Source organism: Magnolia sinica, chromosome 11, assembly GCF_029962835.1.
Source record: "Magnolia sinica isolate HGM2019 chromosome 11, MsV1, whole genome shotgun sequence".
Lineage (NCBI taxonomy): Eukaryota > Viridiplantae > Streptophyta > Magnoliopsida > Magnoliales > Magnoliaceae > Magnolia > Magnolia sinica.
Window position 1 is genome coordinate 8,627,106 of NC_080583.1, and position 60,965 is coordinate 8,688,070.

The following is a 60,965-nucleotide window of genomic DNA, read 5'->3' on the forward strand; positions in this document are numbered from 1 at the left end:
AAACCGTTGATAAGTTCAACCAGACATGGATGGTGGGAAAATATAAATATCGGCTTGATCCAAAACTTATGTGGCCCATAAAATGTTCTAAGGTCATTCACCGCTGTTTCCAGTGATATGATCCATCTGAGATTTGGATCTACTTAATTCTTTAGATCTCCTCCTAAAATGATCTGTTAAAACGGATGGACAGCATCGATTTACAACACATTCATCGAGATGAGCCCCACACGATAAGGGTAACACCTAATCCACTCCCAAAACACCCAAACTCTGTGGGGCCATCACGTTGTGATGTAAAATCCACCGTCCAAAATGTGAGAAGCATTATGTTAACTGATCATACAAAATATCAGCGGGATAGATAACTTAGGTGGGCCACATCAATGAGAATGATGTTAAATGGCTCCTAAACATCTAAGCTCACGCACCTGAATTTTAAATCACGCTGATTTTTTTTATCTTCTCATCAACACAGTGCCTTTCACCTGATTAACAGTTTTTACCAAAGATACAAACCATGGTGGCCCCACAAACAAACCTGTGGTTGGCATTCCATCCCCATTGTTCCATTGGGGTGTCCCACTTGAATCGTGGATCTGAATATTTATTTCAGCCCCAAAACCTAGAATAAAGGATGGTACATGATGGACGGAGTGGATTTTACATATACAACATGGTGGGCCCCACATAGTTGTGCGGTTCACGCGCTGCGTAAAAGACGTGGTGTAACGATTCCATTTCCGGTCCCAAAAAACCAGAAAAACCGCAAAACGAGAGAGTGAGTGAGAAAGAGAGAGAGAGAGAGAGATGGCAATGGCAATGGCGCTTCGGAAGCTCTCCTCGTCCGTACAGAAGCCAATCCGTCCTCTCTTCAATTCCAATCCCCTCTTTTACATGGTATGCATTTCTCTTCCCAGAAAACGTTTCTCTCAAATCGCATTCCTTTTTGTTTTCGTTTTTAAAGCCTTCTTCTGAAATCCTCATTCGTTTTTCTTTTCTCAGTCTTCTCTACCAAACGAAGCTATCTACGAGAAGGAGAACTCTCGCGTCGCGGTAAGACAGTGGCATTTCCGTAATTACAACGCTCCCCTTCTGTTAGTATTCACTGCTTACCAGTTCTTTCAAGATCTGTGGTTCCGTTGAATCCTGACCGTTGATTCGTTCAATCAGTGGCCAAAACAGCTGAACTCTTCCCTCGAGGTCGTTGATCCGGAGATCGCCAATATCATCGAGCTTGAAAAGGCTAGGCAATGGAAGGTACTTCTTTATTACTGTTTTTTTCGATTTTGTTCTCAAGCAGCGTTTGAAATCGAGATTTGATTTTATATGAGCTGTAAATAGGAATCTATTCTTGTTAGTAGTTTCTGAGTTGTGAATTTTTTGTTTGAATGAATGCTTTTTTCTTTTTTAATTTTTTGAATGCTTTCTAGAAAAGCATAATCCTCCATAGTGTTGAATCCATCACTGTGGGGCTCACCATGATGTATGCATGACATCTGTTCTGTCCATCGGGTGCGCCGCCTAAAGTTCATCCCGGAGCCCAAAAATCAAGCCCATCTGACAGACAGGTGAGCCACACCTGAGGAAACAGTGAAAATCATGGCTAAGTACTATAAATTCGGTGTTGTGGCCCACCTGAGTTTTGGAATGGCCTGATTTGTCCTAGTGGGGTACATGTGATGAATGGATTGAATGGCATATACACAACACAGTATACCTGGCAAAACAGCCTGGAAGGTTTTATTGGTTGGGTGTCCCCTTCCAACCGTTTTCCTGTGGTGTGGTCCACCTGAGTGTCTGATCAAGTGATTTTGGCCTCATGGCCTAGCAGATAATGGCACACCTCATGGACAGGGTGGATTTGATGCACACATCACAGTGGGCCCCACAGAGGTTGACACTATATGATCACTCTCCTTTCTAATATGTGTTTGGGTGCTGTATGTATGTATCTGGAATCAATCAGGCACTATCGTTGCATCAGGACACTTGGAAAGTCCAATCGACCAGTTGGGACTGTCCATTAGGTCCATCTTACACATGATGTGCAACCACCCAAAAATCACATGGATCAGATGATCCTAGCTATCCATAAGTTGCTCTTCTTTTCTTGACTTCCATTTTCAAACTTGGGTGGATGGTTAGAATTGCCTGATAATAATGATTCTTTAGAACCATGAACAATCCATGATGGGACCCAGTAAATAGATGGCTCAATTTGTTGATTGGACCCATTTTTGTACGAGTGATCTTGACCATTCCTTTTATAGGCTATCAATTGGATTGTTAGAATGGTCCGGTTGGTGTGATTTTTGCATAGCAACCTATGAAATGTATGCAGGACCTAGTGGACAGTCCAGATCATTTGATTGGACTGTCCAAGTGTCTTAATGCAACCAGGTGAACTATAACTTATAGCACTCTAAGAAAACTGGATTCTTTCTCCTGTATGCAATGGAGATTGAATAAAAAATGGGAGATGATATTTGAACCCTGTTTTCATTAGTTGCACCCCTTCTAAACACATCCAAAGGGTGACATGTGGGTTATTTGAAAAGAAAAAGGGTGGATCTATATCAAACGAGGGTTTAGATAGTAGATCCTGTTGAAGGATTGAGCTCCAGTACATAAATGTTCCATGATTGAGAATTGTGTTTGTGGCACACATGTAAGAGATATGGGCATTCTTCTAGTGAGACCCACCATGAACTTGCCCTGGTCAAAGTGGGATGGTTGGAATAAACTGACCAATGATCTGCATTCCATGTACAAGTGGGCCACCTTACAATTGGATAGGCCAGGTTTCCAGGACAGGGCATGTTCATGTGGGGACTGCCTGTGGAACACTGCACACCCTGAGCATGTGTCCTAGTTGCCAATTCTCACATAAATATCTTTCACATTTCTACCAAAGATTAGGTTTGATTTTAACTTGCTAACTGGGAGTTGATTTTTTCCCCCTGAAGGGACTCGAACTCATACCGTCGGAGAATTTTACATCAGTTTCAGTGATGCAAGCTGTTGGGTCTATCATGACCAACAAATACAGTGAAGGGTATCCAGGTGCAAGATACTATGGAGGAAATGAGTATGAACCATCACTCTTTTTTTCCCATTTTCTTTTATCTTTTATCTTTTCTTTCTTTCTTTCTTTCTTCTTCTTCTTCTTTTGTTGAAGAAAGTATCCTGTGACAGACACTGTATTTCCGTAGATGATTAGGATTTGGGACCATTATTCTGGTGGGTCCTACCATGGACGTGAAGTCCCAAGATAGCAAATGTAGAAAGAACATGAGTGTTGACCAATGGCCTTTTGAGGATTACAGTTGAATGGGTAAAAAGTATACTTGGCCAGTGTCCATCTCCAGTGGTGCAGAAGTCCTCTGATGGTGGTTAGGATTGTCCAACTAGTTTTCTTTTTGGTTATGGTGTGTCTATGGTTGGATCCACCAAATGGACAATATGGACCTTGTACACATGTTCCATGCAGAGGGGAATCCCTGGCCTAATGTGTATGGTAAAATAATGTTTTTAACACAAATTTAACTTTCTTGCTTTATATGATGCCTTTTATTAATATTTTAGGCTTCCTTTTCCATTCTCTACTCTTGTGGGATTTGTAGGTTGATACTGATTTAAATCCATTATTCCTTCCAGATACATTGACATGGCAGAATCGCTGTGCCAAAAACGTGCCTTGGAAGCATTTCGTTTAGATCCTAAAAAATGGGGAGGTAATATGCATATCTACATATATTTTGGTGATAAAACCATAACTTATATTGATGAACACCCAGCCAAACACTTTTCTGGAAACCTGTGGTGTAAGGTTTGTTATTTTCTTGAAACATAACAATTGTTATCCGTTGCTAAGGCTCCCATTTATCTTGTGTGAATACTCATCCAAGCACGAAGTGGCTGTCTCTTTTTGTAGATTTCTTCATTGTATTTTACATTTTGTATCTCTCAAAATATATATATATATATATATATATATATATATATATATATATATATATATATATATATATATATATATATATATATATATTCTACATTTTGTCACTATTCCCATGCTTCTTGCAGTGAATGTGCAGTCTCTGTCAGGATCCCCTGCTAATTTTCAAGTTTACACTGCACTACTGAAGCCCCATGAGAGAATCATGGCACTTGATCTTCCTCATGGTGGACATCTTTCACATGGTTATCAGGTGCCTAGAAATCTAACTAGCACTTCTTGTTTCTTTTTTGCTTTCTTTTTATATGCCTGATCTTTCTTTGCCAAAGTTGCACTTTTTTTTCCCTCGAATGTTGACAACTATGTTATGATATATTTGAATTTTATATTGTTTATCTGGTTTGGACTTTGGATTTCTATATTAGTTGTTAGTAATATTTGGAAGTTTATTTTCCAAAAGAGAAACATGTGGTTCAGGGGTGAGGGCCACAAATAATTGTAAAGGGAAAGAGATCCAATGCCCCTGGAAGCATGAACTTTCCCTGCCTCCACTGTCTACCATACACATGTCACATGTGTATGATGATCCGCAATTTTTATTCACTGGGGATGAACCCTTGGTTCGAGTTCATCGCTCAATGGTTGATAGGGTGTGTTTCAACACTGAGGTCTCAGGTTCTGTCCCAGCTTACCTATAAAAAGAAACATGAATTGAACCTAGACTCAAATGATCAGAAATTCATAATCATTAGAAAAGGGTGCAAAAATCACTAAAATCCAAACAGTGATTTGTGTATGCCATTTTTTATATCGTTAGGAATTAGGATTGTCCAATCATTGTGATTTTCGGTCTAGGTTCATTTGTGGAGTCATTGTGATTGTTGGTCTATGGTTCATTTGTGGAGTGACATGATTAATATAATTCAGGTCATCATACACAATTACACATATGCAAAGGGTATTGTATAGAAAGTGAAGGCACATAAATTTTGCACTTCTGGGAGAACTGGATCTCATCCCATTTTGTGAAGTATAACAGTTATTTTCCTCCGGTGAAGATTCAAATTTTTAACTGTGTTCAATATATCTTTGAATACTGAAAATGGTTTCAAGGAATTTGATGGTTAATTGCTATTAACAACTCCAGATTCCATCCTACAAATGCTAGATTTTGTGATATCTTTTGCTATTGTGCAGACTGACACCAAGAAAATATCTGCTGTGTCGATATTTTTCGAGACAATGCCATATAGATTGGACGAGAGCACTGGTTACATTGACTATGACCAGGTACTTGTTTCGTTTCTCTCCTCTTGGCCGTTCTCCTTTCAGCCCTTTTATTTTTAATCAAATTCACACTCTTTTCTGCAATTATATTGCTATACAATGCGCATGAGTTTTTTCATAGTTATGATAGTCCTGCTACTACTTGAAGCTTAACTAGAACTGAAAGAATTACTTAGAGAGAAGCAAGATGAAGGTAAACCTGGGTTTTAAAACCCTGACAGAAGATCAACCCATTTTTGTACATGTTCCAGGCCATACCAGTCCAACCGGGTTAACCCCTTTTTCTTTGGCAGAGAATGATACTTGAAACTCAATCACTCATATTGTATACATGGCATGCACTAATTCAGACTAGACAGTATAAATTGTGAGACCTACAATGGATAGATAGGTCAGTAGATCAAAATCAGATCATTTGAGTAATCCTATCCTCTGTTTAATGGGAATTTATTTGCTGATTTCAGACCCGCGAATGTTTTAGATCAATGGTTCATTGAATAGCAACCAATCATCCAGTTCTAAATTTGCTAAATTTTGGTTCATAATCTATCTAAATAGGGCCTACGATTTGGGCAGTTTAATCTGAGTTGTATGCCATGAATAGAATTTTTTAATGCCTGCATATGACCACCGACCAGAATTCAAAATTTTTCTTAAGGAGACGCATTCACATCTTTGACATATGATGCATTTTCTGCATACTTGTCAATTGTGTAGAACATCTGATCCGTACAAGAGGTGGACCCACTCCCAAAGATTACTTGGGATGAAAACCAAGCTGGTCCAACCGTCAGGAGGGCTGATCTGAAATAAATGGACAGCTGATGTCCTGATTTAACGTACACCTGGGCCCACCTAATGAGTAAATTGGCCCCATTTTCACCCTATGTGATCTTTCTAGTCAGACCACCTTTTGCCCAGTTGGGATGTGCTACACAAATGACACATTTACTCCAAAGAAGATTATTGTATATGAAAGGTAATATACAAAATTGGCAGTTCTCATACATTGGTTGGACTGGTGTGATAGTTTACAACTGTTTTAAAAATGGTGGCGATCCTTCTACCATACGCTATGCATGGCATGGTTGTACGGCAATCTAGAAAGTAGATAGTCCATATCACTGACAAACTGTCAAGGGAGTACCCAAAAAAAATCACCAAGAACATGATGGTGAGTGGTGACCATCCTATGTTGGCCTTGAAGTTGGGACCATTCACTATTTTACTCTTAATCATCATTTGATAAAATCCATAAATTAGATAGTTAGGATTTCATGATCAGCATGATTTTATAGATATGTTTCACCCACAATGTTCCCCACAATTTGAATGGTTTGGATGGTCATACATGAATGCCACATGTGGTTAAGATGAGTCACCACTATAAATGGTAGTCAGCTCTCTTAGAAGTCTAGCCCTGTGCTTAGCCACCCGTGTGTACGAGGTAGCCTGTCTATATGCCACCTACGTGTTGCAGTGGCACACACAAATGAGATCCAAGCTGTCCATCTGATGGGTACCACCATGAGAATGCCCTTGACAAAGAATTGGACCCATCCACTAATCAGTTGAGCTACACTTCATGAAAAAATTAGTGGCCTTCCTTTTATTTCTAAAATCATGGTATGTATGATGAGTAGAGCTGGGCACGGGACAACTCGACTCAGCAAACTCGACTCATCTGACTCGTTCAAATCCAACTCGATCCGAACCAAGTGGGTGAATCAATCCGAATCAAGTTGACTTCGTCCAATCCGAACTCAAACCAAGTCGAGTTCAAGTCACCCAGTAACTCGACTCGACTCGACCCAAAATCCAACTCGGTAGTGACTCGACTTGTACATATATATTTAAAAAATTAAAAATTAAAATAAAATAAACTCAAATCTGATGTTTCAGATCTGAGATGCCGTGTAGCTGATGGAGAGGCTGCAATTTTGGCAAGTCAATCTAGGCTTTGAGTGGTGATTTCAGCCCGTGAATACCCACTGCACTCAACTTGACTCGGTGCCGGCTCAACCTGACTCGGTACTTGTGACCGGGTCAGACTCGGTCCGGATTAGTCCATGCCAAACCAGGACTCGGATTGGGTCAGGCATGCTAGACTCGGTACTAAGTCGGTTTGGGTTCGGGTCAGGCCTATTTCAAAACTGGATCAAGTCGTGTCAGCCCTAACTCGGTCCAACTCGACTCGATGGCCAGCTCTAATGATGAGTGGATTAGCTTGATTTTTAAGTAAGGGCATCTGGGCAATTGATCCCATCTTATGGATGGGTTGGATCTTTAAAATATCTGCCATGTTTGCACGTGGGATGGCTTGTGAAAGAGTTCATTTACATGCATATGGGCTCGGCAATGTTTTGGAAGTAAACCAATTTTGACTTGGGATGTTGCTTACAAAATTCCGAGTTGAACGGTTTGGTTAAGAGATTGGATAACCAGCCTGACCTAGGCGGTTCAATTCCAAAAGTAAGTATATGGCGAGCCAACCCAACAAATTAACCAAACAGTTCCGGTCCAAACTGGTCCAATTGCCCAGTCCACTCCGGGTTTTAAAACACTAAGATAAACTGTGTGGAATTCTTGAAGATGCTTTCTTTTTGCTGATTGATTCTCAAAATTGTTTCCAGGAAGTATAAAATACAGCAATGCTAATGATTACACAGGAAAATTATGAAGATCAGCATAGCTTTAATTCTACTTGATGACCTAGGGTCTAACAGAAGATATGCCCCTTGATAGAGTGGAATGGAGGAACGGAACGTGAAGCGGACCCCAATTAATTGGGATAAGGCTTAGATGATGATGATGAACATAGTTTTACTTCTTTAGATCATTATATAATACTGTTGGGAACATTCGATAAAGGGATTATACAATACTGTCGTCATCATGTTCCCCTGGCCTTCACCATAGCCTTGTCCTTGCTCTTTAGTATCTACATGATTGAAGGCTACTATTCATTGGCCAGGTGATATTGTAGGTTAAATTTATACAATTTGGTTAAGAAATTATAAAATTATAGAATAGATATATCGTGTTTCTTCTTTTTTCTTTCTTTCCTTTCTACTTTTCTTTTTTTTTTTTCCTGAAAATATGGTTGTCCTTGACAACCACATCCATGTATAAAAGTATGCATCATTAAACCACTCACTCACTTGGGTCTCATAATCATGTGGGCCTCCTAACCAATGCCTTCCCATTATGCACATATTTAGTCGAGTGCATCTGTGCACTGTACATGGTTACTAGTCACAACACTATGTACCAGGTACCGAAACCACCTGCAATCCAATGAACCTTGATACCCACACATACATGCAAATATGCATGTGCCCACTTCCGCACACAAGACGCACCCATGCATGTAGGATGTTGTCTATACATATATTTATGCATGGAATTGTGCATGTAGTAGGCATTGGGATGTAGAATAATTGGGTATTGTTGCGCCAGTAAAAAGTGTGAAGCAGTTACTAATAACAGTCACGTGGGAGTATGGGAAGAAGAGATTAAACCAGGAAATGCATTAGTCTCACACCTGTGATCTGGATGCTAGTCATTGGCATCTATCAAGCCTGACCATACAAAAGTTGGGCTGTCAATGGGCCGGACCTGGGCCAAGCAAACTCAAAGTCATGAACAGGGCTGGCCTGACAAGCTCAGCCTGACCAGTTAAAATCCAGTTGAAACCAACCATGAGTGTGTCCCATTGATAGCCCTGCCACTAAGAAGAGATTTTACAAGCACCAAGCACCCCCATCCATGCACCATTGAGTAAAAGAGGAAATTTTCCTGCTAAGCATGATATTCCAGATAATGTTACCTTTTTTCTTTTTTTTTTGTAATTTCTGAAGATGATGATTCAGTAGGTCCTGTTCAAATCTGATGTTGTTTGGTCTGTAAAAGTAATTTTTGGACATGCAGTAAGATGTTAAACCGATTTTACTCCATTGGGTTTTTTCCATATCTTAGTTTGTTGTTGCATATAATTAAGCCTTTTTGTTTATGCAAGCCTCTTTACGTTGATTGGACTCCTATTAGTATTCATTATAGTCATTGAACTAGCTATGTTAGTTAGTTTCATGGTCACACAATGCATTCATCTCTTAAGCCTAGATATCCTTACAGTTGGAGAAAAGTGCCACACTCTTCCGCCCGAAACTAATAGTTGCTGGTGCTAGTGCTTATGCTCGACTCTATGATTATGCGCGCATTCGCAAGGTAAATTCCAATTTAGGCAACATCACAAACTATTGTTTTGATTCTGTTCTCCTTCTTAGAAATCCTGATCAGTATATTTCGTGGATTCTACAGGTCTGTGACAAGCAGAAAGCTATCCTGCTGGCTGATATGGCACATATTAGTGGGCTGGTTGCAGCTGGTGTTATTCCATCTCCTTTTGAGTATGCAGATGTAGTGACCACAACCACGCACAAGTCACTTCGTGGACCACGTGGGGCCATGATCTTTTTCAGGAAGGGGGTAAAAGAGATCAACAAAAAAGGGGAAGAGGTGTGGCAACACAGAAATTTACTCATTTTTGCTACTAAGCGTTTCTTTTTTCACTCCAATTGTTGCTATATGCACTGATCATTTTGCATAATTAGTTATTTCAATTGTGAAATTCTAGTTTAAGTTTGAAATATGCGTCACAAAAGTAACACTCTTATCATTCGGGGTTCTGAAGGTCTTGTATGACTATGAAGACAAAATTAATTCAGCTGTCTTTCCTGGGCTTCAAGGGGGTCCACACAATCACACAATTGCTGGCTTGGCAGTTGCTCTCAAACAGGTTCAATAAACCCAAAGGACATCTTGTGAATTGCTGAGCTAATATATTTGAAGAAAAATGTCTGTTTCTAATTTCTATGCGCATTGCATTTTTATTCTAAGATTCTCTTATTAGTTGTGTTTTGGTTATAATATGACTGCAGGCCACCACTCCAGAGTACAAAGCCTATCAAGAACAAGTTCTCAGCAATTGTGCAAAATTCGCCCAGGTATAACTATAGTTCAAAAAACCCAAATCTCAACTCGATATTCAGCCAGGTGTTGAATTGAAGACTCGATCCGACTCGACTCAATATTTAATTATTATAAATTATAATTATTAGGAATGTTATTAAGTATTTGAAATGATTAGATTTATTAGATAATATAGAATGAACAACAAAGCAAAAATACTATGTTTACCTCCCTTGTTAAGGGCTCACTTAGTTGACGTTGGGGGTTCGAATTTCACTCACGCCTTATTGTTTTAATAAAATCCCTGCTTTCATAAGACAAGTGACTTTGCTCAAGACGATGAGTCGCATCGAGTCAACTCAATGAGTCTCTCCGAGTATAGGCCAAATCACTCCTAGTTCTGAGTTTCCCAGGGACTCGGCTCAAAATCTTGCCAAGTCAAGTTGACTCAGCCAAGTTTTGAGTCAAATTAATGAGTTTTAGAGCTATGAGCATGTCAAGCATATTTCCTTTTCTAACGTTTTGGTATTCAACATGATATCATCTTGTATGCAATTTCTTTCCCATTCTGCAGTTTCTACTCAAGGGGAACTATTTGATTTTCTTTTGGGTAATTTTAGTGGACTGATTTTGCAGAGATTGGCGGAGAAAGGCTATGAACTTGTTTCTGGGGGAACAGAAAACCATCTGGTCTTAGTAAACCTGAAAACCAAGGTTAGAGAAGTATATTTGTTCTTTCTTTTAGTCACCTGATTGAAATGCGTCTTCCCAATTTCCAGTGGAGGAAGTAATGAATTTGCAAGAGCATGAAGATAGGCTTCATTTACTGTTTGATTCCTCCATTAGGAATTTTCCCATCCACGCCAATTGATTCCAGGATTGATCTATCATAGTCAGCTGCATATAGAATGAAACTTTACACCCTCTGTACTAATGATATTCATGGTTCCTAAGCTTGAAACTATGCACCAGCATCAGTGGTAGTTGAGATAGAACAAGACCTCCCTGATTTTATCCCAACCACATTTTGGATGGAAATTTGGGAAATCACTAGCCCATTTAATGTGGGTGTTGCTGTTCATCCCACCCACACACCGAACACGTCCAGTTTGCTTGGAGAACCCTGTGAACAACCATTTGGGGTAGACCCAAACACCACTAAGTAAACAGGTGTGTCCATTAAAAAAAAATTAATTCCTACATATTCTCTATGTTTTTAAAACCTAGATTAGACCAAATCATTTATGTGAGCAGTCTGGTCGAAACCATCCAACTAGAGATCCACCTAGTCTGGCCTACAATGTCTATGTGCAATTCAAGCGTGACATATTTAATATTTAAGAAATGGTATAGATGCAACAAAGTGATTGTGACATTGTGGATAGGCCACCTGTCTCCTTTGGAGGATGTTGAGGTCAAAATCTAGACCACCCTCCACTCCTTAAGAGGAACTCTCGACGAACCCTACACAAAAGGTGAGCAAAGGAGACCCTGGCTAAGCCGGGGGACCCTCCGATGCCTAAGTTAGGTCAAGGGAATTCGGGTCTAAGTCAAAAGGAAGAGGGAAAGTGCAAGATCTTGTGTACCTGTAGCAATGGGGTCTTAATGTGTTTATACCTGACTGTTGGATGGTCTAGATCTGTTAATCTCGGCACGATTCACTCAATCAAGAGGATTTTCGGATCGTGGAGATATTATGTGTAATCTAGGGATCGTGTAATGTATCAATGGGCGAAGTTCGCGGGCACGTCCACTTAAGGCAGTTTCTTAGTTCATCGTGCGAAATATTCCGTCCTGGCCTCTGCCCGGGACATCCTTCCTCGGATGTAGGTGAACGTCAGGCCAAAGATGATCCCCCCGGCTCGGTTGCACATGAGCATGGTCCCTCAGCCCGGAGGTTGTTCCCTCGGCTTAGACGCTTGTCCTCGGAACTATAGTGGGCTCGGATCTTCCCATAACAGAAGCCCCCTACTCTTCGAAGTCGACTACAGACTCGGAGAGTAAGCACATGGAAGATCGACCGCCCCACCCACTGAACCTTCTCTGGAATTTTGAAGTGTTGTGCCCTCAAAGTTTCCTGACCACGGACTTACATTCAACGGATACGTGGTGACGGTTAAGATTTCGAATCGTCGTCTGCCTATGGCTGATTGCCACGTATACCCCGAGTAGCGTTTCGAGCAGAGCTTTCATTACTCGGGCGTTATTTCGTTTACCCGGAGCATGCCGCTCGATGTCAGAGGCGTACTGCTCGACAGAGCCCGAGCCAATAGTGTGCAGCTACATAAGCTTCGAAGTCGGCTCGCGACGGTTTGTTTGCAGTCATCATTTCTTGTCATTACTGTAGAGAGTTGGCAAGGTCTATAGAAGCTCTCTTTGAAAATTTTTGTTCACTTCTGCGTTTTGTGTTTGGGGTGTTACCGGAGGGGACGATTTCCGACGAGGGCAATTCCGGCCGATCAGGGTTTTCTGACGGGCGACTCCGACCGACCAAGTATTTTTGGCAAAAGCGATTCCCGGTGAACGCCCGATGAGTCTTCTTCCTTGTGCCTCTCTGCATTCCTCTCTTAAGATGTCGTCCGACTTGGAGACCGTTTGGGATTATGATGACGATTCTGAGTTGGGAAATTCCGATGGCAGGAGGGGGGCCTCTGAATGCTCCTTTAAAGCTGTGCCCCTCTTTCCTCCGCCCCGAAGGCCAAAGGAGACATGGGCTCAGACTCATCGGGGCGGCAAAAAGAAAACCGCTCGAGCCCCCCGAACCACAACTACCGAGGCCGCCGAGATGCTAGCGAGTGGGCGGGCCTCGAAGGTAGTCCCTGGAGGCTCCGTACTATCGGAGTCTCAAATGGAGTGGATCCACTCGGAGTTCCAGATCCTAGACTTCGTTCGGATAAGGGCCCCAGAGCCTCTCGACATCGCTAACGCACCCGCTGAGGGGGAAGTTGTTATTTTTCTCTGTGCGCTGCAATGTGGGGTTTGACTTCCTTTGCATCCCTTCGTCTGAGCCATCACTGCCTACCTCGGCCTAGCTCCTTGGCAGTTCACCCCCAACGCTTGGCGGATGTTAATTTCTTCCTTCATCATCTGGCGTCAAGTCGGTAATCTAGAGCTGAACCCAGAAGAGCTGATAAGCTTGTACCTGGTCAAGCACGATAGTCAAGAACCATGATACTACTTCGCGATCCGAGGCAGCAAAGGGTTGGGGTTGTGATGAACCTTCCGTCTTCCAACAAGGATTGGAAGAACAAATGATTTTGGGCTGCGGGTGAGTGCAAAGCGCCAGCGGCAGAGCTCGGAACTCTGACAACTCGAGTCCCTACCCGATTCTCAAAACCAGGTAGGACTTTAAGCATTTTTCCCTTCACCCCTTTTATCTACTCCAGTCTGACTGAAGCCCTGCTCTATCCTTGTAGATTTTTCAAAGGGCACGCCACTCCTCACCTCGGACCAAAAACACTGCGTTGCTAAGGCTAAGGCGCGATCGGGAGAGCTTCGCTCTTGGTCGGACCTGATCACAGCCACCAACCTTCACCGGTCGGGGCTTTACAAGTCCCCGCCTCTCCCGACATCCTTCAGTAAGTTTCACTTCTGTCCCCTTCTGGAGAGGCCAAACTTAATCACTTGGTTGCTAATTTATTTATTTTTTTGCATAGGCATGACTGAGGCATCTGGTTTTCGGAAGAGGAAAACTGCTCCAACTGCGGAGGAGATGCTGAGGGCCGAGCCCCGGACAAAGACGACCGTCCGGAGACAACAGACTGCCCCTCTCGAGGGGGCCCCTTTGGTCCCGCTTCTATTTTTGCAGCTCCTACTATCGCGGCCCCCGCGGTGGTGCCTGTTGAGACCCGGGTTCCAGCAATCATTGTTCCGACTCCAGCAGCAACTATAACTCCTCTTCCGCCCCCCCCCCCCCCCCCCTCCCATCGAGGAGGCTCGTCCTGCAGCCCCCCTGCATAGCTATTCCTTCATCATCTGAGCGGGAGGAGGCCGTTCGGATGGCCGATGCCATGATCACCCCTCCTGAGGCTGGAGATAACCTTGAGACTAAGGCTCAGACCTCAACTGGCAATAGGACTGGGTTCGCAGAGGCAGTAGGCTAGACACAAGTGGGAACGAGCAGGGGAAGGTTCGAACTAGGCTACTACCTATCTTGCCTGACGCCTTGGGCTGCCAAACACGCTCCAGAGGAAGATATAGCTCGCCTCCTCAAAAAATCGGATAGCTCCTTCTTGAACGACATGACTTCTGTATTTTACATGGTATTTCTGTCAACTTTCCTTGCTTTTCTGCACTTACTGTCTCCGAATGCTTATTCTTTTATCTTTGTCCAGTCTGTCCTGAAACTCCTATCGGCTCGAGAGAGAGCGCGAGAGTTGGAAAAGAGAGAGGCCAAAGTGGAGGCCCTCAAGAATGAAGTGGGGGTCTTGCGGGTGAAGCCACCTTTCTTCGACTCGAGCAGAGTGAGCTGCATCGGCAGTTTGAAGACTGAAAGGCTAGAGAGCTTCAGCTGCAAGGGGGTCGTGACTGACCTTGAAGCTAGAGTACTGCAGCTACAGGGAGTCGCGGATGACTTCAAAGCTCGGAGTGACGCTACAACTGTCGAATTGACTCGGGCCAGGGCTCACGCGGACTCGCTGGCTAAGGAGAACACTTGATTGGGTGAAGTCCTTGAGCAGACCAAAGGCGAGAAGATAGAAGAGTAGAGCCGAGCCATCTCCCAAGCAAGGGAGACTCAACGAGCCGAAGACAAAGCCTCCATGGCTGTAGTGGTGGCTGCTGTAGTGGACGCCTTCAAGGCATCAAAGGAGAGGGACGCCGAAGCCACCAAGTTTTACAACCGCGGCTTCGATGTCTGTATTAAGGTGGTTCAGGACTTATACCCGAACCTCAACTTAGAGCCTTTGTTGCTTGAAGACGCAGGGGAGAACTCTACTGACAACGTTCGCCCGGATGAAGGCCCCAGCTCCTTAAGTCCTCCTCCCCATACTGCGTAAATCGGATCATTTGCCTCCCCTCATTTTTTTGAACTTGTCAAAACTTTTCTTTTTGATTACTTTTTTACCTTCTAAAGAAGGTACATGAATGATGATTTTTTGCTCTCTAGAGGGGGCGCATGAATGATGATTCTTCTTTTCTATGCTAATTCGCAGTTAATTTTTAGATATTGATTGTTGATTGTTGGTTGCTGGATTGATCTGTTGGTAGGTTGTTTTACTTCAGGGCATGGCCAAACCAACCTTTTAATAGGTCGGCCCCTTCCAATGCTGTTTCGTAGAATTTTTGAAGCCCTTATGGTCTGTTCATTATTGAGTCTGAACCCACTGGGGTCGGCTCGTCCCATGGTTAGCGAGAAAACTCTTCATCCGTTAGTCGGGCGATGAGCCGACTCTTATGTTAGGTCATCTTTTGGGCTTTTCCCCCGACTGAGAAGGGATGCCTCGTCGAGTTTTCACGGGATAACGCCCTAACCCCTTCTTCAAGGGATCAGTTTGTTTAGTCCACCTCTGCATATGAGAGGCGACTTTCCCTTAGTAGATAACTCATTCATGTAGATAAGAAGAGGCGAATTTCACTAAGAGCCTTAAAGGCTTGTCACTCAGAGGCGTACATTTGTTGAGAGCCTTAAAGGCTATTTTGTCATGGATAGTAAACTTTCAGGTGCTCATCATTCCAGGGGTGGGGGAGCTGACGGCCCTCAAGGTCTTCTAAGTGGTAGGAGCCCAGTTTGGTCGACCGAACGACTCGGTAGGGCCCTTCCCAGTTAGGTCCGAGTGTCCCAACCCCCGACTCAGCAGTGTTCTGGAATACTTGACAAAGGACCAAGTCCTCGGGACAGAACCGCCTGGTTTTGACTTTTGACTTGTTGATGTCGAGCTGCGACTCGAAGCCTTGAGGTATCTCTGACTTCTTCGAGCAAATCCAAGTTAGTCGCAATCTGCTCGGAGTTCTGGTTTTCTTTGTAACTCTTAACCCGAGCCATAGGAATGTCAATTTCAACTAGCACCATAGCCTCCGAGCCATAAGAGAGGGAGAATGGAGTTTCTCCAGTTGATGACTGAGCTGTGGTCTTGTAGGTCCGGAGAACGAATGGGAGTTCTTCGGCCCAACTACCTTTTTCTTTCTCCAACTTCGTCTTAAGATGGTACTTGATAACTTTATTGACTGCCTCCACCTGTCCATTGGACTAGGGGTGTTGAGGAGAAGAGTACGCATTTGTGATGCTGAGCTCTTGACACATGCTTCGAAACTTGTCATTGTCGAATTGTCGGTCATTGTCTGACACAATGATGCACGGAATCCCAAACCGGCAGATGATATTTTTCCAGACAAAGTCAATCACCTTCTGTTCTGTGATTTTAGCAACAAGCTCGGCCTCGGCCCACTTGGTGACATAGTCGACTGCAACGATGGCGAACTTGACTTACCCTTTTCCTGTGGGCAGAGGGCCGATGATGTCGATTCCCCATTGAGCGAACGGCCAGGGACCACTCATGGGAGTCATTTCTTCTGCGGGTTGCCTCGGCACGACCACAAAGCGCTGGCATTTGTCGCATTTTTGAACATAATCTTTAGAGTCCTCCTTGTTGGTTGGCCAAAAATATCCTTACTGAAGAATCTTCAGGGCCAAGGCTCGGCTGCCGGAATGGTTTTCGCAGATTCCTTCGTGAATTTTCTGAATAACATAGTTCGCCTCATCGGATTGGAGGCACCTAAGGTAGGGCTAAGGGTATCCTTTTGTGTATAGGGTACCGTCTAGGATGACGTACCGTGCTGCTCGGACTCTCAGGCACTTAGCTTCCAGTTTATCCAAGGGGGTCTCACCAGTTGTGAGGTAATTGAAGATCGATTCCATCCAGCTCGGAGTAGTATCCACTGGATTGACTGCTTTCTCCTCCGTCCGGTTGATGCTTGGATGTTCTACGAACTCCACGGGAATTACGCGCAGGATCTTTCCTTTTGTGGCCGAGGCTAGCTTCGCTAAGGCGTCAGCCCATGAATTTTCTGCTATAGGGATTTGGTGGATGGTGCAATTCCAAAACCTTTCAATTAGTTTTCTCGTCTCGTCTAGATAAGCAACCATCCTTGCTTCCTTGGCTTCATATTTGGTAGAAATGTGGTTTACAACCAGCTGAGAGTCGCATCAGACCTGAAGAGATTGAACACCCACACTTGCAGCCAATCTAAGTTCAGCTAGTAAAGCCTCGTACTCCGCCTCATTGTTCGAGGCCTTGAACCCGAGCCTGATCGCGTACTAGATAGTCGAGAAATCAGGTGCGATCAAGACAATTTCAGCCCTGACCCCTTTGATATTGGACGATCCGTCCACATAAAGGACCCATCCCGGGTCTAATATCACCTTTGGATCACCTGAGGGGACAGGTAGAGCCATTTCGACTATGGTACTGATCTCTTCTTCGCTTGGTATGGTGAATTCGGCAATGAAGTCGGTCACGGCTTGGCCCTTGATCGCTGTCCTCAGACAAAATTGGATGTCGAACTCACCAAGTTCGATGGCCCACTTAATCATTCGACCTGAAACCTCAGGTCTCTGAAGAACTTGTCTAAGAGGGGAGTTGGTCAACACGACTACAGAATGAGCTTGGAAATATGGACGTAACCTCCGAGTTGAAACGACGAGGCTGAGTGCTAGCTTCTCCAGGGGTGGATATCTCATTTCTGCAGGTACCATAGCCTTACTCACATAATATACGGGGTGTTGCTTACTTCCGACCTCTCGGATCAGGGCCGAGCTGATGGCTGAGGCCGAGACCGCGAGGTAGAGGAACAGGGGCTCACCTTCTTAAGGTTTGGATAGCAGAGGGGATGAGCCCAAATACTGTTTTAGTTGTTGGAAGGCTTGTTCGCACTCTGACGTCCACTCTACCTTCTTATGACCCTTCAACTGTTGGAAGAAGGGAAGGCATTTATCTGTTGCTCTGGATATGAAATGTCCAAGCACCGCGATTCGTCCTGTGAGACATTGTGTTTCCTTAATGGTCCGAGGTGAACTCATGTCGAGGAGTGCTTTGATCTTGTCAAGGTTCGCCTCGATGCCTCTCTGACTAACCTGAAACCCAAAGAATCTTCCTGAGCCGACTCCGAAAGCGCACTTCGCGGGATTCAACTTCATTTGATATTCTCGAAGGACGGTGAACGTTTCTCCGAAATCCGTCAGGTGATCAAACGCTTTAATACTTTTTACCAATATGTTGTTAATGTATACTTCCATGGTATGTCCGGTCTGCTTGGCGAACATCTGATTCACTAATCTTTGGTACGTGGCCCCAGCATTCTTTAGGCCAAACAGCATGGCCCGGTAATAGTAAAGCCCCTTGTTCATGACAAAAGTAGTCTTCTACCTGTCAGGTGGATACATTGCGATCTGGTTGTACCCAGAGTATGCGTCCAAGAAAGAGAGTAATTCGTGTCCCGCTGTGCTGTCCACCGGCTGATCGATCCGAGGCAACGGGAAACTATCTTTTGAACACGCTTTATTTAGATCCCAGTAGTCTACACAAACCCACCATCTCCCGTTGGCCTTCTTGACGAGGACTACATTCGCGATCTAGTCGGGGTAGTATACCTCCTCTATGAAACTAGCATCGAGCAAGATGGAGACCTCGTCGGCAATGGCCTCGTACCGCTCAGCAACGAATGGTCTTCTTTTTTATTTTACCGGTTTATGGTCTAGGTCCACGTTCAGCCTATGGACCAAGACATCAGGAGAGATCCCTGGTATGTCTGCATGTAACCATGCAAAGACGTCTCTATGCTGTCGTAGGAAGGTTAGTATTTTGGACCGTTGCTCAGGGTTTAGTGAAGTTCCGAGCTGGACAGTCCTGCTCGGATCTGTCTCGTCAAACAGCTCCAGATCTTCCACGGACGATTCTTCCACGGGTCCTCTGGGGTCTAACATGTTGATGATAAGTGTTTGCTTGACTGACCCCTTCTTGACAGCTATAGCATAACATCTTCGAGCCTCGCGTTGATCACCTCGGAGATATCCTATCCCACCCTCGGCAAGGAATTTCATCATCAGATGAGAGGTGGAGACAGCCGCTCTCATTGCGTTGAGGGAAGGCTGGCCCAAAATGACGTTATGCACAGATGGTACGTTGACAACTAAGAAGTCCACCATAAGGGTGACTTAATGTTGCCCTTCTACCGCAGTAACAGGAGGGAAATAACTCCTTCGGAGATTACTCTTTATCCGGCAAAGTCGTACAGGAGGGTCTTCACAGGCCTAAGGTGAGACCTCGGAATCTCCATCCTTTCAAAGGCTTCAGAATAGATTACGTCTGCCAAGCTCCCGGTGTCGACAAAGATACGGTATACCTTACGGTTTGCTATGGTCATAACAACCACTGGGGCATTATCGTGCAGGTGATGGATTCCGCGCGTGTCCTCTTCCATGAAGGTCAGAGTGCATGGGCTGACTCGGAGTTCCTTGCTGGTCGCTCGGTTAAGTGGACATAATGCTCCAGTTCAGTCTTCTGAGAGTGGGCTTTCCGTGCCCTATTCGAATCTCCACCACTGTATGAGCCCCCGAAGATGGTACAGATTTCGACGGGCTCTTCCGTGACAGTGTCCGGCTGCTCTCGCTCTCTCTTCTTTCCGAGCAGCTTTTCCTTCTTTGGTATATCGATGCAGGTGTCCCTTCCAGATAAGGGTATCAATCTCATCTTTGAGATCTACGCAGTCTGCCGTGTTGTGACCGTGATCTCTGTGAAAGAGGCAGTACTTACGCTTGTCTCGATGATCCAGGTCAGCCCTCTTACAGACGGGCCAATTCAGCAGCTTTTCTCCTCCGATGTCTAATAGAATCTGCTCAGTGGAGGTGTTGAGGGGGGTGTAGGAGCAGAACTTTCCCTACAGCCTTCTGCTCGGGCGACAATCGCGAGGGGCGCGGTCGTCAGGCCCTTTGCTAGATAACTGGGATTCCTCGTTCCTAGGCCTCTTCCCTTTACTATTCGGCTCGGCCACTTAGACACTCTTGCAGGCATTAGAGAATTCCTCTGCATTGGTGTATTTCTAAGCTCTGGCAACGAGTTCGGCCAACGTCTTTGGCGGATTTTTTCCGATAGAGAATATGAATTTTTCTTCTTTTAGGCCGCTGAACACCGCAGCGAGCGTCATTTTGTCATCGTAATCTTCTATTAGCAGCGCTTCCTCATTGAAGCGAGCCATGTAGTCTTTCAACAACTCCTTCGGCTCTTACTTGATAGCAAACAGGTGAGTGTTGGGCTTTCGACTTCTCTTACCACCTATGAATTGGGTAAGGAATAGTCGACTCAACTCTGCGAAGGAACTGATGGAATTTGGTTTGAGCTGTTGGTACCAACTCCGAGCGGAACCCGTGAGCGTGATCGAGAACCCTCGGCACATCATGGCATCCGTCGCCATCTGGATCTGCATGCATGAGCGATAGGCTTCCACATGCTCGGAGGGGTCTCCTAACCCAGAGTATTAGATGACGGGAGGTATCCGGAACCTCTGAAGTATCACCTCATTCATAATTTTCGAGACGAAGGGAGGCTTGGTCTCTTCCATCATTGCCTGAACGGCTGCGGGCACTGACATCGGTTGTTACTTCTTTTCCAGAGCTAGGAATTTGTCATTGAGCTCTGCGAACCATTTCTCCCACGAGTCCTTGTTTTCCGCTATGATTTCTCGGGTGTTTTCTATTTCCGAAGTTCTCCTTCCCCTTCTCCGTTCTAGCTGATGGCGGAGATCTGTCGATGCTTAGTTGGAGCTCGAGGGGCAGTGTTCCGAGCCGAGGCTCGGATTTGGGTCGGAAGTGGATTTTGACTCGAAACCGGCAGCTGATGGTGTTGAGGCGCCTCGAGCCTCATACTCCTCGGCGCGGAGTGAGCTTCCACGACCAAACCAACTGGTTCAGGAACAGGATTTTCCTAAGCCGGGCGTGATTGTGGCTCCTGTTGTTGCTTCATCCTGTTCACCTCATCCTGCAGGGCTTGTATCTCGCTTTGCATGACGCAATATTTACTCGCCCGATTGCGAGAACGCTGGGAAGCCCCCGGGGCTGATTCGGCGTGAAGCAGTGAGGAGGAGCGAGTTTACTCATTTGGCTCCGGTTCCGCAGCTACTGCTTTCTTCTTTCCTCTTGCCATTATACTCGAGAATAGGAGCCTGACCTTTTATATCAGGTTCCTACAGACGGCGCCAAAAATGTTAAGGTCAAAATCTGGACCACCCTCCACTCCGTGAGAGGAACCCTCGACAAACCCTAACCCTGCACCTAGCTAAGCCAGGGGACCCTCCGATGCCTAAGTTAGGTCAAGGGAATCCGGGTCTAAGTCGAAAGGAAGAGGGAGAGTGCAAGATCTTCCATACCTGTAGCAATGGGATCTTGATGTATTTATACCTGACTGTTGGATGGTTTGGGTCCGTTAATCTCGGCACGATTCACTCAATCAGGAGGATTTTTGGATCGTGGAGATATCATGTGTAATCTAGGGATCGTGTAACGTATCAATGGGCGAAGTTGGCGGGCACATCCATTTAAGACAGTTTCTTAGTTCATCGTGCGAAATATTTCGCCCTGGCCTCGGCTCGGGACGTCCTTCCTCAGATGAAGGTGAAGGTGAGGACGAAGACGATCCCCCTGGCTCGGATGCACATGAGCATGGTCCCTCGGCCCGGAGGTTGTTCCCTCGGCTCGGACGCTTGTCCTCAGAACTATAGTGGGCTCGGATCTTCCCATAACAGAGTATATTTCAGGTTCAACCTCTTCCAATGTTACATTTTATCTGTCTACTAGTTAGTTTTTAATGATGTTGAAACAACCCCTTTATTATAGATTCTTCATATGGAGATATTTCAAACCTTCCAGGTGGGGAAGTATTCATGCATTGCTTTTGTATTTGGGATGGAAAGTAAGTGTTCTACGTGAAAGAAGTCCTTTGACTTTGTGGATCTTGTTTCTGAAGGGGATTGACGGATCTAGAGTCGAAAAGGTACTGGAGTTGGTTCATATTGCAGCCAACAAGAACACTGTACCTGGAGACGTGTCTGCAATGGTTCCTGGCGGCATCCGGATGGGTAGAAGCCTCTATTTAATCACTCCACATTTTTTCAATTCTTTCTTAGTTGAACAATTTGGATTGATAGGATCTTTTTTGTTAATTCAGGAACCCCCGCCCTCACCTCTAGGGGCTTCATTGAGGAGGATTTTGTGAGAGTGGCCGACTTTTTCGATGCTGCTGTTAACATAGCCTTGAAGATCAAGGCAGAAACCAAAGGTGCTCATTTCACGGATGTGTAAATTACAGTTTGGATCGTCCATAAAATGAGGACAGGATTGTGTCCACCACCAAAAATGAGGATGGGGTGATAAAGGGTCTTACGGCTCTAACAAATTATCAGGCCATCCTCTTTTTGTAGATGGGAGTGCTTATGGGTTCCACTTCTGAAAAATGTGCATTCAATTACTTGTATATCTGTGACCCCAGAATACATAATACTTTGAATATGCAATCTGCATGCACATGCATTCATGCATATGAATGTATTTGCGTATGTACATACATACACATTCATGCATGCATGCACATGTTATCGAGTTTACAAGCATCAAGGAGTAATGTATTATGATATTCTACAAATCAGGAGGGACGAAGTTGAAGGACTTCCTGGCCACAATCCAGACAAGTGCCCCCATTCAGTCTGAGATCTCAAAGCTCCGTCATGAGGTTGAGGAGTACGCAAAGCAATTCCCAACAATAGGGTTCGAGAAAGCAACAATGAAGTATAAGAATTGAAGGTCTGTTATCATGCAAGGTATGCCGCTTCTTTTGTAGTCTCAGTAGCATTCCTCATCGGACATGAACTGGATTGTGAATTCAACTGCTTGCATTTGCAAAACAAGACAAAAAAAAAAAAAAAAAAGAATAACTGCTCATATTTTGAACTTAAAAATTATGGATATTTCTGTGAGTGATCAAAGGCAGGGCTTAACTTTTTCCACAAACAATGAAAGAGGTACCATTATATACATATGGGTGTAAGTGGGTCAGTTGGGTTGCTCTGATAGGTCATTGTACCCATTAGACCTGACCATATAATAATCAGGCCGGGATATGAATTTGGACCAGTTGGGCCTTGTCTAGGATCAAGCTCTACTCCAATTGCCAAATGCATTGGGTCTGGATGTTGAAGCCTTTCAAAGTTGACCCAACCCGAGTCTGATCTGACATCATATGTTGGGTTTGGACCTTTTAATTTATGCAATTAAATAATGTAAAAAATACCTAAAGAAAGCATGGCGTATATATTTATAAGAAGTCTAAATTATATAGGGAATTAGACATTACCAATAGATAACCAGATATTAATGGGTTAGGTCTGGGGATGAGATCCTGCCCTGATTATCAAATGGGTTGGGTTTGAAACTTCCCTCATCCCAAACCAATCCATTTGCACCCCTAATTATGCAAAGCTCTCGGCCTGAATTACTGGCACCTTCATTTGAACCAAGCATTTGAAATCCATTCCCAGGCCAATTATCAAATGGCTAGGATTGTTGAACTTTTGTGCAGCATCAGGCATCCAAGGTGGATTCAAACAGATGAATGGTCTGGATCACCAAAAGCATCACAAGTTGACCTTACTTTGATACCTTTCCCAGAAGCAAATCCCCAGCATGTCACTTCATTGCTGCCTTTATTCCTTATCTCACTCTCACTCGTTCAGATTCATTGTCTTTAATGAGTTGGTTTGTTTGTGCTGACAGGTAGAGGAAGCATCGCAGAGAAGATCTTACATCAATGAAGATGAGTGAGTTTGCAGTTCTCCGTAAGAATGCCATCTGATATCATGGATGGAAAATGGTAAAGTTTGCATTGTGAAATGCAAGCAGGACCTTTGATTTCTAAATCATCGCCATTGAAATGTATGTATATATTTAACTGATGCTTTGCAATATATAACTTCACTTTGAAATCAAAACCATGCCTGCGGGATTTGTCTTTCAATCTGATATCTCCGTATTTTAAGCTGGTGAAGGTACAAAAGGATTTGCATAAGAGGGAAATTGGGCCCACCAAGCAGGAAAATAATAATATATTTTTGCACGGAGATACCAATGAAATGAGATGAACTGTGATGCAAGACAACTAGCCATTTGCTCTAAGAGCTCAAACTAATAGAGCATGGTAAATCAATCCCTTTATCTCATAGCTCGGGCCCACATCCCATGGGTTAGGACCTTGGCCGAACCTCCCTCGTGAGCTCCACTTCACATGAGTTCCACTTTACATGAGTACCCGCCTCACACGAGCCACCCGTCTCACATAAGCAGCCCCCACCTTGAGTGTGCACCTGCATCCCACATGGCACTTCACTCAAGCATGGTGTGAAAATGCTCCTGCATTAAATTGGTAGAAATATAATATTTTAGAAATTCATGATTCATAATTCAGCGTAACGAACTTCCTTTCAAGATGATTTGGGTCATTTATTAGAAGGAAAAAAAAAAAAGGAGATTTTGGATGAGGCCATGTCCAATATCATTTGGTAATTGGTGTTGGCACTATGAATGGACCAGATCAACCTACTGATGGGGCCGCGCCATGGCTGGAAATTGGGATGGTGGTAATAAATTGCAGTGATTGAATGTTTCTAATGGTTAAATAAATGGATCTCTTTCCTCGGGGCCATTGCTCTAAAGTTTTTCTTGGCTGCAGAGAAGGGGGCGGGGGTTTGGACTGTTATGAACCTTCCATCTTTGGCCCACCACGTGAATTTATTTTAGGGTGGCCCACTTAATGATTGTATGGGGCATCCCATCATCATGGTGGGAGTGCGGATCGTCTGTGTTGAAAGCATAGAGAAATAGAAACAGAAATTACAAATTTTCCATCTTGAAATCTTCTTGTGTTGGAGAATGAAGAGGCAATTCACCCAACATGTGCCAACCTGTTAGAAGCATGTAGGATCCGAGCCACTCATCAGGAGGGGCCCACCTTACCGAAAAGGGGCTGCTTCACTTGTCCAGTGGTCCATGTGTCCGAAAAAAGTGGACAAACAAGAGGAGCCAGTTTTGCTTGGAACACATGTGAGGCCCACCTGATAAATGGACTGGCTGGATTCTTCCTTCGATTGGAACCGATATCTTTCTAAGCCCCCTAGCAATTTGCCTGATCTATATAGGGTCTAGCCCAGCTAGCCTGACCCTACAAGGCCCAAGCTGAGCTCGTCTGGGCCTAGCATAGCAGGCCCAAGTTTTCCCCCCTGTTAGTGGTTGGGCCCGGGATCATCTCAGCCTGAAAATTGATCAAATCTCTATTTTCTAAGGTGGATTATGCAAATCCATCCGTTGAGCAGCTAGGCTGCGTATGCACAAGAAATATTACAATTAGAAACACGAAAACCAATCAATTGTACTCACCAAGACTCATAAACTGAGTTGACTGGGAGTAGGGCTGGGCTGGCGACAAAACCCGGTTCATTACCATCCCTACATCGGAGGTTTTGCTAGCTGCCCACCCAGCTTCCTCTGCATCATGCATTCCAAGCATCACGATATGTGAGATCGCCGCCTATTAGGTGGACCCTCCAATAATGTAACTATGTCACAAAAAAAAAAAAACCAACAACAACAACAAGAAATGCAGTCATAGGGAGGGTGTGGCTACAGCTAAGAAAGCACCACAGGGAGGAGAATGTGCATCAGATCCACCCCATCCATCAGGAATGGTGCCATATTTCACCATAGTTGATAAAAATCAGTCTAATCCCAAGGCTTAGGTGGGGGTCATATGGCCACACTAATTTGAGTGTATTTGAATGCATTTGGTTTCCAAAAGTCATTTGACAAATGGATTTACTGATAAATGATATTGAAAGTAAATGAAATGCACAGTTTCATGTGTTATAAAAACTAACCTTTCTCATAGTGAAATGCCTTTTTAGCTCCCTTTTTTAATGTGAGAGAGTGGGACGATGTAACAAAATTACCTACTAATTCATTGTACATGTGGCATGCTGATAATACTTAAAAAATAACCTTATCATTGACTGCATCACTAAAAGTACATCATAGAATTACCCGGACTTCCCAAACATTAACAGTGTAAATCGACGGTTAAAAAACATTGGCAAGGTGCTCCTTCATGATCCTATGCTTGTGACCTACCCAATGCTTGGAATTTAGTTATTTTTTTTCCAATGTATACATTTCAATGGGCTTATTGCAAGTATTCTATCAAATATGATGTATGTATTAAAGGTGATTTCATAATCAAATATAGGTTCCTAAAAATATGCTATATAGTTTCAATGCATTCTAAATTTTAAATTGATATGTATTTCTATCATAAGTTACCAAACATAATTGAAGAATCAAAATCACATAATTCAAGTTTAAAGTTAAAGGTTGAATTTCAATGCATTCCAATTACAAGCTTTAAATAAGCAACTCTATACACAAAACATAATGCCGATTAGAAATCTTTCATAGGTTACACCAGCAAGAACAACATAAAATTGCATATAAAGCTTCCGACTCTAGTAGCAAGAATTGAATTCTGCCTTGGATTTTGAAGCCGCTTTCTGCTTCTTTTTTTCAACAATGTTCGATAGCTTAATAGAAGAAGAATAATTTTGACAATTAGAGAGAATTGAAAATTTTAAGATTTTATACCTTGCTTTTTCTCTTAGATTTAAAAGTGGTTCTTTTGATGATTTTCAATTGAAAGTAAATTTGAAATTCAAGATTTTGGAAGATGGCAGATATGATTTTAATTAAAAATCCTAAATTTCAATTTCTCATGACAGGATTGTCATGTCCCCTATGAGTGGACTCAGTCCGGAATCTGTGGGACCCACCGTTATTTATGGGTAGAGTTGGGCATTGCTTCAAGTCGGACCAAGTTAGGGCTGACCCGACTCGATCGGGTTTTCAAATAGGTCTAACCTGAACTTAACCCGAACTCAACTTGACTGGGTACTAAGTCCAGCATGCCTGACCCGATCCGAGTCCTGGTCCGGCTTGAACTAATCTGGACTGAGTGTGACCCGGTCACAAGTACCAAGTCAGGTTAGATGCAACAGGTATCTACGGGCTAAAATCACAACTCAAAACCTAGGTGCACTTGTTAGAATTGCAGCCTCTCCATCAACTACACGGCATCTCAAATATAAAACGTGGTATCTAAGTTTTTTAAAAATATATATGTACTAGTCAAGTTTCTGATCAAATCGATTCGATACTGAGTTGGATTTCAGGTCAAGTCGAGTCGAATTACTAGGTGACCGAATCAGCTCGAGTTTGGATTGGATGAAGTCAACTCGGTCGGATCAACTCACCCACTATGTGTGGATTAAGTCGGGTCTGTCTGGTGCCCAGCTCTATTTATGAGTTGCCATCCTTCCATTTTTCAAGTCAATTTTTTTACATGAGGCAAAAAATGAGGCAGATCTAAGCCTCAAGTGCACCACATGGTGGGGACTGAAGACCCACCATTAAAAACTTCTTGGGAGCCTCAAAAGTTTATATCAAACCGGTATTTGTGCCAGGTCTATGTGACCTTTGAATGGGTTGGATGGCAAATAAATATCAGGTGGGCCTTCGGAAGATTTCAACGGTGGGCGTCATTATCACTGCTGCTTCCTATAGGGCGCCGCGGGCCTCAGTTTTCTATCAGGCTGATTTTTGTATCTTGGCTTCGCTGGCACCTTATGCTGGATGTATCCATTACGGCCCCCACATGGATGCCTGCTGGATAATCCAGATCATCCATTCATTGCGCCCCACTTTGGATAGCATCTCATTTCATCCTGAAACTTGTGGTTCCCTCCACATTCTAGAAAGAGAAGGGCGAGGGAGAGAAGAAGCAGAGCAGATAATGTAATTCAAAAAAAAAAAAAAAAAAGATAGCTCTCTCTCTCTCTCTCTCTCTCTCTCTCTCTCTCTCTCTCTCTCTCTCTCATGGCTTCTCTGCCTTCTGTTGCTGCTACCAGCACTCTCAAGCTCGAGCCCGAAATCAGGAAATTCTCCTCCAACTCTCACCAGGTACTCAATCTTCTACAAATTTACAAAATAACCCAGAAATTTTTTGAGAGATTTAATGAAAAATACGCCATTCTTTTTGCAATTCATGAAATTGTTCGAATAACGCTGAGATACTTAATCTTCTACAAAATTACAATAAACCCCAGAAGTTCTTTTTTAAGAGAATTATTGAAAAATCCGCCATTTTAATGTTCAATTTCATGAAGTTCGTCGAATAATGCTCAGGTACTCATTCTTCTGTGTTTGGGCAGAGAAATTTGTGTAGAGAGAAATCTCCCCTCCACCTCAAAATTATGATAAAACCCAGATATTTTTTAAGAGAATCATCGATAAACACACAATTTTTTTTTCATGAAATTCTTTGAACAATATTCAGGTACCCAATCTTCTACGAATTAGGATAAAACCCAGAATTTTTTTGGGAGAATTATCGAAAAAATGGGCCCTCTTCAAGAAATTCTTCCAGTAATGCTCATATGTGTGTATGTGTGTACACATATGCATAGATTAGAGAGTCTTGTAGAATATACTGCTGTTGTTCTAAATTTTGCAATGCATAACGATCATAGTCTACCCACTGGGGATTTTTTATTTTATTTTATTTTATTGTGGGGGAGAACTGATCACCTACAGCCGGTCCATCTTCCTGTGTGCATGAAAGCTGAGCCATGTAAACTGTGGGCTCCACCATGAAGATCACCTTCTTAACCATGCCATCCACTCATTTAGTGGGCCACGCCGGTATGCTGACTCAGACTGTCAGCCATCCATTGATTTTAATGGTGTGCCCTGCCTGATAAGTGGGTCGGGCTCATTTTCATGCCAGGTGGTCTTCATGGCAGTGTCCGCTGGTTATATGGATTGGATGTTAGAGACAAGTGATACGTTGGCAGGGGGCTGCATGCTAAGCAAGCATGCAGCTGGCTGTAGGTGATCAAATTGTGCTTTTGGGGGGAACCCAAATCATGGATATTGGAAATTGGTTGAACTTTTCCATGCAAACCTATGCTAGTTACAGAATGATCATGTGCCAGTTAGCATACATGCGCAGATTGTGCAGTTTTTTCCCCCCTTTTAATGATGATATTTTCCCATTTTTCTAACAATTTCTTTTTCATTTCAAGGCACGAAGATTTTTTGTTTGATTCGTGAAATTCAACAATTCAAAATTCAAGTTGGTTTCTGAAAATTTTTGGGTTTTTTTTATAGTTTATACGAGAATTCAGCTTTTTCCTTTTAAGTTTCATTTATTGATTTTCAAATCTCAGCAGGTATTTGTCAGAATTCCAATAGAAAGAACCATGGTTTTTTTTTTTTTTCCCTTCTTGTTCATTTTCTAAATTCTAATCATTTGGGTATTCAATTCAATTTCTGAATTCATGTTGTTTTTTTGAAAACCCATTTCTTTTACTGGTTTTTTAAATCTTAGCTTGTGTTTTTTTTCAAAATTCCCATACCGAATCATGGGTTCTTCTCATAATTTAATCTCCATTTTTCTATCTCTGACTCTTGGTTATGTATTTTCTACATCAGAATCCGAGCATTTCTTATCAGAGAAGCTCCACAATTTCACCATCAGAAAGAAATTCAGATTTTCTAAGTTTGGATTTCCGAGAAGCACTATCCATCCTAAAGGAAAGCACGAAAATTGAGACAGCATTATATGTTCCTCTGTTGCAAGAATGCATCAACAGGAAGTCAGTCTCTGAAGCTCAAATCATTCACACCCACATCATAAAAGCTGGGGCCCAACAAGATCTGTTCCTTTCAACGTTCCTCATCAACGTCTATGCGAAATGTGGTGCCATGGAATTCGCTCGCAAGCTCTTCAAAAAAGTGCCCCGGCAGAACGTCGTCTCCTGGACAGCTTTGATCACAGGTTATGTTCATAGCTCGCAGCCCGAGATAGCTGTCAAAGTCTTTGAAGAACTGTTGGAATCTGGGATGTATCCGACTAATTACACGCTGGGCGCCGCTCTTAGTGCTTGTTCTTCCTTGTATTCTATTGGATTGGGCAAGCAAATACATGGGTACGCCATCAAATATCAGATTGAATCTGATACGAGTATGGGTAATTCTCTTAGCAGCTTCTATTCAAAATGTAGCAGCTTAGAGTCCGCAGTTAATGTTTTTAGGAGAATTTCAGAGAAGAACGTTATCTCGTGGACTACTGTTATATCCGCTTGCAGTGATAATGGCGACGCTGATATGGGTCTTAGATTGTTCATGGAAATGCTTTCAGAAAACGTGGAGCCGAATGAATTCACATTGACAAGCGTGTTGAGTTTGTGTTGTACATTGCAAGCTTTGGATGTCGGGGTGCAGGTGCACTCGTTGTGCTTTAAATTTGGGTGTGAATCAAATCTGCAGGTTAAAAATTCAATAATGTATCTGTACCTGAAGTGCGGATGGATCGATGAGGCACGAAGATTGTTCAATGAGATGGAAACGATCAGTTTAATAACGTGGAATGCGATGATTGCGGGCCATGCCCAGATGATGGACCATGGGAAGGACAACCTGTCAGCTTACCGTAGTGGTATCGAGGCACTTAAGATCTTCCTCAAACTGAACCGTTCAGGCATGAAACCAGATTTGTTCAGCTTTTCAAGTATATTGACTGTTTGTAGTAAACTGGTGGCCTTAGAACAAGGGGAACAGGTCCATACGCAGACCATCAAAATGGGTTTCTTATCAGATGTTGTTGTGGGAAGTGCGCTGGTTAATATGTATAACAAGTGTGGAAGCATCGAGAAAGCAAGCAAAGCTTTCGTGGAGATGCCAACGAGAACATTGATATCTTGGACGTCAATGATTACGGGTTTTGCGCAGCACGGCCGGTCCAAGGAAGCATTGCAACTCTTCGAGGATATGAGATTAGCGGGAGTGCCGCCGAATAAGATTACCTTTGTTGGTGTTCTTGCTGCTTGTAGCCACGCGGGTATGGTAGACGAGGCACTGAGTTACTTTGAGATGATGAAGAGGGATTACAGGATCAGGCCGGTTATGGACCATTATGCATGTTTGATCGATATGTTTGTGAGATTGGGCCGGTTAGATGACGCGTTTGCTTTCATCAAGCAGATGGATTTTGGGCCCAGTGAGGTTATATGGTCGATTTTGATTGCCGGTTGTAGAAGTCAAGGGAATATGGAGTTGGCTTTTTACGCTGCTGATCGATTGCTCGAACTCAAGCCTAAGGATGCTGAGGCATATGTCTTGTTGTTGAACATGTATCTCTCAGTTGGGAGATGGAATGATGTGTCGAAGGTGAGGAAACTAATGAAAGATGAGAAGGTGGGAAAATTGAATGATTGGAGTTGGATTACAATCAAGGATAAGGTGTATTCGTTTGGAGCTGACGACCGATCACATTCTCAAAGCATAGAGATGTATGGATTATTGGATAATTTACTTGAGAAAGCAAAGAGTTTGGGTTATGTTACGGAAAGAAGTTTAGAAATAGCCAATGAAGAGGATAAAGAGAAGGCACATTCCTCTAACGTTCATCATAGCGAAAAGCTGGCTATTGCTTTTGGGTTGATAAACATGCCTGATGACGCATCTATCCGTGTTGTAAAGAGCATTAGTATGTGTAGGGATTGCCATAGTTTGATTAAATTCTTCTCGGTATCAACTCAACGGGAGATCGTCGTTCGGGATAGCAAGCGGCTCCACAGATTCAAGAATGGGCATTGTTCATGTGGGGATTTTGGTGCACTTCTATGATGCTGTCAATCGCTCTTCTTTTCTTGCATTGGTCTTTGGAGAGTGGGTTTTGAAGACTGATATTAACACTCAATTTTTGGAACTTCCACTCTGTCCTCCCACCCAACTGCTAACGAATCTTGCAAACTGATCATTGAATTCTTCTGCTCTAGATCTAGTGGGTATGTTGTGAAATAGGCAAGAACGAACTACTGATGTGGTCATTACGGACTCCATCAATTCTGTGAAGTACATTTTTTCAAATTATATTTCTACATGTATTTTCCGAAGAGGCTTTGTAGTTGAGAAGAACAAATATCAGATCGAATGAAAATTTAACTCGCTTTATCAGGTACCTGGGTCTGATCTGCCTCAGTTATGAGCATGGTTTTAGGACTCGGATGAGTCTGATGCAACTTGTCTGAGTTGACTCGGATCTGGTAGGACCCGGTCCAGTTTGATACCACTAGTCACCCCAGACTTGGGTGAGGCCTGAGTCGACTCAGAACCAAACGAGTCTATCTGGGTCAGTCTCTGAACCATAGTTATGATCCTCTTCAGTTGCATGAATATCTAGGTAGAAGTCATTGAAATTCTACTTCTTCTAGTGGAACACTTGATTTTCTTTTCTTTAAGTTGCTGAATGTGAGAATTTCTCTGAGGGAGCCTTAAATCCTTTTCAACCTTAGCATAGGTGGAAGTTGGTGTATAAAAATGGAAAAATAAAAACTGTAAATTCAAGTGATTAATAAAAGAATCCATGAATGTTACCAACAGATACATTGTACATCCTTGACATGTCGATATGCATAAGATCCTCAGGCCATGTGTTCGTACAAGTGGGGCCCATGGTTCGGTGATCCAGTCCATTGATGCATCATGGATGAGCCCAAAAGTCCCTCCTATGGGACCAGCCTAAGCCTTGCATGGGCATGCTAATAGGCGATTGAGAGAGCAAAAGCAACTATCAGCAATCAATGGAAGAAGAATGGAGATTGGATGGCTAGAATTTTCCAATCTGGGATATTTGTGGCATATTGGGGTTCCATAAGATCAATAGTTTGCATCACCGATCCGTGGGCCCCACTTGTACAGACTCAAGACTGTTGGATACCATGCATATACTCAGTTGGAAGATCATACAATTCCTCCTACCAACATCCCAATAAACCCAGTTCAGGTGGTGCAAATCCAGATGAATCATCTACAATTCACCTCTCCAGCTCTCCCGACGATGAGTTTTACTGTGCTGCACGAACATATGGTAATGATCCCATCATGAGTACTGAATAATGTAAATCATTTTGTTTCAGTTATTTTGACAATTTCATATCACTTCAGCTGTTATTTTCCTTTCAACATGCTAGAGCGGATACTAGCAGTTTTCTTTAGCAGGTGTAAGCAGGCAAGTTATAGTTCTCAATCACATGGTAGAGTGGATACTAGTGGTTTTATCTGTTTTTGCTATTTTATGTTACTTATCTAAGTTCAAATTTCTACTATTACTCCAATGATTTTAAGATTCCTTACTAAATACTGAATCGAGTCAAATAGAGATTCAGCCAACTCTTCGAGTTGACTCAGCCCGGGTGGACATCAAATCAAGTCAAGCTTTCGCGTTGTTGAACTATGGCTACAGCCATAAAAATGTTAGATGAAGCTTTCTCATGCTTCTGTAGTTTGGCTCATTCACTGGGCAATCAGTACAACAGCTATTTACTCCCACTTTTATTGCTGTGTACACCCATATGTGCAATTGTATATTACCAAAAAGTAGAAACGATGGGTGTATTTGACCATCAGAACAAATGCCAATCATGCGTCTTTTATGTTTTTTAATGATGTGTTTGGATGCCCGATTGAACTGAACTGCAATTCATCCAATATATTACAGAAATGACCGAGTGGTGGTGACAATTTAATTCAAAATACCCAAAACCCTAATTGCAAAGTGTTTCAAGTTGGACTTGGAATTATAGTAATTGCAATATGGGGACCACCCATTATGATGTGCAGCTAGCTTCCTTTGGTCATTAACTCTTTATTGAACAAATCATTACAATTCAATTCGATTGAGCATCCAAACACGTCCTATCTGCTTGTGTCAATAAAACTCCTATTGGTGGAGTATATTGTCTATGCTATCTTTCTATTCAATTCCTCCAATTATCCATTTGATGAGGCCGTAATGCTATTCCTCACCTAATGTTTGCTGACAGTCTTGTGGTTTTTTTGTCAGCCAGCCTTCAAGAATTTTCAGCCCAACTTTGGATTGGATGGGCGCAGCTATCAACGTTAATAAATCTTGGTTGGGGAAGGAGAATCATCAACCTATTTTTATAGAAAACGGTTCACTCTCCTGGTATGCAATGAAATCCCTCCTATCAAATTACATAATTTTCATTTTTTCCATTGGCTGTGTTTGGATGCACTACTGGATTGAATTGCAAAATGTAGTTCAATTAATTGGAAGTGGCAAGATGATAGCTGCATTCCTTAGTATTCATAATGATGAAGTATCCTCAAATTGCAGCTACATTCTTCTCAAGTCCAGCTTCAAAGTAATATACTTGCAATTTCGAGCCTGGTATGTCGAAAGGAGTGCTCATGAAATTACAATATAACCATTTCTATTGGGGCCATGTTTGAATATCAGAGATTGCACAGTATACAATTGGATAGTAAAGAAAATAATGGATTCCACAAAGCAATCACTAGACTTTTCCATAGTAAGGATTCTCTAGAATAAAGAAACTAGGTGACCTTTGTGGGAGGAAAATGATATTCCCATCTGCTATCCAAACAAGACCCTAAAAATGAAATCTATTTTTCAATAGTGCTGATGAAAATAATTGCAAAATTAGTACCTATTCTTTTATTTTCTTTTCTTTTCCACATACCCAAACATCAAACCGGTTATTGCAATTCAGTCCAATAGTATACAAATGCAGCCTTATTCAGATGTCAAACAACTCTTTACTAAATCCCATGTAATAACTGTTTATATGATCAACTGAAAATAAAAAGACTGCATCCACATCAAGAGTCTTGAGTTGGAAGTATATACCCTCTTCTAGAGGGAAGACCGGGTATCGAGTCCCATCACTCTATGGGCTCCGGCGGTGAACCCGAATAAAAAGACAGAGAAAAAGGAAGAAAACCAAAACACCCCTACAATTTTACACAGTTTTTCCCGCATATCCGAGCTTCAACAGCCTATGATTTTTTTTATTTTTATTTTTACTATCATGAAATAAGGGAGCTAATTGAAAACATGAGATGTTATACAATAATTGGGCCAAGAGATTGTGCAGTATTTTTTGGGTTTCGATCGATACAAGTCGGCCCTTGGTTGATATGGTGGCCTCCACCATGGATACCCCATCAGCCGAAAATTCCATGTAACATGACATCTTCCCTGACTGAATGGGAAGCATTCCCAAGTTTTCTCTTTCAATACTAATTGTTGCCCACTGCCTGGAGGGTTAGAATTTTCTGTTCTTGGGACTTACAGTTCCAAAGTGGGGCTGATTAAAATCAACAGGTTGAATCTCTACATGGCCCCACCTGCCAATACATGTACAGAACGAAAACATGCAAGTATTGTGCCACCTTTAGGCCTGAGTCGTAGTATAACATCTCAAACCATATACCAGTCGTTTGGATGCATGAACAATAGAAAGAAGAAAAACAAAAGGAATTCTAGAGAAGTTTATTCTGTATAAAATTTAAACTCTGTTTGGTTAGTGTTGATGCAGATTTCTAGTCAACCCTCACCGGACCTTCGAGTACCTACACATGAAGAAGACAAAAGAGACCCTGGCTATCGCAGGGGACCCTCCGATGCCTAAGTTAGAATCAAGCAAGCTGGGTCCAGTAGAAGAGATAGTTCACTGGTTCATGGGGTTGAATGTGCGTACCTTTCACCATTGGAGGGGCCCTTATTTATGGCCTTGCGGAGTTGATTACGTGGATAGAAACGCCCCTTAATCAGGGCGTGCTTTCAACGTATGTTTCTCAACTGTTTCGTGAGATCTCCGGTGGAGATAAGATCAAGTAGTCAAGATCTAAAATCATGCGGTAGAAGACCGAGACGAAAGCCGAGCATCAGAGTCGACCTACACAGCCGCCCTAAGGAGGAGCTTTCCGACTCAGGCCCTTTGGTGGGCCGTGGTCAATGTTCACTCCCCAAGTATAGGGTTGTGATGTAGTAATAAACTCGGTAAGACCGAGGTCGAATCCCAAAAGATTGATACCTGCACGTAATCTGAAAATAACTAGAACTATAAAAAGATGAAATCTAAATCAGGTGGATTTGAGGGATAATGATGAAATAGTAAAATATGTAGAATTCAAAGGTAGGAAACTAGGGATTCAGAGGATCCACTTGTAGAGATCAGAGAGATCTTTATGGCTGCTTCAAAAATCATGGAACTTAAACTGAACTTCCTCTGATATAATTTTAAAGGGATGAAAGATATAGGAATTAGAATAGATTCCATCATCAAACCATGCCCAGGAAACAAAGTCAACAACGGAATTAAACTAATTACCAACCAATCAGATGATTATGAAGGTTAGGAAGGGTACCGCCATCCAACCATGCCCAGGAGACGATGGCGAACAACAGGGCTTCCTGACACCATAATCAAAATAAGGAAAATGAAATACTCAAAGCCATTGCAGACCCATTGTAATTTCAATCACAATAGACCATTAAAAACCAAAAATATTCCCATAGTAAAATTAAATCAAAATCCCTTTAATCTACACAAAAGGCACACGCATAAATCCTCCTATCAGATTACAAGCTTCACCTCTTAGCCCTAGCTAAGAGGTCTAGCCTAACATGAACATGGTGAGGCTAGAAGTCTTTCAAAAGTATTAAGGAAAAAAATAAAAACAAAGAAGAAAGAGAAACAAACTCCCACCGGCTGCCTGTTGATCTTCTTGGAAATTGAATGAATTTTCTCTTTCTTCTCCTCTCTCCTTTATAGAAGTGTAGTCGGAGCAGAGTTTCCTCCGGTTGGCTGGGATGTGGAGATTTCACGCCGAAGTCTCAGTTGCTGCGAAGCTTTTACGCAGAGTTGGTGGCTTACGTAGCAAAAACGCAAACCGCGCTTGCGTTTTGACTGAGTTTTGGGACGAAAGATTATCCCTAACTCTGATTTGTTTCCATGGATGGGGTCAGGACCCCCCTCTGCATCTTCTGGACGGATCGGATCATCGATCCGATCATCCCTTTGATCGCACAGAGGCCCACTGCGGCCGGACTTCTCGGGCGGGCGCAAAGCAGAGCCTGCGTATTTCTTTACGCTGTGAAGGACGGTGGGCCATTATCAATGTCTTAGTGGAAATCCATTCCGTCCATTAGTTGCAGCTCGAAAAACCAGGCGGGAATCACTGTTTTTGGATAAAAATCGGTGTGGTCCAGGGATGTTTTCATTCAACCGTCCGTCACACGTTTGGGCAGTTAAAGATCAATATCCGCTGTACACTGAAATTCTGTCACCTAGGACTTGGTGAGCAGGCCGTTATGGATCCGATGAATGGCTTGGATTCTTCATATGGACAATGGGTGGGGCCCACAACATTAACCGACGATGATAGCGTATTTCGCTGTAACGGCAGTTGCCGTTTTGGAGAAGGAAGTCGGTCAAGACCGACTTTGACCGGGTTTCTCAATCCGGTGCACATTGAGTGCACATACACTCTGTACACATGTGATGCTCATGGGTCATTATCATGATGGTTGTGAGAAATCCGTTCCGTTCACATCTTTTCTCATATCATCTAATGGATAAAGCCTAAGTTTGAAGCATCTTTGAATATCAAGTGGGCCTCAGATCAATAATTCATAGGCTGATTTGACCGTTAGACCACTTCCATAGGTATCCAACTACTGAAATTTGACGTGTACGGCTTATTTAAGGTCTTCAGGCCATATATGACGTTTCGAACTGATCAGATAGTGGGAACCCTATGATCTTGCATTATGGACATCTTTTAGGCCTGTTTGAGATGAGTGGCTAGAATTTCTCTGATCTCTGACGTGTAAATCCTCGATCGTGGTCCCATGGGGCCCCGTCCAATGCCTTGGTGATGCCTGAGCTTTAAATTCATGCTTTTAGCATCCTTTCCAGTCTGTGCTCGTAAATATACTCTGCATCACAAATACGATTAAATCGGGCCATTAAACGGTATCATGCTTGTAAATCCATGCAATAACCGGGTCTGATATGCAATATTTGACCCACAACAGTCAAGCTCTGAAAACATATGGTAGGAGGTCGAGGCCGACCAACCGAGTTGATCTTCACGGCCGTCCTGAGGAAGAGCTCCCTGAGCTGGGCCCTTAGTCGACTATGGTTGAACATCCTTATCGAATTACCGACCTGCTCGCGCCCGAGCACTAAGACCAAGCTCCCTTCCTTGGTGAAACAAGTGACACCTTGATAACCATCATCTTCATCTTATCATACGGGGTAGGACTTTGGAAACGGCCGTAGGAGAGCTCGGTGCTCGCCCTCTTCCAAAGAAGGTAGAGACACTTCATTTCTTGGCGAGTAGAGTCGTTGGAGGGACAAATCACATACAGTAGATTACCGTTTTCTAACCGTTGAGGAGCTCTCCTTGGTCATGACTCGCATTAGCCGACCACGCAACGCGCATAGATGTCCGACCGGACTTCATACCTATGAATGCACGCATTTTTACACATAACGGTTAACACATTGTGTTAATCCAAAACAATTTTTAACTATGTTTGGTGAACAATGCACTATTTTGGAATTGGAATTAAATATCAAAAATACTACCTAATGCAGTGGCATTTTCACACCGGGATTGAGTGGAGTGGCCTTTGGGATGTAGGGGCACACTAGAGGTGGGCGGCTCGTGTAAGGCGAGTGGCTCATGTGAAGCGGAACTCATGTGAAGTGGGGCCCACAAAGAGGGGTTTCGGCCGATGACTTGACCCATGAGATATGGAGCCTGGGCTATGAGATAAAGGGATTGATTCACCATGCTCTATCAGTTTGAGCTTTAGAACAAGTGATTAGTTGTCTTGCATAAAAGTGGTATCAGAGCAAGAGGTCTCATATTTGAGGGATGAAAGGGCACACTCTGGGTGGGTGGCCTGTGAGAGGTGGTGGCTCATATAAAGCGGAACCCATGTGAAGTGGGGCCCACAAGGGAATTCAACCGAGGACCTAACCCATGAGATGTGGGGCCTAAGATATGAGATAAAGGGATTGTAACATGTACTTTGACTAATGAGCTTAACCATTTGGTTAATGTTAGGAAAATGAATTGCCAATATTCATTGTAATATACATCTGACCATTGATGTGGACGGTCTATTATGTGGGCCCAGCTTTGATCATGAATGCCTCCTAAAAAGCAATTTGATATGATAATTTTAGCCATCCCTTATTAGTTATGAAAGTGGACAGTCTGTATTGATTGTAATAAAGAGTTCAATCGACAATCTAGAATGTCCAATAGGTGGGCTCACCTTTGATTATCCATTTTTTTAAAGGAACTTTGATAAGATGATCCTAACCATCTGATCAATGATAGAAAAATTGAAAGGCCCATATTGATTATAGTAGATAAAGTCCACTTATTGATTGGGACCATCCCTTTTCAAAGACACATTAATTTGATGATCCTAACCCTTCGATTAGTGATTAGGAAACTATATGGTCCATACTGGTTATAATATATGTTCAGCCATTGATCTGGACCATCCATCATGTGGGGTCACTTTTGATTGTCAGTTTCTTTTAAAAGCATGTTTGGATAGAATATAAACTGAGGAAAGTATTCAGTTTCCGATTACAAGATGGTTGAACTTGCTTGATAAGTGGAGATACTATGGCAAATGGTTGCCTTTGCATTTGCCTCCTCAATAAGAAAGTACAATTTTATTCTTTAAATTTTTTAATTTAAAGATTAATTTGCAATTTTGAACGTAAAAAAAAAAAAAAAAAAGTTATCTTAATTACAATGCAATCGGTTTTAAATAGAAAGGAAATGCAATTTCATTAACTTTTTTCTTTAAAAAACGAACAGTTGAAAGGCTTTACTTTCCCAACCAGCGGTGTTAAACTCAAGAATGGATTAGGTGCGGCCTAAATGATTTGGAAAAACAGATGGATGGCGTGGATTTAGCATACATACATCAAGATGGACGGTAGGATATAGCATACATACATCTAGATTAGCCCACGGTAACGGCCGCACCGTCCTGGGTGGACGCGGATTGCGTACTGACAGCGTCGCCAAACGGATCAGCTACTCCCCCTGACACCAGCCAATGGCTGGTGGTCGGTGCTATTTGGCACCCACCATGATTTATGTATTTCATCCATGCCGTTCATCTATTTTTCTAAATCATTTTATGGTATGGGACCAAAAATGAGTTATATCCAAATCTCAAGTGGACCACATTGCACGAAACAGTGTTGAATGAACTTTGACCATTAAAAAAATTTTGCGGGCTATAAAAGTTTTGGATCAAGCTGATCTTTGTTTTTTGGCTATAAAAGTTTTGGATCAAGCTGATCTTTGTTTTTTCCCTTCTTCTGGGTCTGTATGACATAATCAACAGATTGGATTTCAAATAAACAGTACATTGGGCTTTAGGGGAATTTTAATGGTAGATATCCAATCACTATTGTTTTCATATGGTGTGTTCCACCTGAGATTTATATCCCTCTAATTTTCTGTGTCAAGCCATAAAATGATCCGAAATGGATAAACGAAATAGATTAAACACACACATCATGGTGGGGCCCACAGAGTACCGACTACCAGCCACAGGCCAGTGGCAGGGGGTAGCCAATCCGTTTTCCCTGCCATCAGCCCGGTGGCCGGTGGTCGGTGCTCTGTGGGCCCCACCATGATGTATTTGTTTCATCCATTTTTAAAGATCATTGTAGGGCTTTATCCCAAAAATGACAGGCATATAAATCTCAGGTAGACCACACGAAAGGAAAACAATTTTGATTGGATATCCATCATTAAAATCCTCATAGGGCCCATTGTACTGTTTATTTGACATCCAATCTGTTGATCAGGTCATACAGGCCCAGATGAAGGGAAAAAACAAAGATTAGATTGATCCAAAACTTTTATGGCCCTCAAAAGGTTTTTAATGGTCGACATTCATTCAACACTGTTTCCTGTAATGTGGTCCACTTGAAATTTTATATACCTCATTTTTGGTCATATATCGTAAAATGATCTAGAAAAATATATGAAAGGCATGGATGAAACACATACATCATGGTGGGCCCACAGAGCATGGACCAACGGCGCATGGCTGGTGGCAGGGGAGTAGCTAATCCGTTTCCCGTCGTCAATAGCGAGGTGGCTATTGACAGAGACGCGGGATTCCATGCGGAAGCCTTTCGCTGCTGGGTGGGACCCACCGATGTTCTTGAGAAATCCACTCCGTTCATCCGTTTCGAGAGATCATTTTAGGACGTGAGACCAAAAATGAAGTTTATCCAACACTCAAGTGGGCGAGGGTGCATGCAAGAGGACGCGATATTTCCTACGAGTAGGGAGCCCTTGCAACAAAAGGCCGGTGGAGCCCAGCGCGACATCCACTCCGTTCATTGGTTGCGAGACCCAAAGGAAAGGAAACAGTGAGGATGGATGCACACCATTGAAACTTTATTGGGGCCCACCGATGATGTTTATATGCCACCCATACCAACTAACCTGTTCATGATGCGAGTCCTTCCAGGATCAACGGAAAATGCAAATATGAAACTGATCCTAAGCTTTGATGGCCCCATGAAGGTTTCAATGGTGGATGTCTCATCCCCACTATTCTCTGTGGTATGGCCCACTTGAGATTTAAATTAGCCTGATTTTTAAGCCCGCACCCTAATATGATCTGGCTTAAATGATGGATGAAGTAGATTTCACGCAAACATCGTGATGGAATTCACTCTCACGGTCTCCTTGGTCCCTGCAGAGACAGGGCGGTGTAGGATATTCGCGACCCATATAAGATGCACCCACTACACCGTTCTTAGGCTAGAGGTGTACACGAGTCGATCCGAGCAGCTCGTCTCGACTCGGCCAGCTAGAGTCTTTAACTCGGGCTCGGCTCAGCCTTCAAGATTGGATCAGCAGATCAGTTCAGCTTGGTCCAGTTCGAGCCGAGTTTAAGCTCGAGTCTTTGAGCTGATTTTGAGTTCAAGTGGGGTCTGAGACGTTCGACCGTTTGACTGTACCAGAGCTACTAGTGGTCTGGTTCTGAGACATCTGACCATCTGATTGAGCCATAGCCATCATACGACTGTACCAAAGCCACTCAGTCAGTGGGATCCACTAATAAGACAAACACTACTCACCGGACAAATGTTGGAAAAATGGAGAGAGAGGAGAAGAGACTCACTTTCAGTTTTCGGTCGTCCGGACATACGTAGAAGAAGAGTAATCATCGGTCGGGCGCTAAAGAACAGCGAGAAGTTTGGTTTGGATTTGGGTGAACGGCCAAGACGATTTGGTCAAACAAACGGCCAAGAGAATTTGGGCGAATGGGCGAGACGATTTGGGCGCTAGAGTTAGGGTTGGGCGAACGGGCGAGAGTTGACTTAAGACGATTTGACCGCTGAGGTTAGGGTTGTGCGGATGGGTAAGAGTTTTTTTAAATTAAAAAAAACCTATATATACTTGACTCAAAAATCAATCTGAGTCGATCCGAGACGAGCTAGGTCTATCTCGGACTCGACTCGAAGTGTTTCGAGTTCATTAAAACTAGCTCGACTTGGCTCGAACACAATTTCGATCCGAGTGAAGTCAAGTTTTTCCAAGTTGATCCAAGCGAGCTAATGAGCTAACTCGACTGGTGTACACATCTAACTACACACCAAGACCAATGTCATAGTTCCCAAATTGCCCTTTGGAAATGGGCTAGTTGTGTGTATAGTTCTCTTTCTTCCATCAAAGAGATGTGAATAGGGATAAGATTTGCCTGTGAGACCCACCACTTGTTTGTGTTATATCTACTCCATTCGTCCACTCCTTTCATCAGCTCATTTTAAGAATGAGCGACCTAGCCACACAAGTGAGGATTGAACGCTCGCCCTTGATATCAAAGAAGTTTTCTATATTTTCCCTTCATCTAGGTGGAAGTCACCTCACGAACCGGTTGGATGGCACCTAAACATCATGATGGGAACAGGAAGACTCCAGTGGTGGGTGTCTCCATCCCCACTGTTTCCTATGGTATGGCCCACTTGAGTTTTGGATCTCTCTTAAAATGAGCTTATGTGGATGAGCCTATATAACAAGAAAATAATGTCACGTGGTCCTTACTCATGCCTCAGCAATAGACTTGCCAAACAAGATCATGAGTTCAAGTTCCCATTGATATGAAAATCTACTAAAATGGATTGGCTACTCCCCTGCCACCGGCCAATGGCTGATGGTCGGTGCTTTGTGGGCCTCACCATGATTTATGTGTTTCATCCATGCTGTCCATCTATTTTTCTAGATCATTTTATGGTATGAGACCAAAAATTAGGTATATCACAATCTTAAGTTGACCACATTACTGGAAACAATTTTGAACGAACGTCGACCATTAAAAACTTTTTGGGGGCCATAAAAATTTTGGATCAAGCTGATCTTTGTTTTTTCCCTTCATCTGGGCCTGTATGACCTAATCAACAGATTGGGCCTCAGGAGGATTTTAACGGTGGATATCCAATTGCTATTGTTTTCCAGTGGTGTGGTCCTTGAGATTTATATTCCTCTCATTTTTTTATACCAAGCCCTAAAATGACCCGTAAAAATGGATGAAATGAATGGATGAAATACATACATCATGTGGAGCCCACGGAGCACCGACCACCAGGCTGGTGGTAGGAAGAGTAGCCAATGCCTTCTCAAAATCTACGAATGTGTGAGTGCTCCATAGCTAGTGTGTGTATGGTAATATGGTAAATAAAAATAAAAATAAGTCACGTCAATGTGTAAGGGTATATAGTGTAACATCTGGTTAAAGAGGCTTATGTAGCCCAATGTGACTCCATAAAAAAAAACACCACATGTGTCATCATGGGTATGATTCTAATGAAAGCAAAGTTACTTTTTGTGAAACGATGATGTTACTTTTTTCATTGTTAACCGTGCATTGGCTCGTATAAGTGACACTTTTTCATGAAACCTCAACATAAGTTATAGTGCCTGGTATAGCCCAGTAGGGAAATATTCCTGCAGCCCTGAGCTTCATGGGACTATCAAGAAGTACGCATTATATCTTCTAGCCTCTAGGTTTACTCATTTCACCCTCTCATTTTAAAGACATGATGTTGTTATCAGAGAAGATATCTTAAATCTTATGGGTTGCTCGACCGGTTGAGTGGACTACTCGATCGGTCGAGTGGGTCGCTAGGCTAGTCGAGGTCATCTCGACTCGAAGTCCAGCGAGCACAGATTTTTGGTGTTCGGGCCGCTCGACCAGTCGAGGGGGTCCCTCGACCAGTCGAGGACTCGGCTCGACCAATCGAGGTTACGCAGATTCGAGTCCGGATCTTGTGCGGACTACGGAAATCTGAGGCGGTTTCGCAAGGGTGCGAAAGAGAAGTTTTCTAAACTATAAATAGGGGTCCCTAGGGCTATTCTAAAGTATTCTAAGGCTTCCTAAAGGTATTCTAAAGGGTTCTGGGGTTATCAAAGGGTGTAGCAAGGGTGAGATTCGAGGTTGTTCGAATCGAGTAAGTCTTCTCTCTTTATAATTGATGCTTTCATAGTGGAATTTTTTTGCTTTGTGCCGTGGTTTTTTCCCAAAAGGGTTTTCCCCATTAAATCTGTGTTCTCTTGTGTTTGCTTGGTATCATTGTATTGTTATCCTTGAAGCGGATATCATTTGTACAATGGGGGAAGGAGGCTTTGAGAATTTAATAATTTGAACAAATTTGTTTTTTATAGGAAAATAATTTTGAAAGATGAAGATAAGATGTCTTCTAGTTTGTTGGACAGTATAGATCAAACATATATTGGAAACAATAAAACCCATCGATTTTATTTCATGAGGAAAGGTTAGAGAAAGCTGGGATGGGAAAATTTAATGCATGCAAAAAAATTTCCCCGAAAAGGTAAGGGTTCTTTGGTTTAAAATTTAAGAGGAAGGGGGAAAGGTAAAGTATTTTGGAATTTTAAAAAGGGTTGAAGAATAAATTGTGAAATTAAATGAAGAAGAGAAAAATAAGCCGAAGGGGCAATTCTTTTCCTCGAGGTAGGGATTAAAGGAATTAATGGGGGCCCAAAAATAAAGGGGCCTAAATTTCTTAAGGGAAATGGAAATTTAAAGAAAGGAAATTTTTTCAAAATGGAATTCTCAAAGGAAGTTAGTCCCCAAATCAAGGGGCGGGGGGAGGATTTTTAAATGCCTTTTGGGACTAAGGGGCAGGGGTTATAAAGGGACAAATGTTTGATGGGGGGGGGAGCTCCTGGATTTAGGCAAATTCCCCTTGACTTTGATTTTCCTTGGTGACGAGGCAAAAAGGATGCAAGTACGAGATGGGCTCTTAAGGATCAAGGGGGCCGGGTAATCATAAAGCGGGGATCAACTTTACGGGTTGATCGGGAGAAAAAGGTGGAGTGAGTGGATGTAGCAAATTACCTCCGTGGTGGATGTTGGGCATGGACTGAGCGGGACAAAAAGGCAGGGCGGCAAGGATACGAGGGGGACGCCTTTGAAGAATCACACGATGATGCAAGATATGGCGGGTAATGGGGATCTTGGGGAGGATTATCTTCACGGATGGCTCAATGGCCCTTTTGGGAAGTAAAGGTAAAAAGGATTGAGGATTCGTTGTCCCACACATATGGAATGGGTGGATTCCAGGTGGGTGGAATTTATGGTGATCTTTGAAGAAAAAAGGGCGAGGTTGGGGTTTTAAAGGGGGAAGGGATGGTTTGGTATTGGCCAAGGAAAAGTGCTTTGATTCCGTATTTCTTTGGTTATCAATGTACTTAGGAAGGATATGGGAGTCTAATTCCCAAAGGAAAATTGGGAAAAGCGGATCTCATGAAGCAAAGCGGTTGAAGTTAAAGGGGAAAAAGATTTGTAGGAGGTTGTAGTTCCTGTTATGGGCGGTGGTTTTGATTCCTTCTGGGAGGGAATTGTGTATGTGATACCAATTTGACATGTCAAAATCTTCTTAAGATTAGTTAAAGGACTTTTGGATGAAGGATGGGGGAAAGATGATTTGGAGAGGGAAAGGAGGGTAAGTTTGGTTATTGGAATTTTTGGGAGGTTTAAATCGGAGGTGTGGCCAGTAAAGCGAAGGTTCCCTACCGGGCTCTCCTCAAGTTTTCCCGGGAAATTTTGTCCCGCGAGATGAGGAAAAGCGGATGTCTCATGAGCCTTTTCAATGCGGGGGTTTCCATATAAATTAGGTTATTTCAAGTTTCAGTTTGAGAAAAGTAGGGTATAAAGGTAGAAGTGAGATGGTAAGAAGACTACGTCTTTACTTTTTGAGAAGACAGGAGCAAAGTTGGTTGGGTATGTGGATTCAGATTCGACAGACATGCTCACCAAGATCGTTCCTTAAGAGAAGTTCAAGTTCTGTATAACTTCTCTGGGCTTGGCGATGGCGGAAAAGAAGGATGGAGTCTGCACGAGAAGCTATGATGTAATGCAGAGATAAGAGAAGAGGTTAAGGAGCTACACGTTTGAAGATTGAAGACATGGTGGAGATTGTTATCAGAGAAGATGTCTTAAATCTTCTAGGTTGCTCGACCGGTCGAGTAGACTACTCGACCGGTCAAGCGGGTCGCTAGGCTAGTCGAGGTCATCTCAACTCGAAGTCCAGCGAGCATGGATTTTTGGTGTCTGGGCCGCTCGAACAGTCGAGGTTACGTAGATTCAAGTCCGGATCTTGTGCGGATTACGGAAATTTGAGGCGGTTTCACAAGGGTGCGAAAGGGAAGTTTCCTAAACTATAAATAGGGGTCCCTAGGGCTATTCTAAAGTATTCTAAGGCTTCCTAAAGGTATTCTAAAGGGTTATAGGGTTATCAAAGGGTGTAGCAATGGTGAGATTCGAGGTTGTTCGAATCGGGTAAGTCCTCTCTTTTTGTAATTGATGCTTTCATAATGAAATTTTGTCGCTTTATGCCGTGGTTTTTTCCCAAAAGGGTTTTCCACGCTAAATTTGTGTGTTCTCTTGTGTTTGCTGGTGCCATTATATTGCTATCCTAGATTCAGATCTGTGTGATTCCGCAGGCCAAAATCCCAACAGATGTTTGAGGTAAATATAAAGCTCAATTGCAATGCACCAAAGGAAATAATGGGGATTTGACACCTAGTGTGTGAACCTTCCTAACGCTTTTCTTTTCATCTAACTCATTCATAAGGTACTCTGACCCGGAGGGTCCTTACTCTTACTCCAGTGGTAAACTCCCAGGAGTTTCAACACCCAGTCATCGAGTACCCATAGGTGGTGAAATTCCACTATGGCGTGAGTGTGTGTGCGTGCCTGGAAAAAAAAAAAGAGTACTCCAGCCTGGGTAAAGGGAAAACAAATCTATCAAAACTTTTACTACCCAAAAAAAAAAGTATTTAATGTTGAGCCTTCAATCCCCATTGTTTCCTATGGTGTAGTCCACTTGAACTTTGGCTTTGCCTCGTGTTTGGGCTAGCTCATGCATTAAAATGAGCTGCTAAAACCAATGAACGAAATGGATATAACACATACGCCATGATGGACCATGAAGCTTATGGCCGCAGGCAATTGATGACCTGTTACAGGCACTTTCATACATACTGGATATCCCAGCCACATGCTTGTATTTTGCATGCATGCGATTTCCATTTAGACTATGGTTTTACGACTCGAAAGAGTATGATGTAACTCGTCTGAGTTGACTGGGACCCAATTGGACCCGATCTAATTCAATACCACAAGTTACTCCCAACTCAGGTGAGAGGGACCAATTCAACTTCAAGTCAAGTGAGTTAACTCAACTCACAGCCATCAGGTCATCTCCCAATCTTTAGGCACTCCATCCCAACCCACAAACATGGCATGTCCACTAGTTTCCCCTCCTACAAGTTTGGGACGTGTATTCAAAGCAACTCCTTGTAATTGTCTGGACCAAAGTACTCCCTCAAGTGCTTGTCGGCGATCTGGGAAGAGTCAAAACCCTAGTTGGACCGCCACAAAAGGATTGGATTTTGATGCAATGACTTGGATAATTAGGGCCCGTTTGGATCTTAAGTTGCTTTAGATAAGTTACTTATGCCACAAGTAACTTATCTTAGTTTCTACTTATTAAGAAGATAAGTATGTTTGGTGAAATGTATACTCTAGTAGGCACAGTAATATCTAAAAATGTTGGATCAAAGACCCGGACTAAAAAAACGGCTCTGATACCATCATAAAATAGTTTTGAATGATAGTTCTCATTGAAAATTTGTGTGTATTTCCCCGTATTAAGACGATGTTGTATATGTATATGGACTGTACATCACATGTAGACACATGAGAATCAAAGAGCTAGCAATTAGTCAGCTAGGAATGAATCAACCTAGTTAGAGGATAATGTGTCCTTCTCCTTCTTAAACTCTCTTTCCTCTCTTTCTTTGCTCTCCTTCTCCAGCTTATATTCTCCTTCTCTTGTAGCACTTGTTACTGCTACATAGAGATGATTCTACCTTATTAGGTTTGCACTAGATATCGTATCATCTCTTTTTTTAAAGAAAAAAAATAATAGGGTTAAAGGTTTAAACATTATTCAAAAACTAGGAACTCAGGCTCACTCTGTATGCCAAGTTTCCCAAATTTTGACTAACTATATTATATTTTTAACTTAAAATTTTTAATGATGGAATTACAAATAACAAATCAATGACTGAGATTCACTGTTCCAAACCGAGGGTAAGCCCCATGTAGACTAAGGTCCCATGAAAAAAAAAAAGAAAAAGAGCATGTGCTGTTGGGATATGGAGTTTGAAAAACTATTCAAATAAAATAAATTTAAATTGAGAAAAAGAGAAATTTTATCGGTTTATAGAAGTCGAGGCGTGACATGAGTCACTCGTCTTGAAATCGAATTTGCTCCCCTTGGACAACGTCCCAAGTGCAATACGTTTCCAGAGCAATCGACCTCCAGGATACAACGACTATGACTTGGTCCCAGCGGTACACTCACTGTACACGGGCTCAAACCACTTGTAGTCTTAACTCGAACTAGAAGATACTTGAACACATTTTAAAGAGGAAACCTGATTTTCTAATCCATTCCAAAACTTAAAATCAGAAGTCTATTTATAGACTTTGTGAAGACACTCTTAAGGGTGTGGAGACACCCTTTCACAAAGGATTGTGACTATTGGGTTTAAACCCAATTGGTACGACCCTTAGGCTTCAGAAGACATAACTTTTCAAAATAAAATATGAAAGGATGCAACCTTTCAGACTTAAGTGAAAAGACACATCCATAGGGCATTTATGGCCACAACCATAGCCCGTCCCAATGGATATTTTGAAACACAAAATTATTTTAAAATAATTTAAAATACAACATGTGCAACTTTTAGAAGTGGACATGCAATGACCCTACCCAAGTCAAACTTTAGAGTGTTGCCTGGGCTATTAGTTTGTAGAAATGGGACGATTATTCAGTCATCCAAGCTTTTGATATGATATCATGGGACCCATGATGAATACGATATAAACTAAAAGTTCAACTAAAAAGAAAAGTCTTGGTGCTTTTATAGAGTGGCCAATAAAGAAATGGTTCAAAAGAAATGTTATCATCTAACTCATAAAAGCTTAAATATTTCATAGAAAAGATCTTCTACTATGGAGTATGGTGCATAGGTCGATTAGGGCCCGTTTGGATACCACCAAATATGTTACTTTTTTCTACTTACAATAGTAGATAAGTAACTTATTTGAAATAAGTAAATTTGGTTTATTATCAATTATAAGTAACTTTTTCATTTAAAGTTACTTAATTACTTCAAACTAAGAAAAAATGAAGAAAGATTAAACTGGAAATCTTCTCAGAAAATATTTATAAAATTGCACAGTTATCTAGTACAACATTAGGACACACGTAAGCATATAAAGCTTAGAATCATGGCTAAGTCCTATAGGAAGGTAAATAGGATCACTTAAAATTATTTATCAATTAATACAATTAAAGTCATAATGCTAAATAAGTCCAAGATTCTATAATACATAAGATTCGATTATATGTGCAAAGTATACTATAAGGTGAGATAAGAATATCAATTGTGTGCGCTTTAAATTAAACACTTAGCATACAATTTATTCATGCATGCATAATAAATAAATAAATCAAAAACATAAATAGATTTACATATACATAAACAATCGCAAACACAATTATATATAGTAATTTGGATAAATCCTCACTCTACTCCCAGATGACAAACTCATAATCAAGTTTTCCAAATTTCAATATCTCAATTGTTTTCTATAGGTTCATCACTAACCTTTACAATAACTTTTTGTAAGTTCACCACTAAATTCTGCGGTCCTACATAGGGATGTATGTACACTCCTGTCGGAGGCTCACACGAAGAATTATAAAGGTTTTCTATAGGTTAACAGAAAATATTTATGTATACACTCGTTGGTGGCTCACACAGAGATTTACAAAGGTTTTTTTATAGGCTAACTAATAATTTTTACGTACACACCCACTGGTAGTTCACACAAAGATTAAATTGATTTTAGATTACAAACTATATACTTAAGTCAAAATGGACTCTAAATAAACTCTTACAAGTTGGATAAGCTTCATTGATAGCGGCTTTCTTGAGATGCTCGATCAATCTTGAAGTGACTTCTCTTTAACTCTCCCGGTTTTTAATGTGAATCTTCTTTGGCTCTAATGATTGGCTAAATTGCAATGATATACTTATGAGGATGACAAGGTAATGAGAGATATGGGTTGGTTGAATTTCTTACAAGTAATGGGATAATTGGTTCCAATTTAGGGATTCACTTATATCGACATTATAGAGGATGATAGATAAAAGATTTTACATATGAGATCAATGTCTGATCTCTAGAGAATGTAAGAGAATAAGCACATATTTAAATGGAGCTTGAAATGTTAATTAGAACGATGAATAACAAGGAAGATGACATGAATCTCTTTAAATTATAGCGTAAAAGTAAGAGAGAGAAGTTGTACACACTAAGGCTTTTAAATCATCCAAAAGCCCTCTCTTTTGCAAAGTTCCTAGTGCCCATTTTATAAGAAAAAATGTCCCGATGGATACATAACACTTAACTGTCGATTCAATTTACTCGAATCAATAGCTGTCGATTGAACTGTTGTTTCGAGCGACAGTTCACTAATTTACATGTTTTGCTCACTAGACAGTTTTAGCCAATTTTGGTTGAACCAAATGGATGATTCGATCAGACCGAGTTGAATTGGCTCCAAGACCCATTTTATAAGAAGAAAGGCCCCAACGAATACATAATAATTATTGTCGATTCAATCGACTCGAATCGATAGCTATCGATTAGATTATTGATTTGATCGACAGTTCACTAATTTACTTGTTTTGCTCACTGGACAATTTTAGCCGATTTTGATTGGACTGAATGGATAATTCCGTCAGACCGAGTCAAATCATAAGTTCAACAGGTTGGACAAAAAATGCTGAATTTTTTTATTGCTTGTCGGACTCTTTTAGTTATTTTAGGTCGGACCGAAAATGATTAAGGAAATTCCTTGGAATACCTTTAAAATCTAGCTAATCTTGTTTAAATTAAATCTTGAGGCTTGGGATGATAAAACAATATTTTTCTATCGAATTGTATGATTTAGATGTAGGTTATTTTGAAACTAAAGGCATCCCAATTTACTTGTGTCTTCATACCTTGATACTGCAAGCCTTCAAGTTTTTTATTGTCTTCGTCTTCCCATGATGGCTCGACTAACTTAAGACACACAGACCTATGTTATTAATAAATCGAGATACTTATAATTTATATGCTTGAGAGAGAAAGAAGATGTCCTAGTACATCTCCATACCATCAGAAACAAAAAAAAAAATATTTTAAAGAATATAAAAAATTGAAAATTAAATCTATGTCCGAAGGATCACATCCATCAAGAAAGAGTATTTTGTTCTGGTTCGAACTGTAGTCACTTATGAAATAGTTGATGAGACAAATTTAGGAATTCTCCCTCTCACCTTTGTGACAATGTGCAACTTTGTGTTGCTAATTATATTATGTATGGAAATAGTAAATAAATTCAAAAAATTATCACACAAGCATTCAATAAGTTAGTGCTTGTTTAACTTCATGATAATATGCCATTCACTGGACTGGATTGGCATTGGGTACTAACCATACTAGAACCACCTATCTAAAGATGGTGTTGGGGCCTTCTATGGGACCCACCACGATGTATGTGTTTTATCTTTACATGAGGTGCATAAAAGGCACTGAAAAATGAGGTGCATCAAAGGCTCAAGTAGACCCACTATCTGAAATGGTGAGAATTAAAAGCTTATCATTGAAACCCTCTTAGGAGGCGTTTGGCACATGGTATTAGATGGGATTAGTCAGGACCGAGTTACATTCGGTTCGGTCCGTGCCAATCCCACTCAATGTTTTGGAAGAATGGAAAAGCTTGGAATTAGATTAGATGGAATTGCATTGGGTCATGTGTTATTTCTACTAAATGTTAGCAAGTTGTGTAGGTCTCACCATGATGTGTGGGCTATATCCACACTGTCCACCCATTTTTCGAGATCATTTTACACCATAGGCCAAAAAATCAGGTAAATCTAAAGCTCAAGTGGACCCCATCATAGAAAGCAGCAGGGATTGAATACCTACCGTTGAAAACTTCTTTGTGCCACATGAGTTTTGGATCCACCTCAATTTTAGGCTCATGTCATAAAATGAGGTTCCAAAATAGATGAACAGTTTGGATATAACACGTGTTATTCTCAATAGTTTCAAATGATGATGAGTATATCCATTCAATGTACCACCATATTACAAATATACCGTGGAATTAAGCTTACCCCATACTAAAGGACAATTCCTAACATATGTAATAATTACATTTTTTTTAGTCTCATCCCACTTAATCCAGCCAAACACCTCCATAGGGTTACATAAGTTTTGAATCAAGCTGATGTTTATATTTTTCCTTTATCCGTACCCACGTGGCCTTATGAACAGGTTGATGGCAAATAAACTCATGTGTCCCGTGAAGGTTTCAATGGTAGTTATCATTTTCAGCACAACTTCCTGTGGTGTGGTCAACTTGAACATTTGATTTTGCTTATTACTAGGCTCATTACCTAAAATGATATCTCAAATTGGACCAAGGCGTGGATAAAATACATAAATCGGATTGGGCTCCACATAGCGCCTGTCAGGACCGTTCGTTTCTTGCCTGTCCTGGGCCGGTTAAGCACCCGATCCGCGTCGCATTGTGATTTACCCGTCAATCAAACTTCCAAAACTTAATTTCCATGCCGTGTCTCACCTGACATTTGAATTTTTTAAATTAACGTGTACGCAGATTAGATGGTGACAGCCTGACAGGTTAGCTAGTGACAGGTTGAATAGCCGGACTGGCTACTGAAGTGAAGTAATCAAGTTCTATAGCCCACTTTCATATATATACTGTATTTATACCATACATTCATGAGAAATCCATGACTGTTGACCCCACCTTTTATCCATTGGATATTCTTAAAACAATACAAACTTAACGTACTCACTTAGACCTCTTCGTACGGACGACAAGTTACAGGACGAAAATACCCCTCCTTTTCACATAAACGGATTGGCTACTCCGCCTGCCAACCGCCAACGGCGGATCTTCGTGGTTTGTGGGCCCCACCATGAATTATGCTTTTCATCCATGCCGTCCATATATTTTTCCGGATCATTTTATGGTGTGAGACAAAAAATGAGCTATATCCAAATCTTAAGTGTACCACATTACAGGAAACAGTGTTGAATGAGCGTCAACCATTGGAACGTCTAAGTTGGGGCCCACTGTGATGTTTGTGAGAAATCCTCCCCGTCTAAGTTCATTCATAGGGTCACAAAGACCTGGATGAGGAAGAAAAACAAATTTCATAATGATCCAAAACTTCATTAACCCCTGAAAGGGTTTCAATGGTAGACGTTCAATTCCCCACTGCCTTTTACAGTGTGGTCCACTTGATAGTTAGATCTATCTTTCTTTTTTTTTCTCAAGCCTTAATATGAGCTCACCAGATAGATGGACGGTTTGGATATAACACAGACATCATGATGGGACCCACAAAAGTAACTTAGCAAAAAAAAAAAAGGCCCAGACAGCGACGGCACTGCCACCGCTGACTAGTAGATTTTTTATTTTTTATTTTTTAACAGAGAGAACTTTTTCTCTCTAACATTTTTCTCCAATACATAATTATGAAAATATGTATATATAAGTATATAAAAATATTTTTCTATCTTTTAATTCATTTCTTTGTCTATTTATTAAAGAAGCATATGTCTTAAATTAGAATGTTTTTTTCTCTTTTTTTACACATGCACACACACCCCCATGCACTCACACTAGTGGAATTTCACCACGTATGGATACTCGAACACTTGACCGGGTGTTAAAACTCCTAAGAGTCTACCACCCGAGTAAGAGTAAGAATCTTAAACTAGCGGGGGAAGCATGAAAATTAGTAGGGCAAGCATGAAAATGAGTGGGGCAAGCGTGAAAATCAGCGGGGCAAGCATGAAAATCAGCGGGGCAAATTGAAATATGAGTAGGGCAAACTAAAAAAACAGCGGGGTAAACTGAAATATGAGCGAAGCAAACTAGAAAAACAACGGGGGAAACATGAATTGAGCGGGGGAAACTAGAAAATCAGCGGAGGAAACATGAAAATGAGTGGGGAAAACTAGAAAATCAGCGGGGCAAACATGAAATTGAGCGGGAGAAACTAGAAAATCAGCGGGGCAAACTAAAAAATCAGCAAGGCAGACTAAGTAATCAGCGGGGCAAACATGAAATTGAGCGGGGAAAACTAGAAAATCAACGGAGCAAACATAAAATTGAGAGGGGCAAACTAGAAAATCAGCGGGGCAAACTAAGAAATCAGCGAGGCAAACATGAAATTGAGCGGGGGAAACTAGAAAATCAGCGGGGCAAACTAGGAAATCAGCAGGGCAAACATGAAATTGAGCAGGGGAAACTAGAAAATCAGCTGATTTCATGTTTGCCCCGCTGATTTTCTAGTTTCCCCGGCTCAATTTTATGTTTTCCCCGCTGATTTTCTAGTTTGCCCCGCTCAATTCCATGTTTGTCCCACTGATTTCAGTCCCGTTTCTTTCATCTCTTTCCATTGCGTTGCTTTCACTGTTGCCGTTTTCACCCCCTTTCTTCACTCCGTTCCAGTAAGGGCCTATTTGGCCGGGAGAATCCCAGAGGATTAGGAGGGATGGGATGGATTTTAAGGTAATGATGGCGGTGTTAGTGGATTGGAAAAAGATCCATGGGATTGCTATATCTCGAGACAAGTTCACTGGGTCTATTTGGCACACCCGGCATATCCTAAGATTTTACCTTCCAATCTGTCCAACAAAGGGATGAGATCAATTTTAAGGTAATAATGGTGATGTTAGTAGATTGTTTTAAGATCCATGGGATTGCTGATACATGTCCTTTTAAACGTAGACCTATGTTTGCCTCGCTCAATTTCATGTTTTCCCCGCTGAATTTCTAATTTGACAGCGAAGTGATTGAAATTGACTACGAACTGAATGAATTCGACCATCGACCCGATGGAATCTTGGAAAATAACGAGGTTGGTTGGCTAAATTAGCTTCTCCTACCCCAAAATCATATGTGGTACTTTAAGTATATCATTCTAGTTTAGGAGATATGCTTGTAAAATAAATAGACAAAGAAATGAATTAAAAGATAGAAAAATATTTTTATATACTTATATATACATATTTACATAATTATGTATTAGAGAAAAATGTAAGGGAGAAAAAGTTCTCTCCGTAAAATAAAAATAAAAAAATCCAAGTCTCAAGTGTACCACATTACAGGAAACAGTGTTGAATGAGCGTCAACCATTAGAAACTCAGGTGGAGCCCACTGTGATGCTTGTCACAAAGACCTGGATGAAGAGGAAAAACAAATTTCATAATGATCAAAAACTTCTGTAACCCCTGAAAGGGTTTCAACGGTAGACGTTCAATTCCCCACTGCCTTTTACAGTGCAGTCCACTTGATAGTTAGATCTATCTTTTTTTTCCGTCTCAAGCCTTAATATGAGCTCGCCTAATAGATGGACGGTTTGGATATAACACAGACCTCATGATGGGACCCACAAAAGTAACACATAAAAAAAAAGAAAAAAATAACACAAACTGCCGCGACACTACCGCCGGTTGGGTCCTGGACGGTGGGTGTGTGCGTGCGTGGATGTGTGTGTGCGTGCGTGTGTGTATGTATAATTATATATATATATATATATATATATATATATATATATATATATATATATGTATATATATATATATATACATACATATATATATATATATATATATATATATATATATATATGTATGTATATATAAGTATATAAAAATATTTTTTTATCTTTTAATTCATTTCTTTGTCCATGTATTCAACGAGCATATCTCCTAAATTAGAATGATTTGTTTTTTTTTACACACACACACACACACTCACACTAGTGGAATTTCACCACCTATGGATACTCGAACGCTTGACCGGGTGTTGAAACTCCTAAGAGTCTACCACCCGAGCAAGAGTAAGGATCCAAACTAGAATGATTTGTTGAACGTACCATATATGATTTTCATGTAAACATGAAAATGAGCAGGGCAAACATGAAAATGAGAGAGCAAGCACGAAAATTAGCGGGGCAAACATGAAAATGAGCTGGCCAAACATGAAAATGAGCGAGGCAAGCATGAAAAAGAGCGGGGCAAACATGAAAATGAGCGGGGTAAATTAGAAAATCAGCTGGGGAAACATGAAAAGCAGCGGGGCAAACTAGAAAAACAGCGGGGCAAACTAGAAAATCAGCGGGGGAAACATGAAAAGCAACGGGGCAAACTAGAAAATCAGCGGGGGAAACATGAAAAGCAGCGGGGCAAATAAGAAAAACAACGAGGGAAACATGAAAATCAGCAGGGGAAACATGAAAAGCAGCGGGGCAAACTAGAAAATCAGCGTCCCTTTTTCTATATTTAGAATGGTTTATAACAGTTCTATCCATTTTGAGAGATCATTTTAAGACATGAGACTAAACATTAGAACATTAAGATTATCCTATTGAAATTTTTTATACTACTCTTTCCGGAATGAGACTGAACAGACCAGTCCAAATCATGGATGGACGATGTGGATTCCTCACAAACATCATAGTGGGCCCCACCTAATATCCCAACTTCCTCCAAAGGTCTCTCATAATCCGTGCTCGATCTCAAATCTCAAACTGTTCTCTCGCCCCAAACCCTCAACTCTTGTTCTCCCTCTCGCTGCGCCTCAAAGCCTCGAAGCCCCAAACCCTCTTCTCTCTCTCTCTGTTGGCGTTTTTCAGGCATTTTCCTTACATGAGCTTTGATTTGTTTTCATTTTCTCTCGAAATTGGAGGATTTTTCTTCGCTATCTTCGATTTTCAGCTGATGAAACCCTCTTTTCTCTCAACAATAGAAATTCAATTCAAAATTTCATTTAGTGTGGTCCATTTGAACATTGGATAAGTTTAGATTTATCTACTCAAGCCATGAAAATATCTGTTAAGTTCACCCCGCTGATTGTCTAGTTTGCCCCGTTGAATTTCATGTTTGCCCTGCTCAATTTCATGTTTGCCCCGTTGATTTCCTAGTTTGCCCCGCTGATTTTCTAGTTTGCCCCGCTGATTTTCTAGTTTACCTCGCTGATTTCATAGTTTGCCCCGCTGATTTTCTAGTTTGCCCCGCTGATTTTCATGTTTGCCCCGCTGATTTTCTAGTTTGCCCCGCTGATTTCATAGTTTGCCCCGCTGATTTTCTAGTTTGCCCAACTGATTTTTTAGTTTGCCCCGCTGATTTTCTAATTTGTCTTGCTGATTTTCTAGTTTGCCCTGTTGATTTTCTAGTTTCCTCCGCTCAATTTCATGTTTGCCCCTCTGAATTTCTAGTTTGCCCCGCTCAATTTCATGTACGGCTGAAAGTTGGGCGGGTTCAACCCAACCGACTTGTGACTGACCCGACATTGGGTTAGGCTCGGGTAGGATATATCAGGTCCGATCTCAAGCTTGGGCTATACAAACACCAACCTGATAAAACTTAGGTTGGGCTTGGGTTGAGGTCTCAGGTTGCCTGACCCAACCCGAACCCAATCAATATATTAGTTACTTATAAATTATAATTGAGTGTGGATTGTATGTGTAGAAGGTACACTAGTGATGTCGGGTCTCATTTGTCCACGTCATTTCCAAGGACTTAATGTAACATCCTGGATTTTCACCGTTTTGGATTTCCAAAAATCCATCAATTTTTTTTTATTTTAAAATTTTAATTAACCTAAATATTACTTAATAACCATTAGCACTCAATGTTAGTGTATATAGGGGTGGTACCAGTAAAGAACCGCACCAGTCTGATTACTCAGCCATAGGAAACCAATAAATCCTCTCAATCATTTGAACATCAGGTGTAGTGTAACGTCCCGTCCAACCAGAACAGTGTCCTGGGGCGTCCACGTAGGATTTGTCGCAGGACCGTTCGTTTAAGCTACTCGTAGTGAGATATCACAAATAAACTAGACCAAGATTAGCCCAATTGATTAGGCCAGACAGGTCCTGATAGAACCTGGTGTGGGCCTCCAAGCCAGATGGCCGTTTACACCTAGCGACAGCCCGTGCGGGCTATACCGCGACATGGGAAGGTCAGAAAATTATAAAAATTTAGGAGAGCATATGTCTCACTGTGCTCAGGGACCATCGTAGACCACGGACCCAGTGGACACCCAGAAGTGGAATCTGGCACTTGCCAGATGCGCCCCACCAATGCCAAAATTGGAATCTGGCACGTATAAATAAAACTGAAATGTAAGACACTTCAGCCGTCAGATTTCTTCATAATTTACAATGAGGGTCTAATGTATTTTTCTACACCCGCCCATAAAAATCTGGGACCTGATCGTGAAATGGTGACCGTTGATCGCAAATTGGACCGTTGCGGTAAAACCCCGCATCCGTTTGCCCCTAAATTTTGCATGGCCCTTCATCGGGCCATGGAGCACCTATCCTATTAGTTTCATGGTCAGAGGGCCACCAGAACTGCCCCGATTCTCCAAACAAGCTCTAGACAGCTCGTTGGTGGACCACTAGTTCCAAAACTATAGAATAATGTCCGTCTCATTGGGTTTGACGTCCATCGCGGGAATCGAACCTGGGTACGGTCCAGAACCGGTCAACTTGAGCTGAAGGACGAGTGCATGAGAAGTGCAAATACCTTAAAGGAAGGAGTTGGAACTTAAGTGAATTGAGTCGTCCACTCTTATGCAAAGTTGAGGATTTCGGACCGTCAGTTTGCGACCAAACTTTACCTATGGAGTAAGGATATTTTCCTACTCATATCTGTATAGCCGCGGCCCCGATCGACTATCGGTGACCGTTGAACAGACTTCTTATCATATCTGTCGATCGGCGCATCCAAATGGCGGGCCGATCATATCCATACGTAGATCATCATTAGGGCTAGCTATCCTACGGTGTATATTGACTTGTACACCCCATAGTGGGCCCTAGAGGCTAGAAAGACCCTCTCATAGGTCTAGTATAGTAAAAACCCTACACTTGGGGCCATTGCCACCAAATCTGGCATTATAAAAGGCCTTATTTGGGGCACCCACTCCCTCATACAAATTTGCCCTAAGGAACAAAGGGAAAGAGGAGAAAGGAGGAGAAAGAGAGAGGAAGAAGAAAGGAAAGGAGTATGTGGTAGGAGGTGTGGCCCAAGGAAGCACAACCTTGTAACTCTCTACCCATTCTCCAAGGAAACCTCCATCAAACCCACCCATGCCAAGAAGCGAAGGTAAGTATGGTACATTTTTCCTTCAATAGAGCAACATAGTGTAGATTTCTAGGCATTAATGTTGTCTTTCTTGGTTTTGATTTAGGAAATTGTGGTTTTACCTAAATCCCCAAACCCTAAGATCTCAAAGAATGAAAATCTCCTCTTAAGGTGCGGACTATTGTTCTTAGGTGGCCTAGCACCAATTTTAGTATGAGTTTAATGATTTTGCTTGCTTGTATGATGCATTTTAAGAATCTAGACAAACCTAGGGAAGACCACACCCTTGATCCTTTCACATGAAATGGTTATGGAATGTTGTTGCCTTTCGTATGATTTGGTTTAAATGGATGATTGCATGTACTTGTCTTGTTTGGTTCTCATATGATGTTGCCTCATAGTATGTATGATCCATTAACTCTTGTGTGATTTGGTTCTATTAAGTATAGGAAGTGCTTAGCTTCCTCACTAACCCACATAAAACACATGCACTCTTGATTCATGATATTAGTAGCTTGCTTGATAGGAAAATCTAAATTGTATGTTGAGAAAATATGAAATATGATATTATTTTATGCTAGATGATAACCCTGCTAGTTGGCATGCTATGAGTTACTATTCCTATCCTTGGGTTGGTCAGGAACATGAGGAGAGCGAAGGTGGTTCCGTTGGTAGGACCACCTTGAGGCTAAACCCATGGGTTTGGACGAGTACGTGTGGGCGGCAGTAGTTAGGCTACATGGGTCGCTTGTACCCGATGTCGTTCCGCCACATACTCGCCTGGGCTCGTGCGGTTTAGTCTATTGGCTGACCCACCTAGTTTGTTAACCTTGTTTGCTCACATATGTATGGAAACTGGAACACCCCACCACCGATGTAGCCCATCGATACCGGATGGAATATTGATCCACATT

The 60,965-nt window shown here is 42.0% G+C and overlaps 2 protein-coding genes across 3 annotated transcripts; both read left to right on the plus strand.

The window, feature by feature from the left end:
* Positions 1-732: 732 nt before the first annotated feature.
* Positions 733-24,267, plus strand: LOC131218750 (serine hydroxymethyltransferase, mitochondrial-like). Of its 2 annotated transcripts, none has more exons than XM_058213517.1 (16): positions 733-900; positions 1,006-1,056; positions 1,174-1,260; positions 2,970-3,091; positions 3,661-3,737; positions 4,090-4,214; positions 5,159-5,251; positions 9,383-9,475; positions 9,569-9,766; positions 9,942-10,046; positions 10,189-10,254; positions 10,856-10,933; positions 22,174-22,285; positions 22,375-22,485; positions 22,853-23,023; positions 23,976-24,267. In XM_058213517.1, exons 1-15 carry the CDS (start codon positions 811-813, stop codon positions 23,002-23,004), a joined length of 1,560 nt encoding a protein of 519 aa, XP_058069500.1. In that variant the 5' UTR covers positions 733-810; the 3' UTR covers positions 23,005-23,023; positions 23,976-24,267. The 2 variants fall into 2 exon arrangements, with proteins under 2 accessions (XP_058069500.1, XP_058069501.1); XM_058213518.1 differs by having other exon boundaries at positions 22,853-23,006.
* A 3,668-nt stretch (positions 24,268-27,935) lies between these two features.
* LOC131218751 (putative pentatricopeptide repeat-containing protein At5g52630) lies at positions 27,936-32,319 on the plus strand. The gene is made up of 2 exons (XM_058213519.1): positions 27,936-28,256; positions 29,790-32,319. The coding sequence occupies exons 1-2, from the start codon at positions 28,173-28,175 to the stop codon at positions 31,983-31,985; spliced, it is 2,280 nt and encodes a 759-aa protein (XP_058069502.1). The 5' UTR covers positions 27,936-28,172; the 3' UTR covers positions 31,986-32,319.
* The last annotated feature ends 28,646 nt before the right edge of the window (positions 32,320-60,965 follow it).

Coding starts and splice junctions, on each gene's coding strand:
- LOC131218750 (XM_058213517.1), top strand. CDS start 811: ATGGCAATGGCAATGGCGCTTCGGAAGCTCTCCTCGTCCGTACAGAAG. Junction 1,261..2,969: donor AAAAGGCTAGGCAATGGAAG/GTACTTCTTTAT, acceptor TTCCCCCTGAAG/GGACTCGAACTCATACCGTC. Junction 4,215..5,158: donor ATCTTTCACATGGTTATCAG/GTGCCTAGAAAT, acceptor GCTATTGTGCAG/ACTGACACCAAGAAAATATC.
- LOC131218751 (XM_058213519.1), top strand. CDS start 28,173: ATGGCTTCTCTGCCTTCTGTTGCTGCTACCAGCACTCTCAAGCTCGAG. Junction 28,257..29,789: donor TCTCCTCCAACTCTCACCAG/GTACTCAATCTT, acceptor TTTCTACATCAG/AATCCGAGCATTTCTTATCA.